Source organism: Pristis pectinata, chromosome 33 (genome assembly GCF_009764475.1).
Source record: "Pristis pectinata isolate sPriPec2 chromosome 33, sPriPec2.1.pri, whole genome shotgun sequence".
NCBI classification, from domain to species: domain Eukaryota; kingdom Metazoa; phylum Chordata; class Chondrichthyes; order Rhinopristiformes; family Pristidae; genus Pristis; species Pristis pectinata.
This window is the reverse complement of record NC_067437.1, coordinates 13,931,362-13,992,309: the sequence shown is the minus strand read 5'-3', so window position 1 is coordinate 13,992,309 and position 60,948 is coordinate 13,931,362. Positions and strand designations below refer to the sequence as shown.

The 60,948-nt window shown below is 46.0% G+C and overlaps 1 protein-coding gene across 1 annotated transcript; it reads left to right on the top strand.

Moving 5' to 3' along the window:
• Nucleotides 1–7,225: 7,225 nt before the first annotated feature.
• On the top strand, nucleotides 7,226–32,450 carry LOC127585542 (thyrotroph embryonic factor-like). The gene is made up of 4 exons (XM_052043094.1): nucleotides 7,226–7,469; nucleotides 22,899–23,210; nucleotides 25,411–25,634; nucleotides 27,422–32,450. The coding sequence occupies exons 1-4, from the start codon at nucleotides 7,349–7,351 to the stop codon at nucleotides 27,635–27,637; spliced, it is 873 nt and encodes a 290-aa protein (XP_051899054.1). The 5' UTR covers nucleotides 7,226–7,348; the 3' UTR covers nucleotides 27,638–32,450.
• The last annotated feature ends 28,498 nt before the right edge of the window (nucleotides 32,451–60,948 follow it).

Here is a 60,948-nt window from a genome sequence, read left to right as displayed (position 1 = left end):
CCCCTTTATTCCCACTCTTTGCCTTCTGCCAGTCAGCCAATCTTCTATCCATGCTAGTACCTTTCCTGTAATACCATGGGCTCCTATCTTGGTTAGCAGCCTCATGTGCGGCACCTTGTCAAAGGCCTTCTGAAAATCCAAGTAAACAACATCCACTGACTCTCTTTTGTCTATCCTGCCTGTTACTTCCTCAAAGAATTCCAACAGATTTGTCAGGCAAGATGTCCCCTTAAGGAAACTATGCTGACTTCATCCTTAATAATGGACTCTAACATCTTACCAACCACTGAAGACAGGCTAACTGGCCTATAATTTCCTGTCCTTTGCCTCCCTCCCTTCTTAAAGAGTGGAATGACATTTGCAATTTTCCAGTCCTCTGGAACCATTCCTGACTCTAATGATTCTTGAATGATCACTACTAATGCCTCTACAATCTCTTCAGCTACCTCCTTCAGAACCCTGGAGTGTAGTCCATCCAGTCCAGGTGACTTATCTTCCTTCAAAGCTTTCAGTTTCCCAAGCACCTTCTCCTTAGTAATAGTGACCACACTCACTTCTGCCCCCTGAGTCTCTCGAATTTCTGGCATGTTGCTGGTGTCTTCCATCGTGAAGACTGATGCAGGATACTTATTCAGTTTGTCCTCCATTTCTTTGTTCCCCATTACTATGTCTCCAGGATATTTTTCCAGTGGTCCAATGTCCACTCTTGCCTCTCTTTTACTCTTTATATATCTGAAATATATATTTGATATGTTGGGACATCAGCTAATGCGTATCCCAGTAATGGCAATGGACACTAGTATATAGTCAGCCTATTCCTGTTTTAGAAGATAAATTATCTCCCCTGAGCACAAGTTAAACAAACCAGTTCCCTGCTGGCATTCTGAACTGCAACAAAACATGTTGTTTGTCAAAAACATGCCTCATTTGGGTCACATTACCAAAACATGCGATCTGAGCATAAGGGAAGCACCATCCTTCCTGCTGGACATTTCACAAACCTGGAGCTATACTTATAACACCAGGATATACTGTGCAGATCAAGATATATGCTTTGCACTTGATAGGAGGGAAGGGAATAGAGCCAGGCAGACAGTGCTAGATGTGCTCCACTGTTTAATTTGTTCACCATGATGACCCAGATGACACAGGAAAATAACTTGGCCACGTACTCTAACTTGGCTCTGTGCTGAGCTACACAGACACACGCTATTTGCTTCAATTGATCCATGCCAATGTTTGTGCTCAGCCCTGCTTTTTCTCACTTTTCTTCCTCAAGATACAGGAGCCTGAGGGCACATACCACCAGGCTCAAGGACAGCTTCTATCCCACTGTTATAAGACTATTGAATGGTTCCCTTATACGATGAGATGGACTCTGACCTCAGAATCTACCTTGTTATGACCTTGCACCTTATTGTCTACCTGCACTGCACTTCCTCTGTAGCTGTGACACTGTACTCTGTTATTGTTTTTACCCTGTTCTACCTCAATGCACTGTGTAATGAATTGATCTGTACAAATGGTATGCAAGGCAAGTTTTTCACTGTACCTTGGTACAAGTGACAATAATAAACCAATACCAATACCAAGCATTTATCTAGTTTCCCCCGAATAGAAATGGTAACATGTTCCATGTTCTGGGAGCCACGCTACCTGGAGAAAGGTTCTGATGAAAAATCGTAAACATGAAATGGTAAGTATGCCTTATATTTCTCTCTCTCCATTGATACTGATTGACCAGAGAGCTGGAGTTGTTCTTTATGAAACAGGAAAATTGGATGGAAATTTGACAGATCTTGAGTAGTGAACAGAGAGAACTCTTTGCCATTAGCAGTTGATTCCAGGATCAAGAGTGGCAGGCAAAAATACATTGGGAACATAAAGCAAAACTTACTTTTTAACATGTACAATAGCTTTGATCTGGAATTCACTTGCCTGTAAAAGTGGTGGAAGCAGTCAGTCAAGACCTTCAAGGGGAAATAGATGTGCATTTGAGTGCAGGAATGGAACTGAATAGATTGCTCTGCTAGGAGGTGGCAGACCTGATTGGCTAAATGGCCTCTTATCTGGGCCTACATGATTCTATTTTGATGATGTTCTGTTTTCTGTAGTACATGTCAATTCAGAAAAGCTACAAATTTACAAGTGAGAAAATAATGGCTGGGAAAGATGATAGGGCATGTGGCGGGGGTGGGGGGGTGGGGAGAAGGGTTCGTTGAAGGTTGTTTCACCAAGCCTCAGGCTAAGGTGTTGTTTGCATTTATACTTAGAGGCTGCATAATGAATTGTTGCTCATCTCTTAAATCATGATCACTACTGCTACACTACAATACTAATCTGTTTCCAGAACTTTCAGTTGATTAAACCTTCTGCAAATTCTTAACGAACAATGTTCAAGTGAAAAGGAGACTTGTATTTCTGCAGAAACATCAGGATTTCCAAATATTTTACAGCTAATATAGTACTTATAAAATGCTGTTACTGAGCGAATTCTGGCAGCCAGGAGCAGAACACAAAGGGATAACACCAAGAAGAACTATGTTTTAATGATGTTGATTAGGATACAACTGCTAGTGAAACTATTAACCCTGAAGTATGCCACCAGTAACTTATGAAATCTACTGGAACCCCAGGGAATTTGGACCATGACCCACAACCCCACCCCAGTCAATGTTCTTGCTGAACATCCACCAATTCGGGTTAGGTCTCAGAATTAGCTAACTGCAGAAGTTCTCAGTCCATTATTATCCACGCTCTCTAATTTCTAAGCCCTAACCTCTCTAAATCTTTCCAGCCCTCTCCTCTAAGATGCTCCATGAAACCTTTGACCAAGCTTTCACTGATATTTTCTAATGAGGTTCAGAGTCAAATTTGGTCTGATACCAATCCTGTGGACTGTTTGACAACCCTTTAACAACACAAGTTTACTGTTTAGGTCAACCTGAAAAGACCAGGAGATTAACTATACAATTAGGTTCCTTCAGTTTGAGATGGTGTGAGATGGTGAGGTTTAGAGAATCCCATAAAGCAAAGCAAGGCTAGTTAAATAATATATTGCCAATATAGGATGCAGAGATGAAGATACATGTGGATTGACTGAATGATGTAGGAGTCAATCAAATCTGTAAGAGTTGCAGAGATGGTGAGAAGGAAGCTGAAAATTTTAAATTCAAGGCATTAGGGAGAACAGCTGTGCTGGTGTAACTAGCAAGAAATGTACTGATGGACGAACAGGACACTGAGGGCTGAACTTTAAACTAGTTCATGTTTATGGGGATGGAATTGAAGATTAAAGGAGACATTAGGCATTGGTCAAGATAGCAAAGGTTTTCTTTCTGGTTGATACAGTGTAGATGTTGAAACATCAGTTCACTCTGGAAAACAATCCCACGAATTTGTGCAGTCTACCTCACCCTGGGGAAAGATATCATGGCTACAATCTTCCCAACGTCATAGATTCATGCAACAGAGGAGGGAAGTTATCTGAAGGAGATAAAAACTAATCCTGCTTCACTACTTTTATGCCAGAGTCCTGTAAATATTTTCTTTTCATTTCCCTTTGAAAGTTACTATAAATCTGTTACCAATTATATTTCAGACAATTACATTCCAGATCAAAGTAACTTGCTGAGTTTTAAAAAAATCTGCTTCCCCTTGTTTTTTTTTGCTTTCAATCAGAGTAAATGTTGACTTATCCGTAACTGTCTTAGGAGAAACTTTGTAACAGCAGAGGGGAGCCCTGGATGTCGCGATTGACCGTGTAAGATCTTTTTACATGTATTCATTCATTGGATGTGGAGGCTACTGGGCAAAGCCAGTGTTTACTGTCTACTCCTAATTGCACTTGCACAGAGGAGGCAATTAAAAGCCAGGCACATCATTGTTTTTTTAAATTATTATTTATTCATTTCCTCAGGATGTGGGGTTCACCATCAAGGCCAGCATTTATCACCCATCTTTAATTGCCCCAAACAGAGTGACTTACCAGACCATTTTAGGGGATATTTAAGAAGTCAATTCCGTATTCCAGTGAGATTGAAGTTACACCCAGTAAAGATAGGAGATTTCCTTCCCTGGAGGACATTAAAAACAAACAGTAAATGAAAATCCCAGTTCCTACTTCAATGAAGGGTCAAAGTCAATGTCAAGTTTTCTGTCATGTACACAAGTACATGTATGCACAGGTGCAATGAAAAACTTATTTGCAACAACATCATAGGCACCTAGCATCAGATACACACCATTCATAAGAAAAGCTAAATTAAATAGAAACTATACACAATTTTTACAAGAAAAGAACACAATTAGAAAAAAAAGTCCATTGTAGTGCAAAGTGTTGCTATATTTAGATAGTGATTAGGGTTGTGTATTTGAGGGTGAGAGAGCCATGACTAAAGATAACAACTTGCTGGGCAAGTTTGAGTTGACTGGAATTCCACCTACTCTGAGGGGCGTGCCTCAGACTGAGGTTACTTTTGGTTCAAGAACTGGTGTGGTTGAAGGGAAGTAGCTGTTCTTGAACTTGGTGGTGTGGGACTTCAGGCTTCTGCACCTCCTGCCCGATGGTAGCTGCGAGAAGATGACATGGCCTGGATGGTGGGGATCTTTGATGATAGATGTTGCCTTCTTGAAGCAACCCCTCATGTAGATGCTACTGAAGGTGGGGAGGGATGTGCCCATGATGTACTGGGCTGAGTCCACTATTCTCTGCATCTGAAGTCCCAGACCTCAAATGTTAACTTGGTACTGGTTTCTTATCGTTACCATGATACAGTGAAAAGCTTTTGTTTTGCGTGCCATCATGCAATATGCATAAGATCATGCAATACATAATCACATCGAGGTAGTAAGAAGAAACCTGTTTCTCTCTCTGCAGATGCTGCCTGACCCACTGAGTGTTTACAGCATTTTCTGTTATTATTTCAAAAATTCTGCATTCACTAAATGACAATCCAGCTGCTTCATTGTTATTTTTACTGGGATAAGCTTATTTTTTAATTCCAGATTTATATAATTACTTGCAACAGCAACATCTTAGAGGCATTTAGACAGGCACATGAACAGGCAGGGATGGAGGGATATAGACTACATGCAGACAAATGGGATTAGTTTAAATTAACATCATGGTCGGCACAGACATTGTGGGCCAAAGAGCCTGTGCCTGTGCTGTACTGTTTATTGTTCTATGTTCCATATGAATTTCACAGCTACTCTGGTGGGATTTGAACTCTTGCCTTTAGATCAATGATCCAGCTTCTGGCTGCTTTCCCAAGAATTTAATTGCCATACTACTGCACCCCAAACAATGTCAGAGAGTATGTGGAACATAAGAAATAGAGGCGGGAGTCAGTCTCGTGGCCAATCAAGCCCGCTCCATCATTCAATAAGGTCATGGCTGAGCAAATATTTGGTCTCAACTCCACTTTCCTGACTGAACGCCAAGAAAGGAAAGAAATTAGGTATGTCTCTGTCCAGGAAAGGCAATTTGCATTCTAATTGGTTGGAGATGAACCAATTGATTGAGTGAAGCCAGGAAAATCCTGACAGGGTGGATGTAAAGAGGGTGGTTCCTCTTTAGGAGAATCTGGAACTTGGGGGGTGGGGGTGGGGGGTCACTGTTTAAAATAAGTGTTTGCCTATTTAAGACAGAGGTGAAGCATTTTTGTTATTACATTGTTGTTATAATATATCAAAGACATGGTGTTGGTGGGGCGATGAGGTGAAAGAAAAGGCTGTAAAAGATTGTAATTTGTGAGTAATGACTACAATTCCCACAATCCCCTATTTTCTGCTCAAATAACACCCCGATAACTCGATAAATGTGAAATGGGAGCAGAAGTATGCACCACCAGCCTGCACTACCATTCAGTAAGATCGTGGCCCTTCTGATCTCTTTCTTTCCTGCTGCCCATAACCTTCAATCCTCTGCAGACCAAACATGCCAATCTTAGCTTTAATTTATGTATAAAATGTCAACTATCCGTCTCCCTCCATAGATGCTGTCTGACCCCTTAAGTTCCTCCAGCAGTTTGTTTTTTTGCTCCAAATTCCAGCCTCTTGTGTCTCCAAATTAAAAATCAAAGTCAAAATCGAGTTTATTATCATATGCACAAGTCCATGTATACACTGGTGCAATGAAAAACTTACTTGCAGCAGCATCACAGGCACATAGCAACAGATACATAACATTCACAAGAAAAACATAAACATGTTTTATAAAATTTTTACAAGAAAGAACACAGAACAAAAAATAACAAAGTCCATTGTAGTGCAAAGTGGTCATAGTGTTGCTTCACTGAGAGTGACGAGGGTTGTGCAGGTTGGTTCAAGAAGATAAGGTATCTTTATTAGTCACATGCACATCGAAACACACAGTGAATTGTGTAGAGTGTTCTGGGGGGGGCAGCCCACAAGTGTCGCCACGCTTCCGGTGCCAACATAGCATGAAGTAGCTGTTCTTGAACCTGGTGGTGTGGGACACCAGATGGTAGCTGTGAGAAGATGGCATGGCCCAGATGGTGGGGATCTTTGATAATGGATGTTGCCTTCTTGAGGCAGCTCCTCATTGCAGATACTACCAGTAGTGGAGAGAGGTGCACCTGTGATGGAGGGCTAAGCCCACTACTCTATCTGCATATGGTGCAGGGCTTTATAACCATCAGGACTTTTCCCTAGAACACGCCCTCTGAGGATACCATGGCAACAACCGGTTGTAGTACACACGCCGCTGTCAATCACCCAATCTAGGTCAGGTTGCAACAGGCGCACGCTGTGGGAACACGTGCACCGGCGCCTGACCCAGAACCTCGGCACGGCCCGCCATTGGCCCGTCTCCTCCCACGTGACGCTCGCCCCGCTCATCCCCCTGCGGTTGCGTGTCAAGTGACAGCTGAATAACCGATGCTAATTAAGTGTTATGTAACCCGTGTGAGAAAATCACTCTACCAATTGTCGACTGCTGAGGAAAAAAAATCCTTAGAAATAACAGTCTATTCAAACTGACTGACCAAAATAAAAAAAATCACCTGAACGCGCTCTCTTTTCCCTCCAATCAACACCGACACCGCTAATAAAATATGCTAAGAAGAAAGGACGTCAGACGCTCCCTCACGTAGGCGTTTGACGTCGGAATAAATTATGATAATTAGAGCCAATAGGGAGAGTGCGATCGAATTGGCGTGATTAATTATGTTAATATGTCCCAAAGGACCAATGACATTCAGTGTTTTGCTGCGCGCTGATGAATATGAAGAGTCCTGTCTTGACACTGATGCGAAATATAGGAGATTCGTGGTGACAGTTTCGGGCTCCTCACAGAGAAAATTAAATTTCAATTTTTAAAAAAATGCACCGAAAGAGTCCACAGGCCACGGAGCCCCGTAGTGACTCGGCAGTTTTATCCTCGTGGCCGGTGGTTTTAAAGACACTGATCGAGAACCCGCCGCAGCAACTGCTGGATAATGAAGGTAAGGAGCCCGCTTCAAAACAAGGCCCAAGGTGCCGACCTCCGCAGGGTCCTCCTGCTCCCCTGTTTTGTATCATTCACCTCCGGATGATCCGAAACCCCGCAGGGTCCTAGTGCACCCGCAACCCAAAGTCATCCGAGGCCTGCCGGGTCCTAGCGCCGCCTGCACCCCAAGATCATCTGAAGCCCGCCAGGTCCTAGCGCCGCTTGCGCCCCAAGATCATCTTTTCCCCCGCCGGGTCCTAGCGCCGCTTGCACCCCAAGATCATCTTTTCCCCCGCCGGGTCCTAGCGCCGCCTGCACCCCAAGATCATCTTTTCCTCCGCCGGGTCCTAGCGCCGCCGTTCATCTCCCACTAACCCAGCGCCGCCAGCGCTCTCCGAGCTTCTGTGTCCAACCGGGTCCAAGCCTGATGTCTCCACCCCCGGCCTCCAGGTCTCTTTTCTCATGTGTGTTGCAACGCTTGCGATGAATCCGATTGCGGTCGGTGGGAGCCTTTTCCCTCAGGGCGCGGGTTGTGGAGATCACACGTGTTTCAAGATACCGGGAGCGTTGCAAATGTTGTGTAGCGGACGACCAGTTCACAGAACCACTGCAATTCATGACCCAGAAGAAAGACGTTCGGCCCATCGCATTATCGGCTCAAAAGAACGATCTAATCCCAATTTCCAGTTTCAGTCCCCCAACATTGTAGGATTTTAGGTGCAGGGAGGGTTTGTGCCTGCACCACTTTCTCATGGGGTTGAATGTGAAACATCCACTGATGTTGAGAGAATTTTGACGGGAATCAAGGGTTATTGAGGTTATAGGGGATAGAGGACTTGAGATCAACAACGTGATACGAATGTAGAAGGTAGGTGGTGTTGATAGTGAGCAGGCTAGCATGTGGCAGTATTGAGTTGGTATCGATGGAGAAAGCAATGGCAGATGCAATTCAATGCTGAAAGATGTGAGGTGATGCGGTTTTGGACACACGCGTTGGTGTAGAATATAAACAATGTTTGGTAGGACCAGAGGAAGTTCTGAGGAACAGAAGAACTTTGGTGCAAAGGTCCAAGGATCCCTGAAGGCAGTAGCAAAGGTAGATATAGTGAAAAAGGCATACAGGGTACTTGCCTTCATTAGCTGGGGTTTAAAATGGAGGGAGCAGGGAGGTTATGGCACAGCTATACAAATCATTCATTAAGCCATGGCTGCGGTTCTGTGTTCAGTTCTGGTCGCCACACTAAAGGAAGGTTATGATGCACTAGTGGGTGTGTGGAGAAGATTCAGCAGAATGTTCCCTGGGATGAAGCTGTGACAAGAGACTGGATAGGCTGTGTGTGTTTTTCTGCCTGCAAATTCTATTTTGTTTCTCCTTTTACTACCTCAATGTAATAATGTATTGGTTTATTATTGTCACTTGTACTGAGGTACAGTGAAAAACTTGTCTTGCATACTGATCATACAGGTCGATTCATTACACAGTGCAGTTACACTGAGTTAGTACAGAGTCCATTGACGTAGTACAGGTAAAAACGATAACAGTACAGGGTAAAGTGTCACAGCTACAGAGGAAGTGCAGTGCAATAAGGTGCAAGGTCACAACAAGGTAGATCGTGAAGTCATAGTCCATCTAATTGTATAAGGGAACCGTTCAATAGTCTTATCACAGTGGGGTAGAAGCTGTTCTTAAGTCTGGTGGTACATGCCCTCAGGCTCCTGTATCTTCTACCTGATGGAAGAGGAGAGAAGAGAGAATGTCTTGGATGGGTGGGGTCTTTGATTATGATGTATTTGATCACGTATGGCAGGATCTGTCTGGATGGCATGGAAAATGAAGCTTTTCACTGTATCTTGGTACATGTGAGGGTAATAAACCAATACCAATGGAGGGGTGACCTATAGATCTATACACAATTATGAGGATGGGGTTGATAGTAGGAAACCTTCCCCTTAACAGGGGTGTGTATGAACAGATGGCAAAGGTTTAAGGTCACTGGGAGGAGATTTAAGAGGGGATCTGAGGAAGAATGGTTTTCACCCCAAAGGGTGGTTGAAATCTGTAGCACCTTGCATGAGGGTTGGTGGAGTTAGGTACTCCATAACATTTAAAACGTATTTTTGGATGAGCACTTGAAATACCTCGGTATGGAAGACTGTGGGCTGAGTCTGGGAAATGGGATTAGGATGGACAGGTACTTGATGGCCAGCATAGACAGAGTGGGCCGAAGGGTCTGTGTGACTGTATGTCAGTAAGGACACAGGAGACCACAGTTGCTGGAATCCAGAGCAACAAACAATATGCTGGAGGAACTCAGTGGGTCAAGCTGCATCTATGGGAGGAAAGGAATTTGTGTGGGGTTTCAACTTAAAACATCCACAGTTCCTGTCCTCCCACTGATGCTGTTTGACCTGCTGAGTTCCATGTTTGTTACTCTATGACAACAAAATTCATAGTTAATGGCAAAGCAGGCTTGAGGGACTGTATGGCCTATTAAGACTGGATTTCTTTACATTCTCTCCCAATTACTTCAATGATACGAGCACAATAATACCAAACTAATCTCCTCTGTAGTGCTGGAAATTGTGTGGGAATCTCTGTATAATGCTCAGTCCTAGATAACGTTTACAGATTTTTGATGGATAAAGATGTTATAACTGAATGGTAGAAGGTAGTTGAGGGCCTGAATGGCCTAATCCTATCCCCATGTTCCTTTAATTCTTTTAAAACATGGGAGAATAAAATAAAATAGCGAATTGGTTGCTGAGGAAATGCTGTGCTGTTAATCAGACATCTGTTTCAGCCAGTGTCAAATGCACAGATTTTACTAACATAATTTCATTGACCATCCAGTAGTAACCATACTGTGTACTGGCTTAGCTTGTGATTATTTGCTAACTTGAGGTGATTAAGTGCAGCCTGTACCTCTTTCTAAAAACGAAAGGGAGCTGCATTGTAAGTGAAACTAATGGGCTTCAGAGCTGGCTGCAGAAGGCGACCAACAGAACAGAGGAAGGGTGGACACTGATATTCACAATGTGGTTCTGAAGACTGTGGTGGCCAACGACAGAGGACTCCACCACTGGGAGCAAGACACACCAAGAGCAATGGCAATGAGAAGACAGGAGTTGAGGTCAACATAAGGAGTGCCCCAGGGAAGTGGAAGCAGTGCCACAACGTCAAGGTCAGTGGAGACATAATCGCAACCATCTCCGGCACTGCTCCAAGCAACGTACATCCTCCTCTAATCGCTTGACCACCAACAATCTCTACTAACAAGGGATGGGATCTAATATTCAAATGGCCTATCACGCCCTCAATACTCTGGATTTTGCAATCTGCTTGCACGGACTGCCATCTATTCAACTATACTGGGTCCTTGTTAATACAAGATGCTTATTAAAACACTTCCCTTTTTGCAGCACAGGGTGGCACACACTGGGAGCCCACAGTGGCAGCAAAATGTCAGGGACGTGTGCAGCTCCCAACAACTGGCTCTGTGGAGGAGAGAGCCCTGGCAGTATGGGAGTGGCTGTCACAGAGTCCATGAGCAGTAGCAGTCTGGAGACAATTGAAGATGGTGGTATGCTCATGCATAATCATCCTTCTTAGATCCTACCCCTCCTTCATCCCATGTTTTACCTGATCTACAAACTGCAGTTTAAGCTGCTCCTCCTCTTTGGACCCAAACCCCTCAGCTTAACTCCACCCTTGTGCCTTTCTCCCTTCAGTTAATGAAGACTCTCCACTTGGCCAAGCAGGAGGGAAGCATGTATGAAGGCACTTTGTCACATGATTGACACATGCAGTCATCAGTTCAAAGCTGTCATTGCAAACTGTAGAGGTAGGAGCAGCGTAATGGTGAACTACTGGCATAAGTGACCTACATCAGGGATTGGGGAAATGGGTACATGGTGTCTGCTTGTGAGGTTGCACGTGGGACATGTTCTAGAGGCTGAGGACAACCAGCAGGATGCATCCGGGCATGCAACTGAAACACGGAGTACTGGCAGGGTCTGTGTGAAATGTCAAGGAGCATGGAGGAGTCCAGCTCCAACCTGACCACAGTTTTGTAGGGAACCTGGGCATCTCCTTATTGCCATGGAAGTGGCAGCCATTTCATTTTCGACACTTGCAAGCCCAACCATCATCCATTTGCAGACTCAGCTTCCATTGATGAGGCCATCGAAGCTCCAGGGTTCAGTGCTCATCAGGGGAGTCACATCATCTGTCCTTCCAACAAATCGGAAGGGTTGCTAAGGCACCGCCCCAGGTAAGAGCGAATGACGTCTGTCCTCCCCTCAGGATGTCAGCACTCATTCTGTCTGTTCCCTCCTGCTTGGTCAGTCGTACGCCAGACACTCCAGACTGCTGCTGCTGCTCCTGAGACAAGTGCAGCCTGAACCCTGGCCTGCTAAGCCCAGAGTGTTTTGAAGTCAGCACCCTCCTGCACCTCAAGTCTGCACCCTGGAGTCACCTTGGTTCTGTCAAGGAGATGGGTTGACGGCACTGTGTGGGATCACTAAGACAGGCAAGCCCTCTTGTGGGAGACGAAACTTAAGAAGTAATGCCAAGGTGATTTGTCTTATGAATTTTCTCAAGTATAAACAGAATTTCAAATATTCAATCTATGTGGTCTTGTAATTATGGTTTGTTAGGTGTCAGGCTGGTCGGCCACAGAGGAAATGGAAGATGAGAAATAGTGTTTATTGAATTTAATGCATCGCAAGTTAAATTACAGGCATGTCAGCACCCAACAGCATCCAGCTTCAGGGCTTCTCTTCCCAATTACTCAAGTGGGGAGTGCCCTCTTGCTTGTTGAACAGGTTGTGCCCCATATAATTTGCACATTGTGGGCTTTGAAAGCTGTTTCCTCTCCTTTAAGGTTTGAAAACTTTAACCCAGAACAGTTTCTTGGTTAGAGTGTTGGAATCGCATACGTTTTGGGGATAAAAAAGCCTAAAGTTCCTACATCCGCTTCCAAGTTCACCTGTTGCCCCACAGCGTTTAACAACCAATGAAGCGTAGTCACTGTTGTAATGTAGGAAATGTGGTTTTGTACAAGATTCCTCAAGCAACATTGACATAAAGGACCAGTTGGTATTTTATAGTCATCTTAACGAGGGAGAACTGGTGGCTGTTCTTCTTCATAGTAGAGCCATAGGTTTTTTGTTGTGACCACCCAAGAGGGATAGCCAAGCCTTAGTTTAACATCTAGCCTGAACGACTGTATCTCTGATTGCACAGCATTCCCTCACCACAGCACTGGAATGTTGTCGTGGATCTGGATTCAAATCCCTAGAATCTGAACCCACAGCCTCTGAGTCTGAGGTGAGTGAACCACAACTGACACACTGAAAGTGAGAGGGATGTAATCTTACATAGTGTGCCCTCATTAATCTAAGTTAAATGGTAGGATTGGCAGCTGTTATTATAAGGAGATAAAGCATGCAGATGCAACAAGTAATTACTAAGCCAAGTGGTATATTGGCCTTATTACCAGGGGTGCAGTTTAAAAATATTATTATTAAGTATTGTTACTATTGTACTGGGTACTGGTGATGCCACACCTGGAGTATTGTGCACAGTTTTGGTCCCCCTACCTGAGAAGGAACATGCTAGCATTGGTGGCAGTGCAGAAGAGATTCACTAGGCTAATTCCATGGATGAGAGAGCAGCCCTGTGTGGTAGCGTAGCGGTTAGCGCGACGCTATTACAGCGCCAGCGATCGGGGTTCGATTCCCGTCGCTGTCTGTAAGGAATTCGTACGTTCTCCCGTGTCTGCGTGGGTTTCCTCCGGGTGCTCCGGTTTCCTCCCACATTGCAAAGACGTATGGGTAGGTTAATTTGGGTTCAAAATGGGTGGCGCGGACTTGGTGGGCCGGAAGGGCCTGTTACCACGCTGTAAATAAAAAAAATTTAAAAAAAAAACTTAGGTCTGTATTAGACTCATAGAGTCGCATCTCGACGGAAGCTTTACTGGATTAATAAAAACTAAAGACACACCTCTGAACTGATGAAAGAATTCAAGTCTAGCTCTATTTATAATGAAATAGAGTCATGGAGTTATACAGCATGGAAACAGGCCTTTTGGCCCAACTCACCAGTGCTGGCCAAGGTGCCTACCTGGCCTAGTCCCATTTGCCTGTGTTTGGCCAATAGCCCTCTAAACCTTTCCTATCCACATACCTGTCCAAATGTCTTTTAAACATTGTAATTGTATCCCCCTCTACGACTTCTTCTGGCACCTCGTTCTGTTTACCCACCATCCTCAGGTCCCCTTTACAATCTTTCCCCTCTCGCCTTAAACCTGTGCCCTTAATCTTTAGACACCCCTACCCTGGGGAGAAAGGCTGTGACCATCTCCCCTAACTATGCTCCTCATGATTTTGTCAATGTCTATAAGTTCACCCCTCAGCCTCTTTTGCTCCAGGGAAAACAGCCTATCCACTGCCATACATAAGATGCTGGAGGAACTCAGCAGGTCAGGCAGCATCTATGGAGGGAAATGGACAGTCAGGCTGAGACCTTTCATTTGGACCAGACTAAATTTGAGGACATGGTATTGGGGGTAATATTCTGGTATGGATAGCTTAACACAAAACAGGGAATAGAATAAACAGGTCATTTTTAGGTAGGGAGGCTGTGACGTGGTGTGCTGGCTGATTTTGGTGAGGGCATCAACTGTAATATATCCAAGTTAGCTGTTGATGGTTGGCTAGATAAAAGAGTGGGAGCAAAGCTTCAGAGGGATATAGGCAGGTAGAGTGGGAGAGGTCATAAACAACACATGGAGCGGGAGGTTGAGAGGTGTGGTGTTCAGAGAGACCTGGGCATCCTTGTACACAAATCACTGTAAGTTAATATGTAGGTTCTGCAAGCAATTGGGAAAGTAACAGTACATTGGCCTTTATCACAGGAGGATTTGAGTACAAAAGTAGAGATTTCTTGCTCCAGCTGAAGGACTGCGTGCATTCTGGTTACCAAGGTATAGGAAGGATGTGATGGTGCTGGAGAAGGTGAAGAGGAGGTTCACCAGAATGTTGCCTGGTATGCAACAGTTCAGAGTTGAGGAGAGACTGGAGAAGCTGGGTCTTTTCTCTCTGGAGTGAAGGAGGTTATGAGGGGACATGATTGAGGTATATAAAATTATGAGGGGTATAGATAAGGTAGACTGCAGGAAAATTTCCCCCCTATCAGAGATGGATAAAACTAGAGGATCTAGGCACTCATTGTTGAGTAGCACATCATACACCGTCTCTGCAGATATATCTTTAAGACCGATATAGCTTTAGGATAAGGAAGAAGAGATCTGGAGGATATGAGGGGGACCTTCTTCACCCAGAGAGCGGTAAGTACCTGGAATGCAGTGTCTGAGCTGGGTTGCTGACAATATTTAAGAAGTGCCTAGATGAACACTTGGATCACTTATGAATCTAGACCAAGTGCTGGGCGATGGGGTCAATATGGAAGAGTGCCCACTGGTCAGTGTGGATGAGTTGGGCCGAATAGCCTGTTTCGTGCTGTATGATTCTATACAGGGACCTGGTGAGAACACATCTGAAATATTCTGTATTGGAATGGTTCCCCTACCCAAGGGCAGATACACATGCTAGGGAGGGAATGTGGCAAAGGTTTACCAGATCTATTCCTGGAATGTGGATTTGTCATCTGAGGAGAGATTAAGGAGACGAGGCTTATATTCTTGAGTTTAGGAAACTGAGAGATGACCTTATTGAGATGTACAAAAGCAGTAAGGAGCTTTGCAGGAGAGATGTAGAGATGATGTAACCCCTGGATAAGACATCCAGAAATAGAGGTCTTGGTCTCAAAATAAGGGGTCAACCATTCAGGATGCAAGAAGTGAAATTCTTTCACCCAGAGTGTAGTAAGTCTTTGGAATTCTCTGCCCCAGAGGGGTTGTGGAGGCTCAGAATTTAAAATGGAGATTGATCGATTAGGGGCATCAAGGGTTAGGGTTAGTTCTGGAAAGTGGTGTCGAGTTAAAAGATCGACCATCACCAAAAGTGCTGGGGGACTCAGGTCCGGCAGCATCTATGGAGGGAAATGGACAGTTAACATTTCAGGTCCAGACCCTTCATCTGGACTGAAAGAAAGAGGGGAGATAGCTGGTATAAAAAAAAGTGGAGAGAAGGGGTGGAGCAAGAGCTGGCAGGTGATGGGTGGATCCAGGTGAGGGGGGGCGCGGTGGTAGGCAGAGGAGGGAGAGAACAACGTCAGAAGCTGGAAAGTGATGGGTGGAAGTGACAGAGGGCTGAAGAAGATGGAATCTGATAGGAGAGGACGGTGGGGCATGGAATAAAGGGAGGGAGGTGAGGAGGGGAACCGGTGGGAGGAGTGTGTGGGTGACGGGCAGATCGAGAGGGGAGGGGAGGGGAAACAGCTGGGGTAGTGGGGGCCATTTGGATCAGGAGGAGAAAGAAAAGTAGGGGAAAAGGAAGGGGGAGCAGTTACTGGAAGTTTGAGAACTCAATGTTCATGCTGCCAGATTGGAGACTGCCCAGGGGGAATATGAGATGTTATTCCTCTAATTTTCATTTGGCAGTGGAGGAGGCCATGGAAAGAAACGTCAATAAGTGGACTTGAAACAGTCCTCTTCTATCAAATTCCGTCATCTTCAGCCCTTTGTCACTTCCACCTATCATCTCCCAGCTTCTGACATCATTCGACAGCTTCGATCGGTACTGAATAGCCTACTCCTGCTTCTGTTTATGTTTTAGTGAGAAACTAGATGCTAAGTTTAGCAGGAATAATTGCTAGTTGAAGGAACAGGATGAGTAGACTGAGCTCTGCTGATCTAAATGGCAGTTTTGGTAAATGCTTACCAATCAACAAAGTAGTTAATGACAAAAGCACACCTTAGAATCGGCCGATTATCAGTCAGAGCGTGAGGTTTTGGCCTTGACTAATCCCAAGTGTCAGTATTGTTTGCTGATTTCATTTCAGAGTTTTGTGACTGGATCTGTGTGGATGGTTAAGTTGCAGCTCTTTGTTTGTAACCAAGTGCATGGGCATAATTCAACCTTTCTTGGCTTGGAATGGTACCAAAGGATTGGATTTGAATCCTAATGAATCAGAAAGCTATAATTTTAAATAGAGATTCTGATCGCCACAGGGAAGCAGATAATGTTCTGGCCGGCTCACTGTTTCCTGTGTATTCCTGCCTCTCCCCTCAGATCTCCCTCTTTGTCAAGAGGTAATAACCCACCTACTGATGAATGGCTAATGTCTTTGCCCACAGTGTTAATTTTCTTGGATCTAATTTAACGATTGAGATTGGCACAATTGCTGTGTGAAACCCACTCATCCAAACTCTGTTTAACTCAGTAAATTTAATATTTTTTTGGTACCTTCAATGCTATAAGGTTTATGTAGGGAAATTTGTCCAGGAACAAATTAAAGACCATCAATTTTCAACCCTAATCTTCTATCGATATTATATCACTGCTGGGATATGGTTTTGTAGAATGCACAACTCTGTATAGCTAGTCATTATTTCTACCTAAGGCCATTTTGTGGACATTGCTTTTGTTCATAACTTTAATTTCCTAGCTTGAATTGTGAATCTGTAGCTTACTTTTTTTTTCAGTTAATTTCGGACAACCTGGTACAGAGTAAAGATCATCTGACCTTCAAGATTTTGCTCAGATAGGATTTGGGTCATCAGAGAGAAATAAACTTTTGGTCTGATGTTTATTGTGTTCTGTCCTTGATGCTGTTGTAGTTGATCATAAATGGCCCGCTTGCTCTTTTGTTATTTGCTTATAGCCCACAACCAATCATTATGACAGAAGAGTGGTTCCTTCCATAAGTACCATGGTTGGGATGAATAACTGTAAAATCTAGTGTGTAAGTAACATCTTCACACTTATTTAATATTTAATGAAGTTTCTGGTATATGTTCTTAATTAACCCTTTACCTGGTCCCAGTTCAGATTCTTGTTATGGTCCAACCCATTCTAAATGACATCTCTGCCTGTATGCTCCTGCCTAGGTCTCTTCTGCCTAATTTGTCCTCCCTTTCAAGTCACTATCTGGCATCACTACTCACTGCCTCCACAGTGACCTCTTTGTGCCTATAACCAGGTTCCCTGCCACACTCTTTCTAGTACTATTTTGCCTCTTACTTTTGAAAAGCCTCCTCAAAGCTCTCTTCCAACCCTGATCCAAGCTCAGTCTGTTTGCTATCTTTCACCATCCCCTCTTGCTTCATCTACTGATGTGACTTGCTGCCAGTTTTAGGATTTTGAATACTGCTTTTTTGCATAGTGATGGCTGATGATAATGTGGCTATATTTACATCTTGTGCATGTTCAATAACGAGTTTGCATTGAACTGCTATGAGGTTTTTTCAGCGAGTTAGTGCATTGTCCAAATTGTCAGTTGGTGATCTTCAACCAAAAACTCATAGGATCTGTTATTTTTAGTGCGTTTGAAGCTTGGGCTGTCTGATTCCTGTTCCAAGCTGCATATTTGTGGACAGGACTTCCTGTGGACAAAGAACTGAATATCCAGACTTTGTCACCAGAAGTTTTTGGGCAGAAAGCAAAAGTGAGAAATAAAGAAATATATCTTGCATTTGACACTAGCTTTTCATTATAAGTTTGTAAAGACTCTCAACCTCAGTGAAAATCAGTTTTATTCAATAAATACAGGGGAGAAAGGTTGGGTTCCAGCAGCATCTGTGGAAAGATAAATAGCTGAACTCTCTTGTCTCCCCCTTTGTTCCCTTGTCACGAAAGGACTGGTTGTTTTCAATGATGACCATGTGTGGGTATGAGAGAGAAGGTATGACCTCAAAAGGGAGAATGAAGGAACAAACACAAAATCCTGCAGAGAATTAACCAAAGGAAATTATAACATGGCAAAGGCTATGATTGTTGTCTCAATCTCTGCAGGTCCCACCCTGTAATTTGAAAGTGTAGTTTAAAAAAAAGTACCTTGGCCTCTTTTAGTCCTGCCCCCCTCCACGATAAATCTCCACTGCTGACATTTTGTTTCCTCCTTAGATGCTTGTTTGGAAACTAAAATCACAGCATTGCAAGGAGCCAGGATTCAGTCAACTTGTCATAGAATCATACGACATAGAAATATTCCTTTGTCCCACTGATCAAGCACTCATTCTACATTGATCCCATTTTATTCTCCTCACTTTCCTTCAACCCCCTTCCTCCCCCCTCAGATTCTACCACTCACCTACAGACCAGGCGCAATTTACAGTGGCCAAATAACCTACCAGCCTTTAGGTCTTTGGGATGTGGGAGGAAACAGGAGCACTTGGAAAACCAACAGGTCACAGGGAGAACATGCCAATTCCACACGGACCGCACCAGAGGTCAGGATCGAACCTGCACTGCTGGAGCTGTGAGGCAGCGGCTCAGCCAGCTGTGCCGCTGTGCCTGATGACTCCATGAATTACCAGGAGCGCTTAGTTAGCCGTATGGTTCTGGGTGTCAAAGAGCACTAATATTCCAGGCAGCCCTTGAACCTTTTCCCACCAAGATACCCGATCCTGCATCTTAACTTCACTTCCCTGTAATCTCTAAATGTTTCCCTTCTTGACTCAGTGACTGAGCATCCAAAGACCCCAGGGATAGAGAACTCCATCCATCTTGTCCCAGCCATAGATTTAAATCTTGGGCCTTTTTAGGAGTAGCTCTGTTCATGGCTGGGTCGGTTTTCCTCTGGGATTGGTGAACAATCCCAGCTATTAGTCTGATCTTGATAGGTCTGCACAGTACCTACCCCTATAGAAGAGATGATCTGCTCCCCAGATAGAGATTGATCCAACTTTTGAATGACAATACTGGTTTTAGTAGAAATTGCTTTAAAATCCAACTGTGCACTTGCATGTATATTTCCTTAAACACCAGGATAACTCTGAGTAATCTAGGAATCAAGGATCAATAAACACTGGCTGCACAGAAACAGGTCCTTTAGCCCACCGAGTGAACCACCCGTTTTACACTGATCACACACCGATCCCATTTTTTAGTCTATTAACACAGAATAAATATTGGTTATCGCATAGAAGACGGTCAAAATAAGTGGGTCTTTTTCAGACTGGAAGGACTCCTCATTAGATCATGGGAGGTGTTTCAAAAAGAGATAACTTTCCCAAAGCTCGGGGTATTGACAACAATAGGGAAATGGCACAGAAGGGAAGTTGAGTCCTTGTAAGCAGACCTTTTTCAAATCCCTTTCAATAACCTTCTATTTGAATGTAGAGGAGCGGAGCTAACAACATAATAATGTTTTTTAACCAAAGAAATAACAGTCCAGCTTTTTTTTTTGAAGTTTTTGTTTTGCTTTTTTTTTAATTTTGGGGTTCTCTTTTCATATAATCAAATTTCTTTTCAAATTCTTTTGTATCATGTTCACTTAGTAAGAGATTGGGAGGTTCAGATTATATATTTTACTTCCTGTGTTTGTATATGTCAATTGTTCCTATTGTAATCCCGGTCTCTTCGTACCATGTGTATAATAACTATTGTTATGTGTATTAATTTGAAATTTAATAAAAAGATTGAAAAAGAAAGAAAAGAAGTTGAGTCCTGGGGCAGCTCTGCCGTGATCATAGTGAATGGCAGGGCAGGGGTCAGCTGGCCTACTCCTGCTCCCGTTTTCCCCGTTTTTTTTTGCCTGTTATATGATCCCATGTCCTCTCTGTCAAGAATTGGTCCAGTATTGGAGTCACCAGCTGGCATTGCATTGTAAAAGCTCACAGAATCTGAAAAAAGATTACTAGTCTGAGGGGAAGAAGGTGTCCGACATCAAGGCTAGTCTCGCTGGTGCTTGGGGAATGTCATTGAAAAGGAAAGGGATTGTGATAGATTGCCAGAAAATGCAATGCTTTTATTGTCCTTGTTTCTCCCAGTATGTTAAACTGGGTAGTCATAAACATTGGGAATTAGGTCAAGTTTGGCTCTAGCTTTTGGGTAGCAGTTTAGTATCCAATATACTGAGGTCCCTTTGTGAATAAAGGCTAACTGGGTGAGGCTGTACAACCATAACTGCCTGTGGAATCATTCAGTGAAGGAATAAATGACACTTGGAGAGAAGGTGGGGTTGCAGTGGGTAGAGAGAAGGATCAAGTGTGTATAACCTACTGAATATTTGATATGACCTGCCTTCTTCCCATCTGAAAAGGATCTTGCACCTCACTAAATTCTTTCACTCCACCATTGACAGCAGTGCCTTTGAGATGTGTGGGTTTTAAGCTTTAAAATTTGCTCACTAAACCCATCGTCATTACGATAGTTCTTAAAATCTCTCTCTGACCAAGCTTTTAGTCACTAACCCTAATGTGTCTCATTCTCAAATGGATAATGCTTTTGTTAACTGTCTGCTGATTTTTCTTAAGCTATTTTACTTGCCGTTTTTGGACGCAAAGGCTGGTGCACTATACGTTCGTGTGCCGGCATTGTTTAATGTGTGTTCTCAGGGATTTTAATGTTACAAAGTTCTATAGCATGTTAAATCCAATCCAGTGAGAAAATGCAGCCAGTTGGCATCGTTGCCAACATGGTTGAGGACAGAAGATTGCTTGTCACCTAGCTGATGTAGAAAGAAGCAAGTCAGGAGATACAAAGAAGCTTGGGAGCAGGCAAGGCTGCAGTATTAAGCAGCCATCTTTGATGTTGAATAGATCACTGATATTATCTTTCCAAAAGGAGTTCATTATTGATTTTAAATCCCAAAATTAACATTTTCAAACTTGTGCTTGCAAGTGACGTGAGCCAGTGTTGTCATTTTGGTTGAATTGCCTGGGGAACTCAGCCTTGTGGCTGACAGCTTAAGCAACACATGAAATACATGAGGACGCAACTTGTGGTTTTAGTGCACTGTGGACTTCATCTCCATTATTGCATGAAGGGTCTCGACCCGAAAAGTCGACTGTCCATTTCTCTCCATAGGGGCTGCCTGACCCGCTGAGTTCCTCCAGCATCTTGTGTTGCTTCAGATTCCAGCATCTGCCACCTCGTATGTCTCCAGCTTACAGCTTCACTTGTTCCCATTTGGGCAGTAGTGCAGATATGAGTTTCACAGAAACTCTCATAACTGGCCATAGTGCATCGATTGTTGCTCCTTAGTTGACGATCTGCATTCCAATCCATTCGCAAATAGCTTTCCAACTTTTACAGTCTAGGGTCTTGGACAATGTACAGAAGGGATACCTGTCCTCCAGCAATGGTTTCCTTACAATAAGAACTGATGACCAGGAGAGGAAGGGAGAGCACTGATGACTGGGGGCTATTAAACTGTTATGATCTCTAATTAAAAACAAATAAAAAGTTCAGATGCTGTAAATCTGAAATAAAATCAGAATGTGCTGCAAAGCGTCAGCAGGTCAGACAGCATCTGTGAAACAGAGTTAATGTTTTAAGTCCAAGACCCTTCATCAGAATTAATAATCTTTTGTGAAATTGAGTAATTCTCTCTACGGACTACAGCTGTCATGTTGTAACTAAGACTTATTGTAAAGGGCAGGGACAACTAAATAGGTAATATATTTCTCATTTCACAGAACTAATAACAAAATAATTGACCTTGCAATAATGGAGGTGAAGTCCTGCAACCAACACATTGGCATACAAAATACTCACTGTGGACTATAAAATAATGAAGGGCTTTGGAGGGACAAAATTGGCTCCAAGTTATAATAATTGAAAGAGCATTGCCTAGTTCAGCTCAGTTGATAGCACTGAAATCTCAAAGACGAACCGCATTCTGGAAATAGAGTAGAGTGCGGTAACCTATGTGTTTCTACACCAATTGTCTTTTTGCTGGGGTGGGGGGAATCAAGAGCTAGAGGGCATAAGCTTAAGGTGAGAGTGGAAAGATTTAAAAGGGACCTGAGGGGAAACTTTCTCGGCCAAAGATTAATCTGTATATGGAATGAGCTACCAGTGGAAGTGGATGAGGCAGGTACATTAACAACATTTAAGAGGTACTTATACAGGTACATGGATAGGAAGGGTTTAGAGGGATATGGGCTAAATGCGGGCAAATGGGACTAGCTTAGATGGGCATCTTGGTCGGCATGGATCGGATGGGCCGAAGGGCCTATTTCCACTTCTGTATGACTCTGAATCAAAATTGTACAGATTGGCAAGGTCCTGAAGTTCTGCTGCATTGGTTGTGCTTTAGTTGATTGGGGAACAGTTAATCAGCATTCCTAGTGACTTTTGGGGCGTGAGTGTGCATGTGTGATGCGTGAAGGCAGCGATCTACAGAGTTGGTGTGTGAAGAAAGAATTATTGGGCAAGGAGCGTTTCAAACTCTTCATGAGAAAAGGACCAAAACTGCCAATGTAAAATTCAACTGTTAATATTCCATTTAAGCTTCCTCTGACAAAGAACAGATGTATATTTGTCTACGTTAATTGTGAAGGTGAAGGAAAACTCTTCTCATTAAATTCTGCAGGGAAAGATGAGGAAAAAGAGAAGAACGTAGATGAAGCGGCCAGCAGCACCATGGCGGCATCTGCTTCCCTCATGCCAACCATCTGGGACAAGACCATCCCATATGATGGGGAGACCTTCCACCTTGAGTACATGGACCTGGATGACTTCCTTTTAGAGAATGGTATTGCAGGTAGCCCCAGCCACCTCGACCTGCAGGATGCACTGGATAATAGCCTCTTGCCCGTGGAGGAGCTGGAGAAGAAGGACCTGTCTTCTACACTGTCCCCACCTGCTTGCGGAAACGTGATGTACTCAACAGTGAACTGCAACGGTGGGTCCTGAGTGACTAATATTAAATATTTAGATTGATTGTTGTACCTCCTAGATATGGGTTCAAATTAAGGGTGGACCAATAGGAAGACAGCCTCCTCCTGCAGGTAGTGATGCTCCAAAGTGAAATGCAATAAACCTTCAATAATCCAGCACCCATTGGGACTATTGTGGTGCCGAACTAGCAGGTTCTCCAGACTATTGGATGATATCTTTAATACACAAACACACTTTTATTTCACTTTTTTAACATTATGCAGTGGTGTAATAAATATTCCAGAGTTTAAAGGGAGTGGGAAATACCCAACTCTTGACCTTGGCTCTGGCTGCAAACCGCCCCCCCCCCCCATATTCCTGATGCCTGGCACTGGCTGTACTCACTGCTCGCTCTCTGGACCCCCGGCTCCTATTCCGGACTAATGAATGAGCCAGATGCCAGACCGTCAGGATTTCAGAACAGTCAGAAGCCAGATTATTGGAGGTTTACTGTACATTTGCCCATCTCAGTTTTACCCCTGGTATGTCTGGGGAACCAAAGAGCATAAGGCAGAATATCTTGCCGGTACTTGACACTATGAGATGGGAAAGAGGTTGGGCTTGCGTTACAGTGACCTCTTGTGATTGAACTTCCAGTGGGCACTGGCTGCCAACTTTACCCAGTGAGGTTCTAGAGGACAGCCACCACCTCTGAGACCAGAGAAGAGGGCATGAAAGTGTAATGTGGGAGGCATTTGGGCATCCGGATAACATGAGATTCAATATTCATCCAATCCTTTTCTGTCGTGGGGTTTGCCCTTCTGAATGCCTTTTGTAAACTGTCAGTACAGAGGGTGCATTCAGCAGTGTTTTTTTTATGCCCTGCCCTTTTCCCAAGCAGCCACAAGCAGATTGTATATTGTTTTGTACGCTCACATATTTTCTGATGACATTAAAGGAAGGCATTTGGCCCATCAAGTCTCTGCTGGCTCTCAAAGCAATCACATCAGTCCCATTCCCCCACTAGTTCCTCTGTAACCTATTCTCTCTCATAGGCCCATCAACTTACCCTCTCTTCTCTCTTCCGCCCCCCCCCGTCAGGCAGATGATACAAAAGCTCAAAAGCACGTACCACCAGACTCAAGGACAGCTTCTGTCCTGCTGTTATCGGACTCTTGAACAGACCTCTCATACACTAAAGATGAACTCTTGATCTCCCAATCTACCTCATCGTGGCCCTTGCACTTTATTTGTTTACCTGCACTACACTTTCTCCGTAGCAACAACACTTTATTCTGCATTCTGTTTCTTATTTTACTACCTCGATGTAATTATGTATGACATGGTCTGTCTGGACAGCACGCAAACAAAAGCTTTTCACTATATCTCGGTGCATGTGACAATAATAAACCAATACCAGTACCACCTACACCAGGAGTACTTCATAGTAACCACTTAACGTACAACCTACATCCATGGTCCGATCTCACAGAACAAAAGCTGCTTCAGAGTCATGGAGGTACAGCATGAAACAGGCCCAACTGAGTCCTTGCCAACCATAGACCACTAATCCTACATTAACCCTGTATTTTATTCTTGCTTTCTCCTCAACTCCTCCCTGATTCTACTACACACCTACACACTAGGGGCAATTTACAGTGGCCAATAACCTACCTACCTGCACGTCTTCAGGATGTGGGGGGGAAACCGGAGCATCCGAAGGAAACCCATGGAGTCACAGGGAGAAGATGCAAACTCCACACAGACAGCACTGGAGGTCAGGATTGAACTCAGATCTCCAGCACCAATAGCTGCACAACTGTATCTTTGTTTTCCCCTAACGCTCCTGTCCTTGAGGAAATCTTGCTTTTTCTTTCCCCTCCATAACAGAGGGGTGCTGAGGGCAACTTCTCTCACCCCCTTGATGCTGATTTAAATATGGAACCATTTCATTCGAGAATGTTGCTAAGCAACAAAACCATTCTAAAATCCAGGGTTACCATAACTGAGGAATAATAGTTCATTCAGTCAGATCTTGTGAAGTACATGAAGACACAATGATGTTGTAATTAGTTGTTCACTGGGCATGTTCTCTGTACAAAGTGCTATGGGATGTAAAGCCAATCCTTTGTAAAATAGATTAAAAGAATCACAAGCAGCCTATTTATAAATCATTCCTTTTGAAAGGGAGATTTTATATAATCCATTCCTCCACTACATTCTAGATTCTGATGGAAACCAGTCTGAATGTACTTCTCCATGCCCAGTTGACCCAGAGGCGATTGATGTGTTGGTGAACTTTGAACCAGACCCTACCGACCTGGTGCTGTCTAGTGTTCCCGGGGGAGAGCTGTTCGATCCCCGTAAGCACAAGTTTTCTGATGAAGAGCTCAAACCACAGCCTATGATTAAAAAAGCAAAAAAGACCTACGTTCCACCTGATCAAAAGGTATCTGTATAACAACCTCTGCTACAGCTTTGCAAGACAGCGGCAATGGAGCTGTTCTTGTCTCACTCTTGTCTCGCGGATTCCTGAGGTTAAAGCACTCTAAGTTGTATTAAACCAAGCAGAGCAGTCTGCCCTTTCTGTGGTGAAGCATGTTCATTGCGGGAGTAGCTGACACATGCAGGCTAGTTATAGGGTTATAGAGCACAGAAACAGGCCCTTCAGCCCAACTCGTCCCTGCTGACCTGATGTAGTCCCATTTAGCCCATATCCTTCTAAACCTTCTCCATTGACGTAACTGTCCAAATGTCTTTTAAACATTGTAATTCTACCACTTCCTCTAGCAGCTCGTTTGATATACCCACCACTCTCTGTGTGGAAAAAGTTGCCCCTCAGGTCCCTTCTAAATCTTTCACCTTAACTCTGTCCTCTAGCTTTAGACTCCCCTTCCCCTGGGAGAAGGACTGTGACCATCCATTTTATCTACGCCCCTCATGGTTCTGTAAGGTCACCCCTCAGCCTCCTGCGCTCCAGGGTAAAAAAAGTCCTAGCCTATCCAGCCTCTCATAACTCAACCCCTCCAGTCCCAGTAACATCCTCGTTAATCTTTCCTGCATCCTTCAGCTTAATGACCCACAGCTGAATGACCAGAACTGCGCACGATACTCCAAGCACGGTCTTACCAATGACTTGTACAGTTGCCACATGACATCCCAACTCCTGTACTCAGTGCCCTGCCTGATGAAGGCAAGTGTGCCTGGCACCTTCTTCACCACCCTGTCTACTTGCGTCAGGGAGCGGTGTACCTAGGTCTCTCTGTTCTACAACACCCTCCAGGGCCCTACCATTTACTGTGTAAGTCCTGGCCTGGTTTAACTTACCAAAATGCAACACCGTGCACTTGTCCAAGTTGATCTCTTGAATGTTCTAAGTAAACTAACCTTGGCTGGGATGACAACTGGGCTGGTAATTGGATCAAGTCTTTGGGTTAACAATGGGGAACTGAGCTGGAGTCAGTGCTGCTCTCAAGAAAGAGAGTGTGGAGATATGGGTCAAAGGTAGTCATAATTGTTGGTACCATTTAATCACATGCATGGGACAGTGTTGTTGGTGAGGAGCTGGAGGGCTTACTATAATTATGAAGCAGTATTTCCAGGAAAGCAGGGGAAAAGTAAAAAGAGGAAACGTTATTTAACGGATCTTGCACATCACTAAATTCCTTCACTCTGCCATTGATAACGGTTATGTGGGTTTTAAGCTTTCAAATTCACTCACTAAACCCACCACTTTTAACACAGATTCTTGTTCCTGATTTGTTATCCCGTGTACCCTGCCTCTACATCCCACATCCCCATTTCTCCCCTCCCTCCCGTGACCCTCTCAATGTGTTGGCTGCTGGTGTGGGCTTGTATTCCATTGTGTTTCTGCACTAACCTGAGCCAGCAACCTATTAAGATCACACAAGATCACAAGACAAAGGAGCAGAAGTAGGCCATTCGGCCCATCGAGTCTGCTTCGCTACCTCACCATGAGCTAAACTATTCTCCCATCTAGCCTCAATTCCCGGCCTTTTCCCCATATCCCTTGATACCTTGACTAATTAGATACCTATCTTAAACACCCCCAATGATCAGGCCTCCACAGCTGTATGTGGCAACAAATTCCATAAATCCATGACCCTCTGGCTGAAAAAATTTCTTAAGAATGGAGAAAATTAAACAAACTCCCAAAAAATGACCCAGGACGGGGTTTCCTTGTAACCCTATCAATGTCCATTTTGTTTTTAAAAGGATGACCGCTACTGGACAAGACGCAAGAAGAACAACCTGGCAGCCAAGCGCTCCCGAGACGCCCGGAGGCTGAAGGAGAATCAAATCACGGTGCGAGCGGCCTTCCTGGAGAAGGAGAATTCGGCCTTGAGGCTGGAAGTGGCCGAGCTTCGCAAGGAGGTGGGACGCTACAAAAACATCATCTCCAAGTACGAAGCCAAATATGGCACTTTGTAAGAGACCTCCAGCTGTCCAGGTCAGGGGTGGGAGATAATGGTTATATTAAAAATTCCCACGTAAAGGGACGGCCATAACCTGCTATTTTAAAAGAGCACAATTTCCTCTTCTCAGCTATTCCCTTGCACAACCCTCATAAAACGAGTTGACTGGTTTTTAAATGTATTCATGGAGTATATATCCTCAAACATAACTTTATATTACTTTGAAACAAAATACAGTAACTCTTCCTGTCCTTTTGGGTGCCGTGTTACAAACCAGAGGCCTGTCTGCTTGTTGGAGCTTACATTAAACTCTTAACAGGAAGATAATGGGGTTTGATTTTATTTCTGATATTGGCTGGGCCTTCCCGTTGTCCCGGACCGTTCTTTGTTGTACTGAGCTGGATAAATTTAATGATTTGTTCCTGTTAGTGGCACCTTTCAACATTCATGTCTTTTAAGCTTCAAAAAAAAAGCAGCTCCTTCGCAAAACCAAGAAAGAACGTAATAGATAGGGTGCAGGAATAGTTCCCACCTCACTTGCCTCACAATTCAATAACTTGTACATAATTAGTTCTCTTCCTTCCCCAAGTGCTTAGAAATCTCAGTCCCAGACTTGAGACTGATATTTGACAGTACATTATCTTTTTCCTTGAAGCCTGTATGTTGGCCTGTATTTTCTCCCCATGTTTGTCTATTCTGCTAGGCTGCATACAATATAGCCTACCTGTTCCCTTTGAAACAGGAGCAACTGTGCTGGTACCTTGCTCTGTGGCATGGTCAGTAGATGGACACAAACGCTGCTCTTCCCACCAAACTTACTGTGCAGTACAAATGGACACAATTTGCATCAGCTAGATGACTGTGGTGGAAAGCCTGTAGAAAATGATTGCCCCGGTCTGAACACAGGGGCAAGCTGAGATAGCAACAGGCTTGGTGAAGATTGTGCTCTCTTTTTCCTCTCGAGTTGTAACTCCTGGAGCTTTTAACGGTATGGTGGAGGGCCTTGAGGTGAGATTCATTTTATTAATGTATGCAATCAGTTGTGGCATGAACATTGTCCTGTCCCCTTTAAGTGTTGGTAGGTCTTAGAATAATTCAAGTATGTTTGTTTTTTTATACCACATCTGAATTGGGCACAAAGAACTACTGACACAAAAGGTGTAAGCAAGTAGAACCTGACTTTTAAATGTGTCCGTAATCTCAATATGTTGCTGTGCATTTTATCATTTTATATCTCTTTAACAACCCCTCCCACACATCTGCCTTCACACCTTTATTAAGTACACAACTCCCAGGTGATGCAAGTCTGACACCGCACTTGACACCGCACTTAACCCCTCCTTCCCCACAACCCTCTGGAGATTCCGGTGCTAATACGTTATTCAAAAATCATTCCCTGAATGTTTGAATTTATTATATTTACTTGCTCCCCCTTACTAACTGAAGCCTTGGGAAGTTGAACGCAGCATACAGAAATGAGATCTCCCTCAAGCAGCTGGCGATTACAAAAGCAAAGTGAAAGTTTTTTTAATGTTTTTAGGGAGAACCATTCCATGCAGGAGTAATTACTGGGGGAATGGTAATGTGCTATGCAACAGATAAAGAAACTACCACAATTTGCGAAATATGCCAGTTTTAATTTTGTTTGAGATGTAGGTTTTAAACTTTGCATTTAAACTTTTTTACATCCCCTGGCACCAGGATTCATTTCCTTTTCCATGGCTATTTTTAAAGGGAGCACATTCCAGTGATTTTACAATCCAGGTGCAGTCTACAACCGAAGCTGAGTCAAGGCAATGGAAAAGCCCAAATGTAGTAGCTTCATAGTCGTACATTCAGTCCTTTATTATTGCCTATTACTACATAAGACATAACTGCAGAGATGTTAATGCTGAGCCTTTGCAAGATGTTGGAATGTCATGCACAGTTCTGGTCTCCATAGGCATGTGGAGAAGGTGCATCAAAGATTCGCGAGAACTGAGTGGTTATAATCATCAGATGAAAATGGTGAAAGAAACAAGGGAAAGTCTGAGAACAGTTCTTCAGATAAATGAGGGATTTGATAGAGTAGAGAGGAAGTTAATGTTTCATGTGTGAAGAGTTCAAAATAAGTAGTACATCGAACCTGTGGTTTACCCAAGAGTGGTGAGATACGACACTCGCTTGGGGTGAACTACGAATGTAGCTGGGTATGTACATGAGGGGGAAAGAAATGGGAGATGCGTATAACCACTATGGCTTATTTCTCTGCTATTAGTTCTATAAATTGGCAGAAACTGTAATGACATGCACAGTTTTTGTACTAAATTACATTTGCATTTGTAATAAGAAAAAAAAAATTGGACATGGAAAATTCTTAATGCACCAGAGAGCACTGGCTTTCAAACCACTGAGTTCACTGCACTCCAAAAGCAATCCCTCTCACCCCATCAGTGGTGGGTTTCCACGTGTACCAGGAGCCAGGCTTCTGTAAAGTGGCTGAGTGGGCACATGAAATGTCAAATTTGACCCCCTCCTAGATTAAACATTTTGCTGTTGCTATGTTTGTAGTGTAGAGACTGCCATGGTATCTATAAGTGTAATTGGCAATGGGGAGGGAAGCAATTCTGGGCCTGCTACTGGCTGTAGTAGCCAACGATAGCTGCAAGCACAGGTAATTAAAAAACTATGTGGTTGTATGTAACACGTTAAAACTGGTGGCTGGATAATACCTGCACTCCCTGTTGCAGGGTTTTGTTTTTCCGCAGTAACTTTTAACAGCTTGCTTGTATGAAACAATGTGCATTTAATAAAATATATCTATCTTATATATGAAGCCTCTGTGTTCTGGCAGTGTCTCTGCTGTGCAATTAGATTTGCGTGAATCGGTTATATAAACAGAGAGCTTTTTTATCAGGGATGTTATGGTGTAGAATTGCTGTCATTTTCTGCCTTTTCAGTTATCTGTTGTTTGCTCCTTGATCGAGGAAAGCTGATTTCTAACCTTCCAAGATCAGCAGGTGGGCAGTGGAATGGGTTTAAAATATCCACATTTTGCAGGTACTTCCAGCCTGGTTTCCTGGATCTCAGTCCCGGTGAAGTTGCTAGACACGGGCCGGTGGGTTTAACTGGTCTCAGTAAAGACAGGGTCTCAGCTAGCCTCACAGTCGTTGCTGGTTCAGCTGATCCATAAATGGCCTCTGTAGCCCAGGGTTAAAACCAGGAGAGAACTGACAACCCATTATGTCCATGCCTCCAAATCCAATTCTCCACCTCTCAGTCTGAACCTGCATCCTTATCCAGTCTTTCTTTAGATGTCTCAAGGATTTCTGCTTCAACCAGACACGCACCATTTGGGTGAAAATATACTTTCTTCAGCTCTCCTCTAATCCTAAACCCTGGACTTTGACCTCTCTACCAAGAGACATAGGACCCTCCTGTCCATTCTTTCTTTTTCCCTGATAAACTTTATCATCTTCCCCAAGCCTTCTGTCTCCCAAGGAGGAAACCCCCAGTCAATCTTATCTCTCCTCTTGGGGGCAGGATGCATTGCCCTGTCCTCAGCTTACTCAGTCCAGTGAATCCAGCTCTTAATAGCCCAGTCTGGATATGTGGTGAGGGTAAGAGAGGGTCTGACGAGGACTTTGATTGTCTCCCAGGTCGTTCTAGGTTAGCACTGGTAGAGAACGTTGGATCCTTGGCCTCAGGAGGAGGGGGGGGACACTAGTTCTCACTCCAGCTGGGTGTGCACGCAGAGGGACACGAGATGCTGGAATCTGGAGCAAGCAAACAAACAGCTGAGGGAACTCAGCAGGTCAGGCAGCATCTGTGGGGATGAAAGGAATCGTCGACGTTTCGAGTCGAAACACTGCATCAGGACCCAAAATGACAACAATTCCTTTCCCCCTACAAATGCTTCTCGACCCGCGGAGTTCCTCCAGCGGTGTGTATGTTGCAGGTGTATGTTCATGGGTGTGTTTAACGTCTGGACACTGAGGTGACCAAAGACAAAAAAACACACAGGCTCTCCCAGTGAGCACTGGGTTCAAAACATCCTCTCAACGCTGCAGTGGTGAGTGGGCTGGTGGTAGGACGATCCAGATGACCAGCTAACCAGGCAAGCTCTAGGTAATCCAACTAGCACTCTGGGCTTGGGTGAGTGTTATCCATGCCATTGAGTGAAGTGGCACTGTGAGGCACAGACCTTCCACTACCATTGGTCCTGAGGACAAGTCCTCCCTCTTCCAATACCCCTTCACCCCATCTCCGCTGGCCCAAAGGACACACACTGACACCAGTTGTTCAGTGCTTGAAGAGGGTGCATGAGGCAGAAAACCAGCCTTCATTTTGTGCCAGCAGTGATCTTGAGAGAGAAGCTGTGGGGCCTCGGTGAGGGACTTCCGAGGGATAGGGTGACCCCTGCAGGTCAGAGGTTCCCAGCAGTTGCACAAGAAAGTACGAAGATTCAGGTAAAGAGGAGAGATTGTAGTGGTGACCAGTAATACAAAGTTCTGCTTGAGGACATGAGGTCCAAGAGAAAATGAGAGATCAGCTGCTTTCCTTAGGTTAAGTTGCCCCGTTAGTTGGTAACGATAGTTCCTGACTCACCCCGGGAGGTTTTGATGAAGAGAAGGGCCCATGAGAGGGAGGACAAGTGACGTTTTGTAAAACTACCACCAGGTTTCTGAATCACCTCTGGCGCACAATGTGCATATTTTAAGCCCTGTGATTTCTAATACAGTATCTGTATACAATATACATTCTAGCTGTGGCTAATGTGCAAAGGTTTTTAAAAGTCTATTTTTGATTGTTTGTTCCTTAGAGAACAATAAATGCTTTAACAACCTCAATCAGTAGTTCTGTCCATTTTTTTTTAATAAAGGTGTAAAATAACACTCATCAGTGCTGTTATAAAAACAGAAAATGCTGGAAACACTCGGCAGGTTAGGGAGGAACAGTTAACGCTTCATCAGAAAGGTCCTGGACCTTAAACGTTAACTGTTTCTCTTCCCACAGATGCTGCCTGACCTGCTGAGTGTTTTTGTTTTATTTCAGATTTCTAGCAACTGCGAGATTTTTTGATTTTTCATTCACTTGTCAGTTTCATTCACTCTAAAACATCGGAAATCTCCATTTCAGTGCAGCTTGGCGGGTACTATCCAAGTCAAGGTGGTGATATCAACAAGACTTCAACAACTTTTATATTATGCTTCTTCCAGGTTGAGCAGTCCAGGACACTTCACAGGGGGGTACAAGTGAGTGAGACATCGAGCAATAGGAAGGTGATACCAAGATCACTTAGATGAAAGCTGTTCCCATTAGGTCAAGGAGCTGGGGCTATGGATTTAAAACTCTGTGCAAAGCAGACAAGGGGAATGTGAGGGAGAAAGCTTTTACAGAGGGACTGGTTATGATTTGATACCTGCTGCTATAGGGCTGGTGGAAGCAGGTTGGCTGCTGTAAATTGTCCCTAGTGTGTAGGTGGGGCTTAGAATCTGGAGGGAGTTGAGAATGTGGGGAGAATAAAGCATGAGGTTATTGTAGGATCAGTGTAAATGAATGGTTGATGGTCAGCACTGATGGGCTGAAGGGCCTGTTTCCATGCTGTATCTCTCTATGATTCTATTTATATTACGCCTTTCAGGGCATTTAAAGTGCAGACATTGTAATGTGGGAACTGCACCAGATATAAGAAATACCTCAAGGCAGGGAGATCTCACCAAGAGTTTTGGTCAACCCTGACGAATGGTGCAGAAAGCTTCAGGAGGCCACACACCACATCAGCCCAGCTGTGGTCTGTCCCTGCACAACAAGATCCCCCAAACAGAGAACCAATAATGACCAGATAAATCTGACTGAGGGATCTGTACTGGCCAGGAATGTCAGGTTGGGGCCGTGGGATATTTTTACGCAGGAGTTTGGTTTGGCGTCTCATCTGTGGCTCTCCCTCCTGCTGTGTCCGTCCCAGTCTTGATGCTTGGGTTTCTGGGAGTGGGCCTTTGAGTAAGGGTCCTACCAACACCTCTCTTCAAGCAGGAGAGCAAGGCAGAAAAACTCAGTGACACTTTCACAGTCCTGATGTCTTGCGATTTCAGAAATGCCACAAGACATTTAAAAGTTCCTACACGTCATGAGTAAGACCTTGAGGTGCCCCCTTCTCCCTTTTGAAGGCCTGAGGGAAATCCTTTTGATCATGAGGAGCTTGTCCTGTCCTGTTGCTATTGATGCAACCTACTGGTCCACTATCCCCATCTGGTGGCCGGTTTTATATTGCGATCTGCTTTGAATAGAGTTGCTCCCTCTACACCTCCAGGGTTAAATACTTTCACTTGGATTGGTGACCACTATTTACGTTCCACAAAGGACACTGCAGATGAGACTAGCCAAACCTCAAGCACACATATGACCACATTTCCCAGGCACTGCCAGTAAACTCCCAGCCCCTCAGGGCCTTGTGTCCAAATGTCCTCCTTGAGCTCCTGACTGGAACAGTGCATGCTGTGTAGCGAATTGGTTTTCATAACATTTTTCAGCACGAAAGTCAAAAATTGTTAATTGTCCCATGCACAAGTACATGTGTGCACAGGTGCAATGAAAAACTTACTTGCAGCAGCATCACAGGCACAGAGCATCACAACATTCACAAGAAAAACATGTTAATAGAAAATATACAAAATTATACAAGAAATAACACAATTACAACAAAACAAAATGCAAAGTCTATTGTAGTGCAAAGTGGTCATAGTGTTGCTGTACTGAGGTAGTGATTAGGGTTGTGCAGGTTGGTTCAAGACCTGAATGGTTGAAGGGAAGTAATTGTTCTTGAACCTGGTGGTGTGGGACTTCAGGCTTCCGTACCTCCTGCCCAATGGTAGCTGTGAGACGATGGTATGGCCCAGATGGTGGGAATCTTTGATGGTACAAAAGGATGTGCCCGTGATGTACTGGGCCGAGTCCACTACCCTCTGCAGCTTCTTGCGTTCCTGCGCATTCGAATTGCCGTACCGGACCATGATGCAACCAGTCAGGATACTTCCAACCAGCATACCTGTAGAAGTTTGTACAGCTGTGCAGCAGAAGGTCTGTACAGCCGTGTTTGTGGAAGAGATAAGGATGGAACAAGCTACCAGAGGAACTCAGCTAGTCGAGCAGCATCTGTGGGGGGGAAGAACGGATCAACATTCCGGGTCAACATAGACACAGAACAGTACAGCACAGGAACAGGCCCTTCGGCCTATGATGTTGTGCCGAACTAATTAAACTAGTAATTAAAAGCCTAACTTAACTAATCCCTTTGCCTACACGTCCATATCCCTCCATTCTCTGCACATTCATACACCTATCTAAGAGCCTCTTAAACACCCCTATCGTATCTGCCTCCACCCCCACCCCTGGCAGCGCATTCCAGGCACCCACCACCCTCTGTGTAAAGAAAGCTTACCCGCACACCTCCTTTGAACTTACCCCTCACCTTAAGTGCATACCCTCTAGTATTAGACATTTCCACCCTGGGAGAAAGATACCAGCTGTCTATCTATGCCCTTCATAACCTTATAATCTTCTATCAGGTCTCCCCTCAGCCTCCGCTGCTCCAGAGAAAACAAACCGAGTTTATCCAGCCTCTTCTCAAAGCACATGCCCTCTAATCTGGGCAGCATCCTGGTAAACCTCTTCTGCACCCTCTCCAAAGCCTCCACATCCTTCCTATAATGGGGCGACCAGAATTGACTGCAATACTCCAGATGTAGCCTAACCGGAGTTTTATTAGGGTTGCAATCCTGCATCGGGACTGATTCTATTTCCCCTACAGATGCTGTTCGACCTGCTGAGTTCCTCCAGCAGATTGTTTGTTGCTCCTGATTCCAGCAGCTGCGGTCTCCTGTGTCCCCAGCTAAGGATGGAGCATGGGTTTGTGCAGAGATCGTCGCCGACTTCACGTGAAGCAGCCTGAAGATAAATGGTATTTTCATTCCTTCTTCACACTGCAACCTCAGCGCAAAATGCCACCTACAGCAAGGAAAAGATCCCGACTTCCATCCCTTTGCCTCCACAGTCTGCTTGACCCGCTGAGTTCCCCCAGCAGTTTATGTTTTGATGCCCACATTTCACCTTGTTCCACTGCAGGTGGAATCAAGGACCCCTCCCACCCCAGTCATTCCCTCTTCTCCCCGCTCCCATCAGGCCAAAGATACAAAAGCCTGAAATCATTACCACCAAACTCAAAGACAGCTTCTATCCCACTGTTATCAGACTCTTGACCGGATCTCTCAGACGTTAAAGATGAACTCCTGATCTCCCAATCTAGCTCGTCGTGGCCCTTGCACTTTATTTGTCTACCTGCACTTCACTTTCACTATATTCTGCATTCTGTTTTTCCTCTTGCTACCTCGACGCACTTATGTAAGGAACGATCTGCCTTGATAGCACACAAACAGAAGTTTTTCACTGTATCTTATTCAAAATGGTAGAGGCATACAAAATATTAAGAGGAATAGATAGAGTAGACAGCCGGCACCTCTTTCCCAGGGCACCAATGCTCAATACAAGAGGGCATGGCTTTAAAGTAATGGATGGGAAGTTCAAGGGAGATATCAGAGGGAGGTTTTTCACCCAGAGAGTGGTTGGTGCATGGAATGCGTTGCCTGGGGTGGTGGTGGAGGCAGGTACATTGGTCGAGTTCAAGAGATTGCTAGATAAGCATACGGAGGAATTTAAAATAGAGGGATATGTGGGAGGAAGGGGTTAGATAGTATTAGGCGAGGTTTAAAGGTCGGCACAACATGGTGGGCCGAAGGGCCTGTATTGTGCTGCATTGTTCTATGGCTCTATGGTTCTTGGTATTGGTGGCAATAATAAACCAATTCCAATTCCAGGAGAATGCAGTGCCCCACCCTGCCCCAGGTGATGCAGGTTCCAATCCACGCAAGTAATGCAACACGCCACCCCAGCTGATGCAAAGCCTCCTGCTCCGCCCCTGGTGATGCCCACATCTCCACAGGTGATCTGGATGCCCTGCCCCAGGAAACATTGCCCCAGCTGATTGTATTGCAACCCCCACCCCCTCCCAAGGGTATATAATGCCCTGATTACCCCTCAAGTGATGACGTCTTGCACCCCCACCCCCCTGGTGATGTAGAGACCCTCTGCCCTCGGCAGTGGACCTGACTGGGCAGTGCATTGTGCGTCGTGCACCAGAACATTGAACCGGCCGTTTCCCTGCTCCTTGATCCATGCTGGTTCCAGCTCTGCCTGCAGTTTGCTGCCACCTGTCTGCTCTTAAATGGCGGTAAATTCAAACGTGCCAAAGATAATTTTTAAAAATTGCATTGTTCCTAAAGCAGGGGAATTTTTGTTTCATTGTCCCCCATTCTGTGGTCCTGATAATTGCATCGACAGTGTTTGCTGGTATAAATTGGAATTGGAATTGGTTTATTATTGTCACGTGTACCGAGATACAGTGAAAAGCTTATGTTAGCGTACCATCCAGACAGATCATTCCTTACGTAAGTATATTGAAGTAGTAAAAAGGAAAACCGAATGCAGAATATAGTGTTACAGTGACAGAGAAAGTGCAGTGCAGGTAGACAAAAGCTTGCCTTATCATGATTAGTTCAAGTTTATTGTCATAGATGTACATACCCAGGGTATAAATGCTGCGCAAATCAGCTTTTTCAGCTTTTTTAGCAATAATTTATGTTAATTTAAGTTTATGCTAATTTACAAACATAAATGAGCATAAACTTAAATTAACATAAATTATACATAACTCACATGACAAGATTAACAAAGGTAAACATAACGACATTAGTGCGAGTTGAGGGAAATATTATCCGAGGTATTATTAGGATTAATCCCTGTCTTTCACCTCTCAGCCTATCACCCCCCCCCAATCTCTGCTCCCCCAACTCACACACTCCCTCTGACTTTCCATGACCTTCTCCGTTCTCCCCGTATCTCTCTGCTCCCCTCACTACCATCCTCAATGCCCCCTTCCCGCTCTGACTCCCCTCCCCATCACCCCTCCCTCACACCATCTCTCTTCCATATTTCCAAACAACATAGAAGGAGGCCCTTCGGCCCATCAATTCAATGCCAACGCACGTTCCCCACTAATTTCCCCCGTAACCTGTTCTCCCCACGTTCCCATCAATCCCCTCTGCACTTGGGGCAATCTACAGCCCACACATCTCCCCCTCCCTCCTTACCCACCTCCATGCTTCCTTTCTTTCTATCCCTCTCTCCCCGCATTCCTGCTGCCTGTGGATGTCACTGGAGTTGGTGTTGACCTCGTCACTGTTGGTCTTGGCCATTGGCAGATGAGTGGCAGGCGTCACACATTGAAGATGGTGAGGAGGGGACTGAGGGCAAGGCCCAAGGGGTGGAAGTGACGAGAACCGGGCAGACCCTTTAGACCATGGATACCTGACTGCAACAACATGAGGATTCGGCAGGTCATCAAAGGCTCTGACAAACTTCTGCAGACGTACAGTGGGAGGCATTCTGACTGGTTGCATCACGGCCTGGTATGGAAACTCCAATGCACTGGAACACAAGAGGCTGCGGAGAGTGGTGGACTCAGCCAGTTCCTTCACCGGTACAGCCCTCCCCACCGTCGAGGACATCTACAAGAAGCGATGCCTCAGGAAGGTGACATCCACTATCAGGGACCCCCACCATCCGGGCCATGCCCTCTTCTCGATGCTGCCGTCAGGCAGGAGGTACAGGAGCCTGAAGACCCACACCTCGAGGTTCAACAACAGCCTCTTCCCCACTGCCGTCAGGTTCTTGAACCCACCTGAAAGACTCCAACACTACCTCGGACTGAATTTCCCTCAACTAAGGTCATCATGTTTACTTTTGTCTATTTTATCGTATAAATTATGCATAATTTATGTTAATTTAAGTGTATGTAATTTATGTTTGTCGTGTCTGTAACGTACTGTGCTGCTGCTGCAAACAGCTCACTTCCATGGCATTTATACCCTGTGTCTGCCCATGACAATAAACTTGAACGTGCCAACCAACTGAGATTCCGCCCTCGCTGGGAAAGTGAGTGATCAAGTACCAATGGTTACCCGGGGCAACTCGTAACAATGTCCATCTAAGTCTCGAGACTCAAGAGAGTGCAGATGCAATGGCTCCATGGGGAAGGACCTCAGTCTGGGCTCCTTCCGCGACTGCACAGAGTCGGGTGGGGAAGCCCCTCGAACAGTGAAAGGGTGCATCACCCCCCCGGGGGGCACGTGCGGCTCTTAAAAAATAAGTTAACGCCACTGAGTGTAATGAGCATGGATGTAAAAGTTTTGCACTGTTTCTTCTTCCATATATACTTTTTATTATGAATAAAGTTTATTTTCAAAGAAAAAAGATGCTGGAATTTGAAGCAAAAGATGAAGGGTCTCCTCCCAAAATGTGAACTGTCCATTTCCCTCCACAGATGTCCTGGATGGTGGGGAGGGCTGTACCCGTGAAGGAACTGCTGCCCAACCCACTGAGTTCCTCCAGTTTGCTTTTTGCTCTACCTCGGTCTAGGCTGCTGTGGTTCAGCAGGTTGTGGGCTCTCTGGTGGCCTCTCATTGACTGGGCTGCCTCCACCCCTGCGGTACCCTGGAGGGTATCATGCTGGATTAAAGGTGCCAAACAGGGATCCTTCCCGTCACTTCAGGTGGGCATGAAAGATTCCATGGCTCTATTCAAAGAAGGGAAGGGTCTAGCTTATCAGACTTTTGTACCAAGAATTATCTGGTCAACGTCTCGTTGCTGGAGCCACAAGAGACTGGAATCTGGAGCTACACACAATAAGCTGAAGGGACTCAGTAGGTCGGGCAGCATCTGTGGAGGAAAAAGGACTGTCAATGTTTCAGGTCGAGACCCTTCACTTCATTGCTGGTTATGGTGCCTTGTGGTGAGAATTTGGCCTCTATGTACCTCGGAATGCATCACAAATATTTTCATTGGCGGGGAGAGGGGTTGGGACATCCTAAGGTTATAAAAAGTGCAAACAAAAACACGTGATTTCTTCACACATGGCAGCTGGAATGCAGTGTCTCAGGGGATGGTGGAGGAAGGTACTTCCATGACATTCGAGAAGTAGCTAAACAAGTACTGGAACCACCAAGTGCTGGTAAGTGGGATTAATATAGATGGGTATTTGATAGTCAGCATGGATATGATGGGCCGAAGGGCCTGTTTCTGTGCTGTATTACTCTATGACCATTGCCCTAAGTTGCAGACTGTTGGTCCAGCTCAGCACGCGTGTGTGCGCCCACTCACACCCACAAACACACACACACATACACATGCGCGCACACACACACACACACACACACACACACACACACACACACACACACACACACACACACACACACACACCCATTGCATGCCAATTCTCAAGGTCGCAAGAGGCTGCAGAGGATTGTAGACTCAGCCAGCTCCATCATGGGCACCACCCTCCCCACCATCGAGGACATCTTCAAGAGGTGGTGCCTCAAGAAGGCGGCATCCATCACTAAGGACCCTCACCACCCGGGACATGCCCTGTTCTCATTACTACCATTGGGGAGGAGGTACAGGAGCCCGAAGACCCACACTCAAAAACAGCTTCTTCAAGGATAGTTAAGGAAAGTTAAGGATGGTATCAAATTGAATAAAAATCATATAATGTTATAAAGATCAGTAGGCCGGAAGCCTGGGAAGATTTTAGAAATTAGTAAAGAATGATCATAAAAATTCTAAAGGTAGAAAACATGATGAAAATAAGGTAGCAGGAACTTCCACAAGTAAATTAAAGTAATGAAGCTAATCTTTGATCCCTTAAAGGATGAAACTGGAGAATTAATAATGAGAAGTAAGATTTTGAACAAATACTTCATCTTTATGGTAGATGAAGTATTTGTTCATCCACCATAAAGATGAAGCATCTCAATGAGGAGTTGACAATCCAGGGATGAAAGGAAGGCAGAACATGAAATAACCAGAGAAAAGGTTTGAGCAAACTGATGGGATTAAAGTCTGACAAGTCATTTGGACCTGAGAGTCTTAAAAGAAGTAGCTGCAGAGATAGCGACCCATTGAGTATAACCTTCCAATATTCTGGAAAGGTCCCAAAAGATTAGAAAAGCATAAATGTAACATTCGCTTCCAAGGAAGGAGGAAGACACAAAATGTAACTACAGGCCAGATAGCCTGACGTCTGTCATTGGGGAAGTGCTGGAATCAATCAAGAACATTTATAAAATCATAAGACAATCAAGCAGTGTTTTATGAAATGGAACTAATATTAGATAATTAAATAAAGTTCAGGATGTAATAAGGAGGGTGGATACGGGGGATCCAGTAGTTGTAGTGTATTTGGATTTCTAGAAATGTCACATAAAAGATTACTAAACAAGGCAAGAGATGTGGTATTCAGGATCGCATAAGAGCATGGGTAAAGGATTACATAGAACATAGAACACTACAGCACAGCACAGGCCCTTCAGCTCACAATGTTGTGCTGACATTTTATCCTGCTCTAAGATCTATCTAACTCTTCCCTCCCACATAGCCCCCTATTTTTCTATCATTCACGTGTCTATCTAAGAGTTTCTTAAATGTCCCTAATGTATCTGCCCCCACAACCTCTGCTGGCAGTGTGTTCCACACACCCACTACTCTCTGTGTAAAAAACTTACCCCTGACTTCCCTCTTATATCTTCCTCCAATCACCTTAAAATTATGTCCCCTCGTGTTAGCCATTGTCGCCCTGGGAAAACATCTCTGACTGTCCACTCGATCTATGCCTCTTATCATCTTGTACACCTCTATCAAGTCTCCTCTCACCCTCCTTCTCTCCAAAGAGAAAAGCCCTAGCTCACTCAACCTATCCTCATAAGACATGTTCTCCAATCCAGGCAACATCCTGGTAAATCTCCTCTGCACCCTCTCTAAAGCTTCCACATCCTTCCTATAATGGGGCAACCAGAACTGAACACAAAACTCCAAGAGTGGTCTGACCAGAGTTCTATAGAGCTGCAACATCACCTCGCAGCTCTTGGACTCAATACCTCGACTAATGAAGGCCAACACACCATACGCCTTCTTAACAACCCTATCGACCTGCATTAATTAGCCAATAGAATGTCACGCAATAACATGATGCTTTACAGGGATAAGTGCTGTGTTAACAGCTTGAATGAAGGAGTTGGGTGTACAGTAACCAAATTTGCCAATGATGGAAATATAGACACAAAAACAAGTTGTGAGATGAATGGAAAAGGACACAGAGGGGGGTAAGTGAGTGAGCAAAAGTTTGGCACCTGGAGTGTAATGTGGGGAAGTGTGAGATGTTCCTCTGTGGTAGGAAGAGTAGAAAAGCAGAGTATTGTTTAAATGGAGAGAGGTGACGGAACACTGCTGGGTCTGGGCACGAAACGCAGAGAGTTACCATGATGACCATGAGTTATCAGGAGGGCATGCAGAACCTTGTAGAAGGTAGGGTATATAAAAGGAGAAAGGTCTTACTTCAACCCACACCCAGCATCAGTGTAACCACAGGAGACTGCAGATGCTGGGATCTGGAGGGAAAAACAAACTGCTGGAGGAACTCAACAGGTCGGGCAGCATCTGTGGAGGGAAATGGACAGTCGACATTTCGGGTCAGGACCCTTCATCTGGACTGCCACAGTGAGACCATACCTGGAGCCCTATGTCTCTGTATTTAAGAAGAGAGACACTTGCTTTAAAGGCAGTTCAGAGAGGGTCACTGGGTTGAATCCCGGGATAACGGGGTTGATCTATGAGGAAAGGCTGAACAGGCAGGGCCTCTCCGCGTTGGTTCAGAATGAGAGGTGACGTTATTGAAGCATAAAAGATTGTGAGGGTAGACGGTGGAAGGGTGCTCCCCCTCGTGGAAAATCCAGAGGGGAGGGGGCATTGTTTAAGAATGAGGGGTCACCAAATTAAGGTGAAGATAAGGAGGAATTTCTTCTCAGGAATCTTTATAATTCCTTACCCCTGTGGGGATGGAGTCACTCAGTATCCTCAGGACCAAGACAAAGGGATCTTTGGTCAGAGAGGGAGCTGAGGGTTCTGGGGAGAGGCAGGTTGCCCACCAGTGGCCAGGTTCATATTTAATGGAGTAGTCCAGAGGGGCCGAATGGCCGCCTCCTGCTCCTCGTTCTTCTGTTTCTATGGAAGGCGTGGAGGCAGAAGAGTTGAGCCGGGAAATGTTTTATTTTGGTTGACTTTTCAAATGGAACGTAGAAATTCTCGTTAGTTAGAGTTGGTTGTGGTCAATATTTTTGAACTGTGGATGCAGTCAGGTTTCCTCATGTTGCTTTAACAAGCCGGGTGTCCATATCGAAGGTCTCTGCCCGCTGGTGGGTGGGGGTGGCTGGAAGTATTGGTGTCAGAGACACCCCCACCCACCAGATCATTTGTAACAGTATCAGGATGGTGTGTGAATGTGTGTTTGTGAGAGAGTGTGTGTGTGTGTGTGTGTGTGTGTGTGTCTGTGTGTGTGTGTGTGTGTGTGTGTGCGTGTGTCTCTGTGTGTGTGCATATGTGTGTGTGCGTGTGTGTGTGTGTACGTGTGTGTGTGCGTGTCTGTGTGTGTGTGTGTCTCTGTGTGTGTGCATGTGTGTGTGTGCGTGTGTGTGTGTGTGCGTGTGTGTCCATGTGTGTGTGAGTGTGGGTGGATGGGTGCGTGCAGTGGACTGTGAATAATTACAGTGTGATAGTCACTCAGTCTCCACATTAATCCGACAGAGGAGACACACTGACAGTGACAGGCAGGCTGTGAATCTGAACCAACCTTCAACTTTTGATGGAAATATTCATCCTCCTCACAAATTGTTTCCCACCTAATTCAGCGGCAACACTCCTCTCCCTTCACCCAAACCCCAATAGAGGCTCCAGCACTGATCCTTGGACACTTGAGATGCTGTAGTTGGCTAATCCTCCGTCCCTGCTGTTAACTGCCTTCAATGCCACAAACTCATACCTTGTGTTCCAGCTACTTATATGGCATCTTACAGAAAATCTGACTATACCTCCTCTTCACTTCAGATTTCCAGCATCTGCAGTCTTTGAGTTTTCAGCCATTGATGTGTCTACTGTGGTGCCATGTTGCCACCTGCTGTAGATGCCCAGAACTGCAGCTAAAGGTGCCATTCACAGCCAGGGATCTCTATGGGAAATGGTTCATTTAAAGAATAGTTTATAGTGCAGCCTTCACCACCTGGGGGCCTCCCAAAGATAATAAAGTCCTTCTGAAGTGAGGGCACTGTTGAAATGGAGGGATAAATATTGGCCAGGACACTAGGGATAATATTCTTTCTCTTCCTTGGAATATTGCAATGGGACTTGAGAGAGCAGGGAGTTTAGCATGTCAGGATCAGAATCAGATTTATTATCACTGACATATGACATGAAATGTGTTGTTTTGTGGCAGCAGTACAGTGCAAGGCATAAAATCTATAAATTACAAAATAATTAAATGTGCAATAAAAAAGGAATAACGAGGGAGTGTTCATGGATTCATGGACCATTCAGAAATCTGATGGCGGAGGGGAAAAAGTGGTTCCTGAATCACTGAGTGTGGATCTTCAGGCTCCTGTACCTCCGCCCCGATGGTAGTAATGAGAAGAGAGCATGTCCTCGGTGGTGAGGGTCCTTAGTGATGGATGCTGCCTTCTTGAGGCACCGCCTCTTGAAGATGTCCTCGACGATGGGGAGGGTTGTGCCCGTGATGGAGCTGGCTGAGTCTACAGCCCCTTGCGATCCTGCTCATTGGATCCTCCATGCCAGGCGGTGATGCAACCAGTCAGAGTGCCCTCCACTGTACATCTATATTTGTAAGAGTCTTTGGTTACATACAAAATCTGCTGAAGCTCCTAACGAAGTAGAGCAGCTGGCGTGCCTTCTTCGTGATTGCATCAATGTGTTGGGCCCAGGATAGATCCTCCGAGATGTTGACACTCAGGAACTTGAAGCTGCTCACCCTTTCCACCACTGACTGGTGTGTGTTCTCCTGACTTCCCCTTCCTGAAGTCCACAATCAGATCCTTGCTCTTGCTGACATTGAATGCAAGGTTGTTGTTGGGACACTACTCAACCAGCCAATCTATCTCACTCCTGTACGCCTCCTCGTTGCCATCTGAGATTCTGCCAACAACAGTGGTGTCATCGGTGAATTTATAGATGGTGTTTGAGCTGTGTCTAGCCACACAGTCATGTTAAAGAGAATAGAGCAGCGGGCTAAGGTCGCGTCCTTGAGGTGTGCCTGTGTTGATTGTCAGTGAGGAGGAGATGTTATTACCAATCCGCACCGACTGTGGTCTCCTGATAAGGAAATCGAGGATCCACTTGCAGAGGGAGGTACAGAGGCCCAGGTTTTGAAGCTTGTTGATTAGTACTGAGGGGATGATGGTGTTGAACACCGAGCTGTAATCGATAAACAGCAGCCTGACGTATGTTTTGCTGTTGTCTAGGTTCTCCAAAGCCGAGTGGAGAGCCAGTGAGATTGCGTCCGCTGTAGACCTGTTGTGGTGGTAGATGAATTACAGCGGGTCCAGGTCCTTGCTCAGGCAGGAGTTAATTCTTGCCGTGACCAACCTCTCAAAGCACTTCATCACAGTAGATGTGGCTGCTACTGGGCAATAGTTGTTGAGGCAGCTCACCCTGCTCTTCTTGGGCATCGGTATGATTGATGCCCTTTTGAAGCAGGTGGGAACCTCCGACTGCAGCAGTGAGAGGTTGAAGATGTCCTTGAACACACCAGCCAGTTGGTCGGTACAGATATTCAGTACCCTGCCAGGTACACCGTTGGGGCCTGACGCCTTGCGAGGGTTCACTCTCTTGAAGGCTGCTCAGGCATCGGCCTCTGAGACAGAGGTCACAGGGTCGCCAGATGCCGTGGGGATTCACACAGGTGCAGTGTTATCCTCCTTTTCAAAACGTAGCATAAAAGGTGTTGAGCTCGTCAGGGAGTGAAGCATCACTGCCATTTATGCCGTAAGGTTTCACCTTATAGGAAGTAATGGCATGCAAACCCTGCCACAGCCGTCGTGCGTCCGACTGAGTCTCGAGCTTCAATTGGAGTTGACTTTTCCCTCTCGCAATCCTCCGAAGCATGGCAGCTCAGACTGTGCGTCACTCCCTCAAGGGTCGGCTACCTGTCTCTGTTAGGTGAGGGTAGTCGCAACTACAAACATCAAACCCTCCCTGAGTGACTGCAGGGAGGCAAGTCCCCTCCCACCCCGATTCGCCCTGAGGGATATTCCTTACTCCTTCAGTGGCTCCTGTAGGACGCAGCAGTGAGGGGTGGGCTGACATCCCCCCCCACCCCTCACACACACACACACACACACACACACACACACACACACACACACACACACACACACACACACACACACACACACACACACACACCATTCAGGGTAAAAAAAAACAAGCTGCTGGAGGAACTCAGCAGGTCAGGCAGCATCTGTGGAGGCAGAGGGATAGTTGACGTTTTGGGTCGAGATCTGTAAACCTCAGCCATCCCTCTGCCTCCACAGATGCTGCTCGACCCACTGAGTTCCTCCAGCAGATTGTGTGTTGCTCCAAGTTCCAGCACTGGCAGTCTCCTGTGTCTCTGATCCAGGGGCTCTGACATCAATAATTCCACACACTCACTCCCAGCAGGGACCCTGGATCAGAGACTGGGTGGGTGGGGGGGAGGTGGTGCTGGTTATGTTAGGGCATCCCAGAGGCAGCAGAGATGGGGGAGGAGGAGGGGTCCCGGAGGCAACAGCAATCTGGGGGCAGGTGGGTGAGTTGGCTCCTGGGGGAGGGGCGATGGGCGGAGGTAGCAGGTGGGAGGGGCAGGTGTGGTGGTGAGCAAGATCCCAGAAAGGGCTGTGGCAGGAACAGGAAGGGGGTTTGATGGTGCAGTGGTTGGCAGCCAGGGGTCTGGGCTATTGCTCCAGAGACATGAGTTCAAGTCCCACCAGTTCAGCCGGGAATTTAAACTAAAATGATTACATAGAAACATCGAAAACCTCCAGCACAATACAGGCCCTTCGGCCCACAAAGCTGTCCCTACCTTAGAAATTACTAGGCTTACCCATAGCCCTCTATTTTTCTTAGCTCCATGTACCTATCCAAAAGTCTCTTAAAAGACCCTATCGTATCCGCCTCCACCACCGTTGCCGGCAGCTCATTCCACGCACTCACCACTCTCTGAGTAAAAAACTTACCCCTGACATCTCCTCTATACCTACTCCCCAGCACCTTAAACCTATGTCCTCTTGTGGCCACCATTTCAGCCCTGGGGAAAAGCCTCTGACTATCTACCCGATCAATACCTCTCATCATCTTATACACCTCTATCAGGTCCCCCCTCATCCTCCGTCGCTTCAAGGAGAAAAGGCCGAGTTCCCTCAACCTGTTTTCATAAGGCATGCTCCCCAATCCAGGCAACAGGCCAGATTAAATAAACCTGAAATTTTAAAATAAAACTGGGACAGTAAGAGTACTGAATTGTCGTAAAAATCCACCAGGCTCACTGATGTCCTTCCTTATTTATACGTGATGACCCAACAGACCCGACACTGTAGGTGACTGTTAGCTGCCTCCTTAATTCAGGGGCAACTGGGGATAGGCAATAAATGCTGGCGTTGCAGTGAGATCCACGTCCCATGAATAAATGCTTCCAAAAGATCCCATTGGTGCTGATAGCTGGATTACCTGCAGTAAGTAATTCCATGGATGTTATATTAGAGTGGGCAGGGTAGGAAAAGGTTTGGGAGAGAGGGGTGATATTAAGTCATAGAGTCATACAGCACAGAATCAGGCCTTTCGGCCCAACTGGTCCATGCTGACCAAGGTCCCATCTAAGCTAGTCCCATTTGCCCGTGTTTGGCCCATATCCCTCGAAACCTTTTCCTTTCCAAGTACCTTTTAAATGTTGTTAGTGTACCTGCCTCAACCACTTTCCCTGGCAGCTAATTCCATATACGGACCACCCTCAGGGTGAAACAGTTGCCGGGAAAATTTACGAGGATGTTGCCGGGACTCGAGGGACTGAGTTATGGAGAGAGAGGTTGAGCAGGTTGGGACTTTTTTCGTTGGAGCATAGGAGATTGAGGGATGAGGCTGAGGTGTATAAAATCATGAGGGGCATAGATAGGTGTGAATGTGCACGGCCTTTTTCCCAGGGGAAATCAAGAACTGGAGGGCATAGGTTTAAGGTGAGAGGGGTGAGATTTGGTAGGAACCTGGGTGGGATTATGAAGGGTTTGGGATCTTGTTCCAATTGTTTATTTTTCCCTTTCACCTCTTCCCTCTGTCTCCGTCTGCCTCCACCTATCATCCACCTGCCACTGTCTCCCAACTCCACCCCTACTCCCCTCCCCTACTGGCTCAACCTACCTGTCATCCTGGACCCCTCCTCAGTCCACCAATCACCTCGGACTCCCGTCTCACCCCGGCCCCTCTCCTCTTTATACTGGCCATCTCCCCTCTCCGCTCTCAGTCCCGATGCAGGGTTTTGACCTGAAATGTCGACAGTTCCTTCCCCACCACAGATGCTGCTCAACCCGCTGAGTTCTTCCAGCAGATTGTCCGTTGATCCAGGTTCCAGCGTCTGCTGTCTCTTGTGTCTCCGAAGGGTGGGAGATTGGACAGCATTTCAAATAATCTGAAGAAGTCTCTCTTGAGGCAACTGAGGAACCAATGTATACCAGAGGGGACAACCTTGGAGAAGACTCTCATTATTGCTATTGAGACCTTTTAGGATGAGACGTGGGTGAAAGAAGAGGACTGGGCGATCGCCAATCTGAAAGGTGGGGGTGGAAAGCCAGAGGTTATAGAACATAGAACACTACAGCACAGTACAGGCCCTTCGGCCCACAATGTTGTGCTGACATTTGATCCTGCTCTAAGATCTATCTAACTCTTCCCTCCCACATAGTCCCCTAGTTTTCTATCATTCGTGTGTCTATTAAATGTCCCTAATGTATCTGCCCCCACAACCTCTGCCGGCAGTGCGTTCCACACACCCACCACTCTCTGTGTAAAAAACTTATCCCTGACATCCCCTTTATACCTTCCTCCAATCACCTTAAAATTATGTCCCCTCGTGTTAGCCATTTTCGCCCTGGGACAAAGTCTCTGACTGTCCACTCGATCTATACCTCTTATCATCTTGTACACCTCTATCAAGTCACCTCTCATTCTCCTTCTCTCCAAAGAGAAAAGCCCGAGCTCACTCAACCTATCATCGTCCATGTTGGTACTAACAACATAGGCAGGAAGAGAGATGAGGTCCTGCGAAGGGAATTTAGGGAGTTAGGTAGTAAGTTAAAAGCAGGACTTTTTGAGATTACTCTATTAAGGCAAGAAATAGGAAGATAGTGCAGTTGAGTTTATGGCTTAGGAGCTGGTGCAGGAAGGAGGGCTTCAGGTACAGGGATCATTAGCTCTCTTCCAGGGCAGGTGGGAAAAGTACAAGAAGTCAAGTTGCACCTAAACCGGAGGGGAACCAATATCCACGCAGAGAGGTTTGCTCGTGCTACCCGGGAGGGTAAACCCACATCTGACACATGGGAGCCTTTTAAAGACCAGCTGGTTAGGGTTCAGGACCAGCATGAAGATGGACGATAGGGATGGCAAGGGTCAAGAACTTTGGGTGTCAAGAGAAGTTGTAAGTTTAGACGAAAAGGAAAAGGAAGCAAAAGTACGGTTTCGGAAGCTGAAATTGGACGAGACCCTTGAGGAATATAAAGGAAGCAGGGAAGAACTTAAACAGGGAATCAGAAGGGCTAAAAGGGGCCGTGAAATGTCCTTGGCAAGTAGGATTCAAGGCATTTGATACATACGTTAAGAATAAGAGAGTAGCTAGGGTAAGGGTAGGACAAATCAAGGACAAAGGAGGGAAACTATGCCTGGAGCCAGAGGAAGTGGGCCAAGTTCTGAACGAGGACTTTGCGTCGGTATTCACCAGGGAGAAGGACGTGGGTGATGGTGAGACTAGGGAGGAGTATGTTGATATTCTAGGGCATGTCAATATTAAGGAGGAGGTGCTGGGTGCCTTGAAAAACATTAAGGTTGATAAGTCCCCAGGGCCTGGTGGGATCTGTCCCAGGATACTGAGGGAGGCAAGGGAGGAAAGTGCTGAAGAATTGACAGGGAGCTTTGCATCCTCTTTAGCTGCAGGTGAGATCCCAGAAGACTGGAGAATGGCCAGTGTTGTTCCTTTGTTTAAGCAGGGCAACAGGGACAAACCAGGATATTATATCTCATTGGGCCTTACACCAGTGGTAGGGAAATTGTTGGAGAAGACTTTTAGGGACAAGGTTTACTCACATTTGGAAAAGCATGGACTTATTTGGGATAGTCAGCATGGCTTTGTGCAGGGGAGGTCCTGTCTCACAAGTTTGACTGAGTTTTTTACGGAGTTAACAAAGGTGGTTGATGAGGGTCGGGCAGGTCATGTTGTCTGCATGGACTTTAGTAAAGCTTTCAACAAGGTCCCTCATGCTACATAGGTCCAGAAGATTAAGTCACATGGGATCCACAGGGACTTGTAGATTGGATTCAAAATTGGCTTGCCCACAGATGACAGAGGGTAGTAGGGGAAGGGTATTATTCTGACTGGACATCTGTGACCAGTGGTGTTCCACAGGGTGGGGCCTCTGTTAATTGTGATATCTACAGTATATTAATGATTCGATGAAAATATAGATGGTGTGATTAGCAAGTTTGCAGAGGACACAAACACTGGTGGAACTGGAGGTAGTGAGGAAGGTCATCAAAGGACACAGCAGGATATGGATCAGTTGGGAAATGTGGGCAGAGAAATGGCAGATGGAGTTTAATCTGGACAAGTGTGAGGTGTTGCACTTTGCAAGGTCAAGTATACAGTAAATGGCAGGGCCCTTGGGAGCATTGAGGTATAGAGGGATCTTGGGGTGCAGGTCCATAGCTCCCTGAAAGTGGCAACACGTGGACAGGGTAGTAGATGGCGTACTTGCAGCACGGTGTTGAGTATCAAAGTCAGGAAGCCATGTTGCTGCGGTATAAAACTTTGGTTGGGTCACATTTGGAGTTTTGCATGCAGTTCTGGTCACCGCGTTACAGGAAGGATGCGGAGGCTTTGGAGACGGTGCAGAAAAGGCTCACCAGGATGCTGCGTGGATTAGAGAGTATTAGCTGTAAGGAGAGGTTGGACCAAACTTGGATTATTTTCTCTGGAGCGTCGGAGGCTGAGGGGAGACCTGATAGAAGTTTATAAAATTATGAGAGGCACAGAAAGGGTAGGTAGTCAGTCCTTTTCCAGGGGGGAAATGTCAAATACTGGAGGGCAGAGATTTAAGGTGAGGGGGGGAAAGTTTAAAGGAAATCCACACTGAAAGTTTATAACACAGAGAGTGGTAGGTGCCTGGAACATGCTGCCAGGGAATGGGTAGATATACAATAGCAACATTTAGGTGGCATTTAGACAGACACATGAACAGACAGGGAATGGAGGGATACAGACCGTGTGCAGGTAGGTGAGATTAGTTAGATTGGCATCAGGGTTGGCACAGACATGGTGGGCTGAAGGGTCTGTTGCTGCCTGGACTGTTCTGTTCTGTACTTGACCAGGACATTCCCAACCTACAAGTTCCGGCCAATGAAATGTTGGGGATCAACATACAGGATCTCACCATGAAGGTTCGAGCCCAGCTGCTGACCACACCTTCCAACAAATACTTATTTAATTTGGCAGATATCAATTCCCCCCTCTGCTGCGAGCTGGCCAGGTGACAGCAGGAACTCCTGCTCCCTGTTGCTGAGGGTGGAAGCGAGAGATTGGATTGATCGATTGGGCAGCAGGGAAGATTCCCCCAGCACTGGGTACACCAGAAACCCCGAGCCAGCACTGCCTCTCACGGGCTGGGACAGGAGGGTAAGTCCTGCCACCTCCGTCCCTGCCCTCTCACAGGATCCATCCCTCGGCCACTGTTCCCTCCACTCCACACATATGACTGGTCCTGCCGTCTGTCTTTATAGGATCAACCCCAATTTCCTTCAAGTAAACAGCAGCGCAGTGGCGCGGCGGGTGGAGCCACTGCCTCACAGCTCCAGAGACCCAGGTTCGATCCTGACCTCAGGCGCTGCCTGTGTGGAGTTTGCACGTTCTCCCTGTGACCGCGTGGTGCTCCAGTTTCCTCCCACATCCCAAAGACGTGTGGGTTGCTGGGTTAATTGGCCGCTGTAAATTTCCCCTCGTGTGTGGGGGAGGGGTAGAATCTGGGGGCACTGGACGGGAACGTGGAGAGGATAATATGGGATCAGTTTAAATGGCTGTTTGATGGTTGGCATGGACTTGGTGGGCTGAAGGGCCTGTTTCCGTGCTGTATCTCTCCATGTCTCGAACTCCTTGCAGATTCTGCCACTCACCTTCTCAGAAGGTAGTTGGTTCAAATCCCACTCCAGACCCTTGGCCGCCTTGTCGAGCCAAGATCAGTACGACTGGAGTTCTGGGGTTGAAGGGGTTACCCATGGGGCTCGTCATAGAGTCACCCAGCACAGAAACAGGCCCTTCGGCCCAACTCATCCATGCCGACCAAAGTGCTTTCCTGTGTTAGTCCCTCTTCCTGCATTTGGCCCATATCCTTCCAATCGTTTCCCATCCATCCACGTCGTAAGTCCACCCTTTCCTCTGGCAGCTCATTCCGCACACCCACCATCCTCTGCGTGGAAGACTTGCCCCTCTTTAAATATTTCCCCTCTCTCCTTAAACCTAAACCTTCCAGTTTTAGGCTCCTCTATCCTGGGAAAATGACTGTGACCATCCTGCCTCATCCATACCCCTCATGATTTTGTGAACCTCTGTAATGTACAGGTTAGGAAGTTGTGGGCGCGCTATGTTGGCGCCGGAAGCGTGGCGACACTTGCGGGCTGCCCCCAGAACACTATGCAAAAGGTGCATCTCACTGTGTGTTTCGATGTACATGTGACTGATAAAGAAATCTTATCTTAATGTCACCCCTCAGCCTCCTTTGCTCCAGAGAAAACAGAACCAGCCTATCGAAGGAAGCCGAGGAGCGAACTTATCGAGGTGACCTGAGGGGTAACAGAGTGCTTGTACGCCATTCAGGCTCAGTTATCATTCCCTAACCCTTTCTCCTCCATGTGTACACGTAGCTTCCCTGTAAATGCACCAAAGTAATGGGGGAAGAGAAGAAGGGTCTTTGACCTGAAACTTTGACTGTTTCTCTTCCCACAGATGCTGCCCGACCTGCTGAGTGTTTCCTGAAATGTCTGTTTTTTGTTTCAGATTTCCAGTACTTGCAGTTCTATGACTTGTAAGCTATGAGAGATATCGGTGTGGGAGACTCTGCAGTCCAGCCACCAAGCATTAAGCAGGGGAGTAACACCAACTGCAGGTACCCCTCTGCCTCATGAATCATTCTGACTTGGAAATATGTCACAGTCCCTTCAAAAATCCTGGCTGTCCCTCCCTAACAGCACCATCAGCAGGACTGCAACCACTCAGCACCACCTTCTCAAGGGCAATTAGGGATGGGCAATAAATGCTGGAGGTTTTCAGAGTGAATATTAGAGAAAGGCTCCTGTTCTTTGGTTTAATCGGTGGCCCAAGGCAGCTGCCTACTTCAGAAGAGCCTTCCCTTCCTGCACAGGCTGATCTTTTATTCTGCTTCTTTGATTATTCAGCCAGGTGTCTGACACACTTGGAGACCTGTGGCTGGTTGCTATGGTTATGAGATCCCCGTCCAAGTTGCCGTGAGATTCCCCCTACGTTTCCATCTGGACAATTTCTTTTATCCATTTCGAAACCAGCACTTTGATTTCAAAACTCCTATCCTCACTTCTAAACCCCTCCTCTCCCTGCCCCTGTCTTCAGGGCTCTTACAGTCCTTCAGGATATCCACGTCCGGCCTTGTCGCTCGACATTCCTTGTATGTCCAGAGCCGCCAGGTTCCGGAATTCCACTCTCTAACCTCTCGCCCTTAAAATGTTCATTAAAACATATATGCCATTGACCATGTATTTGTTGACCTGAACTAGTACCTTTGTAGTTGACCCAGAGGCAAAATTTAATTTGGAACATTTGTGTAGTCCTGTGGTGTATGTTGTTATGGTAACAGTGATGTATAAATGCATCGTTTTACAGGGACTGCTCACCCTCTCCCCATCCAGCCATAAGCAACCCTTCACTGAAGCCCTTGGTATCTGGTACCTGGTACCTTGGTACCTTCAAGTCTGTTCACGATGAGGGGTGGCACGGTGGCGCGGCGGGTAGAGCCGCTGCCTCACAGCGCCAGAGACCCGGGTTCGATCCTGACCTCTGCCGCTGTCTGTGTGAAGTTTGCACATCCTCCCTGTGACAACATGGGTTTCCTCTGGGTGCTCCGGTTTACCATAGGACCATAGAACCATACAGCACAAAACAGGCCCTTCGGCCCACCATGTTGTGCCGTCCATCAAACCACCCTCACACTACCTAACCCCTTCCTCCCGCATATCCCCCCATCCCACGTTCCTCCATATGCCTATCCAACAAGCTCTTGAACCTGTTCAATGTATCTGCCTCCACCACCACCCCAGGCAGTGCATTCCATGCACCAACCGCTCTCTGGGTGGAAAAACCTCCCTCTGACATCTCCCCTGAACCTCCCACCCATAACCTTAAAGCCATGCCCTCTCATCTTGAGCATTGGTGCCCTGGGAAGGAGGCGCTGACTGTCTACTCTATCTATTCCTCTCAGTATTTTATATACCTCTATCATGTCTCCTCTCATCCTCCTCCTTTCCAATGAATAAAGCCCTAGCACCTTAAGCCTCTCCTCATATTCAATACTCTCCAATCCAGGCAGCATCCTGGTAAATCTCCTCTGCACCCTCTCCAACGCCTCCACATCCTTCCTATAATGAGGCGACCAGAGCTGAACACAGTACTCTAAGTGTGGCCTAACTAGAGTTTTGTAAAACTGTATCATCACCTCGTGGCTCTTAAACTCAATCCCGCGATTTATGAAAGCCAACATCCCATAGGCCTTCTTAACTGCTCTTTCCACCTGTGAGGCAACTTTCAATGAACTGTGAATATGAACCCCCAGATCCCTCTGCTCCTCCACACTGCCAAGTACCTTGCCATTTACCTTGTACTCTGCCCTGGAGTTTGTCCTTCCAAAGTGTACCACCTCACACTTCTCCGGATTGAACTCCATCTGCCACTTGTCAGCCCAGCTCTGCATCCTATCAATATCCCTCTGTAAGCTCCGACAGCCCTCCACACTATCCACAACACCGCCTATCTTAGTGTCGTTCGCAAACTTACTAACCCAGCCCTCCACCCCCTCATCTAAGTCATCTATAAATATCACAAAGATGTGCGGGTTGGTGGGTTAATTGGCCACTGTAAATTGCCCCCCAGTGTGTAGACGAGGGGTAGAATCTGGGGGGGGGGGGGAGCCGGGTTGGTGGGAACGTGGGGAGAATAAAAAATGGGATTAATGTAGGATTGGTGTAACTGGGTGGTTGATGGTCACTATGGATTCAGTGGGCCAAAGGGCCTGTTTATGTGCTGTATCTCTCCACAACTCTATGACCAATCAACCGGGCACAGCCCCCTCTTAGGTAAGAGCAGCAGAAGCATTTAGATCCACACGATTTTATAAGGATTAGGCATCATTCTGGTGACTCTACCCCATCCCACCCACACTTCCGCAAGGCCAATTTGTCCTTCCCAAGAAGTAGTACGTATGAAAATAGGCCTCAGCTGAATCAATGTTCTTTTAAGATGGGTATGAGCAGTGTGAAGCATCTCGATCTGAGAAGCTCCAGGTCCGTTCATTCTTTAAATTCATTTCACAGGATCTGAGTGCTGCTGATGTCCATTTTATTGCCCCTCACTCATTGTCCTTGAGAAGGTGGTGGTGAGCTGCCTGCTTGAACCACTGCAATGCTTCTGGTAAAGATGCTCCCAAGTGCTAATGGGGTGGGAGTTCCATGGTTTAGACACCACAACAACGAAAGGTCAACAATATGTTTCCAAGTCAGGCTGATCCATCACTTGAAGGGGAATCTGTTACCACCTACCTGCTGCCCTTATCACTTTAGATGGAGAATGAATGGGTTTGGAAGGTGCTGTAGCAATCAATAGGCAGTGCACTGGTGGAGGGATGAACGTTCAGGGTGCCAATCAAGTGGGCTGCTTTCTCTTGAATGGCACTGAGCTTTTGAGTGTTGTCAGAGCTGCCATCATTGAGGCAAGTGTGGACTCCTGACTTGTGGATGGTGGAAAATCCTTGGAGCGTCAGGAGGGGAGTCACTCGCGCAGGAGACCCAGTTTCCGACCTGCTCTTGTTTCTATGTGGCTGATCCAGCTGAGCTTCTGGTCAAAGCCGGCCCCTGGGATGGTGCCTCTGAGAGGGCAATGCCATTGAGTCTCAAGGGTGGGTGGTTAGACCCTCTCTTGTTGGGGATGGTCTTTGACTGGCATTAGTGAATATGCAACTTGCCACTTATCAGCCTGTGCCTGAAATCAGGTGTGGGTCACTTCATTCTAAGTGGATTTGTAAATGAGACTGAACTCATGCAATCACCAGTGAACTTGTGGTGGATGACACTCATTGATGAAGCAGTCGAAGATGGTTGGTCCTGAGGAACTCCTGCAGTGATGTCCTGGGGCTGGGACGATTGACCTCCAACTACAACTTATCTTCCTTTGTGTGAAGTACCACTCCAACTGTTTTCCTCTCGATGTCCATTGACTTTCATTCTACCGGGGCCCCTTGATGACAAACTCAATCAGATGTTGCCTTGCTGTCAAGGGCAGTCACTCCCACCTCTGGAATTCACCCACTTTTGGACTGAGGTTGTTATGAGCAGGTTATGACGTGCCATAAAAGCAAGGATGTAATGCTGAGGCTTTATAAGGCGTTGGTCAGACCACATTTGGAGTATTGTGAGCAGTTTTAGGTCCCATATCTCAGGAAGGATGTGCTGGTGTTGGAGAGGGTCCAGAGGAGGTTTACAAGAATGATCCCAAGTATGAAAGGGTTAACATATGAGGAGCATTTGATGGCTCTGGGCCTGTACTCACTGGAGTTTAGAAGGATGAGGGGGGATCTCATTGAAACCTACTGAATATTGAAAGGCCTGGATAGAGTGGACATGGAGAGGACGTTTCCATCAGTGGGAGAGTCTAGGACCAGAGGGCACGGCCTCAGGATAGAAAGACGTCCTTTTAGAACAGAGAAGAGGAGGAATTTCTTTAGCCAGAGGGTGGTGAATCTGTGGAATTCATTGCCACAGACAGCTATGGAAGCCAAGTCATTGGGTATATTTAAAGCGGAGGTTGATAGGTTCTTGAGTAGTAAGGGTGTCAAAGGTTACAGGGAGAAGGCAGGAGAATGGGATTGAGAGGGAAAAATAAATCAGCCGTGATCGAATGGCAGAGCAGACCCGATGGGCCAAATGGCCTAATTCTGCTCCTATGTCTTTTGGCTTATGGCCATTGATTGTCTGCGCCTTACATAGCTGGTGATTGAGAGTAGACTTTCCTTCTTCTTGGGCAATCCCTAGGGATTGAGGAAGACTTGCTCCCAATCTGGTCCCATGGCTGCTGAGGTGACTGATGAGGCCAGTTTCAGAACTGCAGATTCTTCTACAGATGGAGCAACACACAAAGTGCTGGAGGAACTCAGCGGGTCGGGCAGCATCTACGGAGGGAAATAGTCGACGTTTTGGGTCCAGACCCTTCATCTGGTGTCCATGGATACCGTCTGACCTGCTGAGTTCCTCCAGTTGCTCGAGATTCCAGCATCTACGGTCTATCTTGTGTCTTCCACAGATGGGGCAGGAGGTGCCTAACAGGGTGGGTGAGTTGGTGGTTCGATGGTACAGTCCTGATCTTCACACAGAACCCCTGTGTTCTCCCAGTGGCCGGACTTAAGGTTCTGAACACAACCCCCAAACTCCTCCTCCACTTTCAGCGTGATGGGCCAGAGGTTCCCAGGAATCGATGGGGATGTTGCACTTCCTCAAAGAGGACATCCTGAATCTTTTCCTCTGTTTACCTGGATGTCTCTTCCCATGACAGAACTCGGAGAAGTGTGTCTGTTTCTGGAGTCTGGTGCCGAGCGTGTGTAAGACATGGCTTACTCAATGGAACTGACTGAGTGTAATTAGAGACTGGGGGTGTTGGCCAGGGAATCCGAGCTCTGATTTTTATGATCAGGGAATGTTCCAAACTGAAGGGTAAAAAGACCAGTGCTGTAACTGTGGGGAAACAGAACAGAAAAGGCCAGTGCTGTAACTGTGGGGAAACAGAACAGAAAAGGCCAGTGCTGTAACTGTGGGAAACAGAACAGAGAGGGGTATTAAAAGTCAAAATGTTGGAAACATGAAATAAAAATCTCACATCCTGAAACATGAACTCTCCTTCCCTCTCCACAGATGCTGCCTGACTTGCCGAGTGTTTCCAGCATTCTCTCTGTTGTTATTATGGATAGAGGCACGGCTGGTTCTGGGACACAAACGTTTGAACATGGAACATAGTACAGGCCCTTCGGCCCACAATATCAGTGCTGACCATGACACCAAACTAAACTAATCCCATCTTCCTGCACAAGATCCATATCCCTCCATTCCCTCCATGTTAATATGTCTGCCTAAATGCCTCTTAAACCCCACCTTGGTGTCTCCCTCCACCACCACCCCTGGCAGTGTGTTCCAGGCACCCACCCCGCTCTGCGTAAAATACTTGCCCTGCACACCTCCCATAAACTTTCCCCCTCTGACCTTTGGTAAAGCCATTGGTAGTGGGAATGTGGGGCTGGATCCCGCAGCGAATAGTTGAGGGAAATGCATTAAGGATAAAGCTTACCAGACAAATGGGGGAGAGATAAAGTGACGGGGATGGCAGGAGGTTTACATGTCAAAGACCAGTTGGGCCAGAAGATCTTTCTTTATGCTGTATATTCCATAGAATTCCATATGAATTATGGAATTCTTATTTTTGTAGAATCATGGAGTCATACCGAACAGAAACAACTTCAGCCCAACTGGTCCATGCCCACCAAGATGCCCATCTAAGCTAGTCCCATTTGCCTGCATTTGATCCCTATCCCTCTAGATCTTTCCTATCCACATACCTGTCCAAAAGTCTGTTAAATGTTGTTATTGTACCTGCCTCAGCCACTTCCTCTTGATATCTCATTATGTACAAGCTTCAGAATTCTGTTTGGCCTTTTTAATTTCTTTCCTCCCACTTGAAAGATCAGCACATCCATAAGACCATAAGAGCATAAGACGAAGGAGCAGAAGTCGGCCATTCGGCCCATCGAGTCTGCTCTGTCATTCTATCATGAGCTGATCCATTCTCCCATTTAGCCCCACTCCCCCCCCCCGCCTTCTCACCATAACCTTTGATGCCCTGGCTACTCAGACACCTATCAATCTCCGCCTTAAATATACCCAATGACTTTGCCTCCACAGCTGCCCGTGGCAACAAATTCCACAGATTCACCACTCACTGGCTAAAGAAATTTCTCCGCATCTCTGTTCTGAACGGCCGCCCTTCAATCCCTCTCATCCGTCCCTCTCATCTCCCTCTTACCCTCTGTTAGGAACTCAGCGATCTATACTTGGTTTCCTTTTGATGTTTGTGTAGTCCTTCAGGTATCTCTCGCACTCACCTGCACCTGCCCCCTCTCAGCCCACCTCGTTCTCCCTTCTCCTGTGCCCTCCTAACTTGGTGCCAGCAGTCAGGTCCTCTTGAAATAGTATGGATCAGTGGAAGACACAAAGCCCCAACTGGCTGACCAAACACCTGCCGCCCCAACTCTCTGCTGTCCGACTACTATCTCTCCAACAATCTACATCCACTCCCATTCTTTTCACAAAGGAATAATGCACACTAAAACACACAGTATATGGAGTCATACAGATTTTTGGATAGGTGCGTGGATAGGAAAGGTTTAGAGGGATATGGATCGAATGCGGGCAAACCATCGTACCCACTTACACTAACCCATCCAATTTTTATTCTACCCTCAATCTCATCAAATCCCCCCAGATTCTACCCCTCACTGACACACTAGGACCAACTTACAGTGGCCAATTAACCTACCAATCCGCACGTCTTTGGGATGTGGGAGGAAACTGGAGCGCCCGGAGGAAACCCACACGGTCACAGGGAGAAGGTGCAAACTCTGCACAGACAGCACCTGAGGCCAGGATTGAACCCCTGCCACTGGAGCTGTAAGGATTTACATTTACGTTTTACAGAAGGGTAATCATTTTCTTTTCTTCAATTTTCCCTCTCACTCTCTGCCCCTCTCATTCGTCAGTTAGAAATCCTCTTGTTATTGACCCTGTGACAGTTTTACATAAGCGAGGAAAACGAGGACTGCCCCTTAGTACTCCAATCAACTATCAACACAGACCTTACTCTGGAGAGTATTCACAGGCCTGGTCCCAATACTGTACAGCTCCAGCCGACTTTCAACACAGTGCCTGAACTGCTCAACCAGTATCTTGGGTCAATTAAAGTAACGTAGGAACTGGAAGATTAAATCGCTCAGTCTACTGGAGCAGAGACTCCTGTCTCTCAGAAGCAGAAGGTTGATCTATTGACAACAGCCTCTCCCCTCCATCTCACTCTGCCCCCCTGTAGCAGATGTATTATCCGTAGTGGCCTGTGCACAGTAACTGTTCCTCAAATATTTTCACCTCTTAAGGGATTGTTTTAGCTGCCTGACTGCTTCTAGTGTGGCAACACTGCTCAGGGACAGAAAGTTCCAGAAAGAGATTGTTGGAAAGAATTTAACTGTAAGGATGCCTGCTGGTTCTGTAGGCTGCTTCATGACTAGAGCACCTTCGCTGGTAGCTTAAATATGAAAAAGGAAGTTATTGAGATACTCTCAACGTCTGACTCACACCCTGTCCCCTCCCTCCCTCACCTCTCACTCTCTGTTCCTCTCACACTCCCCGTCACTCCCACTCCCTACACCTTCCTCTCACTCTGTCTCTCTCTTTCTCGACCTCATTTGCTATTACTGTAACAGACAGCCTAGTCTATTTATGCTCTCTCAGCCGTTGCACTGTTCTCTCTCATCATCATTCCCGCTCACTGTCTCTCTCGTTCTTCCCCTACTCTCTCTCTGCCTTTCTTTTCCACCCTCCCCCTCCATCTCTCCCCCTCCACCTTTTTCACACTCTCCCTTCGTATGTCATGCTAAACCTAGGCCCAGTTGCTCCTTTGCGTCCTGTCCGATTATTACCTCCCAATCACAATCTCTGAAGCAGAGGATCTGGCCTTGGTGTGTGTATCTCACCTTGACCCTGTCATTTGCTGATATT

Bases quoted from the DNA above. Each gene is read 5' to 3' on its own strand.
- LOC127585542 (XM_052043094.1), top strand. From the start codon at position 7,349: ATGCACCGAAAGAGTCCACAGGCCACGGAGCCCCGTAGTGACTCGGCA. The intron at 7,470-22,898 runs GTAAGGAGCCCG...TAAATTCTGCAG, and splicing joins GCAACTGCTGGATAATGAAG to GGAAAGATGAGGAAAAAGAG. The intron at 23,211-25,410 runs GTGGGTCCTGAG...ACTACATTCTAG, and splicing joins CTCAACAGTGAACTGCAACG to ATTCTGATGGAAACCAGTCT.